The sequence below is a fragment of the Schistocerca piceifrons genome, chromosome 8 (assembly GCF_021461385.2).
Source record: "Schistocerca piceifrons isolate TAMUIC-IGC-003096 chromosome 8, iqSchPice1.1, whole genome shotgun sequence".
In the NCBI taxonomy this organism is placed as follows: domain Eukaryota; kingdom Metazoa; phylum Arthropoda; class Insecta; order Orthoptera; family Acrididae; genus Schistocerca; species Schistocerca piceifrons.
This window is the reverse complement of record NC_060145.1, coordinates 46,519,697-46,591,785: the sequence shown is the minus strand read 5'-3', so window position 1 is coordinate 46,591,785 and position 72,089 is coordinate 46,519,697.

Below are 72,089 nucleotides of genomic sequence, written 5' to 3'. Positions count from 1 at the left end.
CTTTCCACGGACAATACGAGACTGGAACAGAAGGGAGAACCGATAGAGGTACTCAAGATACCCTGCGCCACACACCGCCAGGTGGCTTGCGGAGTATGGATGTAGATGTAGAATATTTCTGCCGGCCGGGGTGGCCGAGCGGTTCTAGGCGTCCAGTCTGGAGCCGCGCGACCGTTACGGTCGCAGGTTCGAATCCTGCCTCGGGCATGGATGTATGTGATGTCCTTAGGGTACTTAGGTTTAAGTAGTTCTAAGTTCTAGGGGACTGATTGCCTCAGAAGCTGAGTCCCATAGTGCTCAGAGCCATTTGAACCGTTTGTAATATTTCTGGCTTCGTCAGCCATCATATTTAGGCTCCAAGAAGCTGTTCCCAGAGCGGTGGAGATGGAAGAAGTATACAGATGACGAAATGTGGTGTGAGGTACCTGTGACAGTTAGATTCGGTAGCATTCCCGTGAGAAAGACCGCCTGCATAATGTTACTGCTCTGTGATTGGCTGCTGTGTTCGGAGCAAGGGCGCCAAAACGTTAAAGTGTAGTTATTGTTATTAGTTGAACTAGTCATTGGAATGACTTCACTTTTTAATATAAATATCTCTGAACAGCTGACCATCAGTCAGTCATTTTAGAATTGTTAAAAACAATTTAAATCTAAATTCAAAAGACTGACGAAATTTCAGACGAAGCACTTCGGAAGCGTTCGGTTCACGCCTTTTCTGGTAACTCGCTGTTCGTCACTCTGGATTAGGCAGTCGAGAAGAACAGACATCTTGTCTGTCATAGGATATGTTTGCCCGTATTCAGTATTAAAAGATTCACTCCGGTAGTCATGAGGCACAGACACGTGCCACAAATATTGTACAGATACATTTTCGTAAACATTGTGTTTGATCATGTGCTTTGCTGTATCAGAAGGTGTTGTATTAAGATCATGTAGTCTTCTCGTGTGGCTATATTAAAATACGCGAGTGGCATCCCAAAAAAGTGATACGTTATTTCAGAACAGAACCTCGCTAAAAGTCAGTTTCAGCCTCAAGATACAGAACCTACGACCTGCGTGCTGTTTTCTGCGCTGGGGACATCAACTTGAAGACAGCAGGTTAGGGAACTACAACAGAACCTTCGTATTCCACACAGTGCAGTGGAAACAACTACGCGCCTCGCGTGTACTGCATGCACAGAACAAATGTGCTCAGTGACACGTCATCTGCAGTAATGCACAGGAGGTAAAGGAGGATGATCGTTATTAACACTATCTCACTTTTATTCCTTTCTTCTTGCCGGAACACACACACACACACACACACACACACACACACACACACACACACTTCGAAAGAACCGAAAATGTTAGTTCTTTGTAGACGTAGATGTAAAAGAGATATGGTTAAAGCGGAGTCGAATGATGGAGGTAATCTTTAATCGCTGCAAATGGCTTCTTGTGATAATCGTTATTAACACCAACAATCAGTTCATTCTTCCTTTTTTGCCGCAGTACGTCTCTAAACTTCGGGCTACGCAGCGGAATAGTATGTCACGAAATCTGTGGTTTCGAATTCGCATTCACATTCTTTGGAATGCCAACTCACAAGCAAACTGTCACCTTTCAACCTAACGTTGACCTCGGGCTAGGCTGCAGATCGGTATGTTAACCGAAACTGAGATTTCGTATTCATATTACCTCTCGGATACCCGAGGGCGTTAACGTGCCACTTCCGGGATTGGGGGGGCAAGCCTGACAAGCACCGAATCGGCATCGCGGATTAACGACGACGACTGGTGAACTGTCCGTCCTAGATATGGTTCTCAGGCTCTTTCCTTCATCCCACTAGGCAATACTGGTGTACTCTCTCCCGTCCCCTCTCAGATACACTTTAAGCATACATTTAGAAAACGTTGTCATACTTGCACATGGGATTTGCACTACATGCGAACAGATGGGATTCATATATTCCGTCCTGGGGTGTGGGTAATGGGACCATAGACGTTCAGTCTGTTTAAACCCATCGTATGATCGTCATGTTCACTTTCGATGTAATGCCAACTCTCAACCAGTCAGCTGCAACCTAGCTTACACGAAGGTCGACGCTACTAACCAGTGTCTCACCACATCTAAGCTTTCGTTTTCTGAGGTACTTTCTCCCGTCGTTACAACTACAAGAAAAGCGTGTTTTTCTCACTAAACGCTTTTCGCTTTATTGAAATAAAGCATCATCAGTGGTCTATAATTGAAGATGATTACAATCTGATTTGTGTACTAGATCAAAAAACAGTCCATTAACAAATTCTTGGTTTCTACGTTCGCTAATTTCTGTTTGGTTTTCGCTAGGATGATTGCAGATACTAGTGATGGGAACCATGGCAGGAGGGTGTCCACAATGAGGAAATCAAAGAAAAACTGGGAATGAACTCTATAGATGTAGCAGTCAGGGCGAACAGGCTTAGACGGTGGGGTCATGTTACAAGTATGGGAGAAGCAATGTTACCCGAGAGACTCATGGGTTCAGCAGTAGAGGGTAGGAGGAGTCGGGATAGAGCAAGGAGAAGGTACATGGATTCGGTTAAGAATGATTTTGAAGTAATAGGTTTAACATCAGAAGAGGCACCAATGTTAGCACTGAATAGGGGATCATGGAGGAACTGTATAAGGGGGCTATGCTCCAGACTGAACGCTGAAAAGCATAATCAGTCTTAAATGGTGATGATGGTGATGATGATGGTGATGATGATGGTGATGATGGTGATGATGGTGATGATGATGATGATGATGATGATGATTTCGCCTACGTCACAAAATGCCGTCTGCTGGCACGTTTTTGATTCCTTTCTTCGTTAGGCGTTGGTAATTGTGGTTTAATATTACTTTGCTTTGCAGAAATATCCGTTTTTGGCTTATAACACAGCGCAATTACTTACACTACTGTTCACTGTTTATTTGTATACTTCTGAGAGAGTATCGTGTTTTATAGTGTTGCCAAAATTGCCACCTGTGGTAGCGTTCTCGCTTCCCACGCCCTGGTTCCCGGGTTCGATTCCCGGCGGGGTCAGGGAGTTTCTCTGCCTCGTGGTGATTGGGTGTTGTGTGATGTCCTTAGGTTAGTTAGGTTTAAGTAGTTCTAAGTTCTAGGGGACTGATGACCATAGATGTTAAGTCCCATAGTGCTCAGAGCCATTTGAACATTGTCACCAGTTTTTCTTTGATCTATATCATTTTTCCTCCTCTCTCTGTAGTTCATTATAGCTGTGTTACTCTATTCAATTATGTTCCTGTGTGTTTATATACTTTGTAAGAGAAATGGAATAGTGATGGAATTTAAATTTTGTGTGGTGAGTAGAGGATTGGAGAGGGGGGGGGGGGGAGCAAAGATGAGGTGGACAGTAAGTGCATAGGTGCGTAGTAGTATAATGGAGAGTGAGTTGGAAGAAAAAGGTGAGGGAGAAGAAGTGAAATGAACGGGGTGGGGGGGGGGGGTGTTGAAAGAGGCTGACGGATGAAAAGACCTTTTTATGTGGTTCCTTCCACTTTTTTATACAGTGTCTGGTTTTAATGTTTATTTGGTGATTCAACAACTGTTTATTTTGTGTTAATGCTTTTTGTATATGGAAGTTTCCTTGGAAACTCGCGACGTGTCTGTCCTTACTGATTTTTACACTCCTGGAAATTGAAATAAGAACACCGTGAATTCATTGTCCCAGGAAGGGGAAACTTTATTGACACATTCCTGGGGTCAGATACATCACATGATCACACTGACAGAACCACAGGCACATACACACAGGCAACAGAGCATGCACAATGTCGGCACTAGTACAGTGTATATCCACCTTTCGCAGCAATGCAGGCTGCTATTCTCCCATGGAGACGATCGTAGAGATGCTGGATGTAGTCCTGTGGAACGGCTTGCCATGCCATTTCCACCTGGCGCCTCAGTTGGACCAGCGTTCGTGCTGGACGTGCAGACCGCGTGAGACGACGCTTCATCCAGTCCCAAACATGCTCAATGGGGGACAGATCCGGAGATCTTGCTGGCCAGGGTAGTTGACTTACACCTTCTAGAGCACGTGGGTGGCACGGGATACATGCGGACGTGCATTGTCCTGTTGGAACAGCAAGTTCCCTTGCCGGTCTAGGAATGGTAGAACGATGGGTTCGATGACGGTTTGGATGTACCGTGCACTATTCAGTGTCCCCTCGACGATCACCAGTGGTGTACGGCCAGTGTAGGAGATCGCTCCCCACACCATGATGCCGGGTGTTGACCCTGTGTGCCTCGGTCGTATGCAGTCCTGATTGTGGCGCTCACCTGCACGGCGCCAAACACGCATACGACCATCATTGGCACCAAGGCAGAAGCGACTCTCATCGCTGAAGACGACACGTCTCCATTCGTCCCTCCATTCACGCCTGTCGCGACACCACTGGAGGCGGGCTGCACGATGTTGGGGCGTGAGCGGAAGACGGCCTAACGGTGTGCGGGACCGTAGCCCAGCTTCATGGAGACGATTGCGAATGGTCCTCGCCGATACCCCAGGAGCAACAGTGTCCCTAATTTGCTGGGAAGTGGCGGTGCGGTCCCCTACGGCACTGCGTAGGATCCTACGGTCTTGGCGTGCATCCGTGCGTCGCTGCGGTCCGGTCCCAGGTCGACGGGCACGTGCACCTTCCGCCGACCACTGGCGACAACATCGATGTACTGTGGAGACCTCACGCCCCACGTGTTGAGCAATTCGGCGGTACGTCCACCCGGCCTCCCGCATGCCCACTATACGCCCTCGCTCAAAGTCCGTCAACTGCACATACGGTTCACGTCCACGCTGTCGCGGCATGCTACCAGTGTTAAAGACTGCGATGGAGCTCCGTATGCCACGGCAAACTGGCTGACACTGACGGCGGCGGTGCACAAATGCTGCGCAGCTAGCGCCATTCGACGGCCAACACCGCGGTTCCTGGTGTGTCCGCTGTGCCGTGCGTGTGATCATTGCTTGTACAGCCCTCTCGCAGTGTCCGGAGCAAGTATGGTGGGTCTGACACACCGGTGTCAGTGTGTTCTTTTTTCCATTTCCAGGAGTGTATTATGTTCATATGCTTCTCAGTAGTGCTGTAATAGCATAGACCACCTGCCGAATCCGCGTCCATTGCCCTAACCACTGCACTACCTCGGTCACCAACTGACTAGAGAGACGCGTCATCGTGTGGGACATGAAAAACTACAAGAAATGGTTCAAATGGCTCTGAGCAGTATGGCACTCAACTTCTGAGGTCATCAGTCCCCTAGAACTTAGAGCTACTTAAACCTAACTAACCTAAGGACATCACACACATCCATGCCCGAGGCAGGATTCGAACCTGCGACCGTAGCGGTTGCGCGGTTCCAGACTGTAGCGCCTAGAACCCTTCGGCCACTCCGGCCGGCTGAGAAACTACACCTGAACCTTGGAAATGATGTCGCACACCTGAGGCCCATTTACAATACGCGTACCTTTTTGAAGCTGGAGAGGTCTGTGACTAGAAGACTCCCACAAAAAGCCGCCGACATTCTGGTTGGTTGACAAGGTAGCGTCAAGTTGTGCAGGGCCAATTTACGGCTGACTGCCGGCGCGCACAGCCGGGTCGAGGCATCTTTCTTGTTAAGACGAGCTTTCTCGCTAAGTGGGTCTCTTGTTGGAGACAAAGACGTCGCGAATACTCGACTTGCAGCTGCAGTTTTCCCTCCACCGGAAAACGACCGGCTCTCTCTCCGTAGCTGGTGCCAAGACTCACAGGCGGACGCAAATTGCTGACCCACAAAGGCAGCGTTCCCCATCGAGTGCCATGTTAATCCTGAACTACAGACATCCTTGAAAAGGCGTACAGGAAGTTAGTGTAATCAGGCACGGCCTGAAAATTTTTTCTCGTCCTTCGTAGAAAAAGATATGTTGTATACGGCGTGTCCCAGGAGGGATACGACAGCAACGATCACCCAAAGCAAAAAAAGTCTAGTAAATATGGGCTCTGAGGGGCATACCTTAAGAGCGATTAGCACTTTATCTTCGATAAACCTGTGCTTACCTCCATCGGTAACACAAGAACACTTTATACTCGCTTCAGTAGAAACGTGAGATTACTCACACACACTGCGCGTCTACATCAAACTATGTGTCTGTCGAGTGTAAAATCCTTGACGATGATTAAAAATGATTTGCTAGAAAATATAGAAACTATGAGATAATTAAAATCTAGTTATAGCTCTGTACATTGACATTCCTCTACGATAACAGTAGGGTCCGTTGTCTCATGGTAAAAACAAAGTGTCTTACCTCTGCAGTATACAGATTCTCCCGTGCACCTTTTATAAGACTGTAAAGTGCTAAATGGAATGAGAATGGCCGTATCTTTAAAATACTTTTAATGATAATCAGCGAACAATTACTTATTTCAGTTATGTGTGAAGTGCAATGTCACCATTCGCAGCCACACTTACCTTTCGTTTCGGACACTAATGTCATAGTAAGAAAATGCGCAACTGCTTGTCAGAACAAAGTGTCTCGTAGTACAGTTTCCTGTTATCTTTGAGACCATACTTCTAGAGATCTGTGGCATATACTCACTACGTACATTGAATTCCGTATGTAGACATATATTGGATAAGGGGAGAATATACAAAGAGACAAAAATTGATGACAAGTATTACGAACAACACAGTGAGCAGAATAACGTGAATGTTATAAAACCCTTGTCGACTTCATAAAGACATAGCCAACCAGGACCTGGCTGTAAGAGCGCCGCTACGGTCGCAGGTTCGAATCCTGCCTCGGGCATGGATGTTTGTGATGTCCTTAGGTTAGTTAGGTTTAAGTAGTTCTAAGTTCTAGGGGACTGATGACCTTAGAAGTTAAGTCCCATAATGCTCAGAGCTATTTTTTTGTAAGAGCGCAATAACATATCTTGTCAATGTTGTGTCAATATATATTCATGAAAACCGAGAAAACTCAATCCCAAACTTATCTGATTAAAACACTGCTAACATTCTGGATATAGAATGAAATTTTCACTCTACAACGGACTGTGCGCTGATATGAAACTTCCTGGCAGATTAAAAGAGGTACTGGCGGAATTAAAGCTGGGAGAACGGGGCGTGAGTCGTGCTTGGATAGCTCAGTCGGTAGAGCGCTTGCCCGCGAAAGGCAAAGGTCCGAGTTCGAGTCTCGGTCCGGCACACAGTTTTAATCTGCCAGGAAGTTTCATTCCGTATATAAATTACAGCTTACTGTGTAACTCTAGATGTTCATTAAGGACGTACGATATAGATACACGTCGTTACTTTACCGTCAGAGTATTTTTTGGACTTCCACACATTTTTAAACTGCATAATACTTATTTGAATCTTAAATTAGCAAATCGTTGAGAATATCGAACGCAATTTGGATGCTGCAGCTGCCTCATGCAGAATAACAATTTTATTTCTCTTCTGTACTTCGTGAATTGAATACATTACTCGTTAGATGCACTTTCTGTCTATTCTGCTTGTTGTTATTCCTGTTTTCTGCGTTTGTGAACGTCGCACAAACACTTCTTGTTCGTGTGATGCACCCGCCACGTCCTCGCCTGGCATGTTCGTTTACTTCGGAAAATTATGTCTGCAGACAAGGTTACACTTTGCTTAAAGGGTCTGAAAGTAATCCTGAAGTTAATTGGCTGTATACATTAAATATTTTTAATTCAGGCTTCTGAATGGCCAAAAATTGAAATTCCTTTGCTTGTAATGTACTGTGCAGTAGTGACTGGTTACCTGTCTACGCTGAATATTTCAAAAATGATAAGTAATGCAGTGCATTTTATCTAAACGAATTAATTCAGCATTTACACACAGAATGTACATAAAGTCCGGGAACGCTTTCAACTATTTATTGCACAAGAACCAAACATTGTACAGATATCATACGTATGTCATTTTGAAGAGAAACCATGGAAGTTTTTTTTTAATCTACACCGATACAGCGTAGTTCGGTAATTTGCCGATAGTCAACACTAGTCGAAAACATGACGAGTTCAGGTGCCGAGCGACCTTTCTGTGTGTTGGAGTTCGACAAAAACAAGTGTGCTACAGGTGTTTAACGCATGTTTAGAACCACGTACGCTAAGAAGCCACCAACAAGGAAGGCCATATACCACTGGCACAACAAATTCGTTACGACGTGTTGCTTGTGCCCGGCAAAGAGAGGCGGACGTCCCAGGGTGAGTGAAGTGAATGTGGAGGCCGAAAGAGAGATAGCTGTTTGATGAAATGGCCTCCCCGATCACCAGATCTCACTCCGTGTGACTTCTTTCTGTGGGGACACATTAAACAGCTGGTGTATGTACCGCCTCTACCACGTGATGTAGCAGAGCTCCGGGAGAGAATACGGGAAGCGACTGCCACAGTCGACGATGCCATGCTGGGATGGGTATTGCTAGTCGATTACCATATTGACGTCTGCCGGGTCACTCGTGGTTAGCATAGCGAATGTTTGTAAAAAAGAAACTTTCATACTTTTTCTTCGAAATGCAAGACGTATGACATCTGTGCAATGTTTAGTTCTTGTGCAGGAAATAACTGAAATTGTTCCCTGACTTTATGTACACCCTGTATTTTACCCACAGTTAATAATTTGACATTGTAAATGTCACTCGAAAATGTCAAAGTTTATTAACTTTGGGTATAATAGATGAGGTGCGAAAGCCCAAAACGCATATTGGTGTGAATAAAATTACATAAAACGTAGCTGAATTTCGTAAATTAATTTTCGTTTCAAATGTCTACTCGGTTCCTTTCTACCTGCTCAGTGTATTGATTAAATGACATTGGGGATGGGCTGCAATCTTCTTTTCAACGAGTGCATTCTGTTCGTGTCGTTCGACTTCTACAACTACAGTCTCATTTGTTACTGTAGATAATCATGCGCTGTCCGTGTTTTATTTCTGATAACTTCAGAATTCCGAAGGCTATATTCCAGTCGATTCTGTGCCACCAAGCTGCGGACTCGTAACTGGTCTGATGAGACTTCTAGTGGCACTCGCTGCTGGCTGCGGTTCTTCAGAGGGCATTCCAGTAGTCTCCCGCGCAGGCGGCTTCGCATCGCCTGGTGAATAATTCACGCCGGCCGGCGCTAATGCCGAGATGGCTCCCTAGCGCCACCTAGCGGACCGCCACTGACGGAAAACCACCTGTTGCTGCGGTCGCCACAGCACAGGGGGCGATCGCCCCGGATTCGAACCCTGGACTGCACGGGAAGCGTAGCCTGTAAATAGTAGGGATAGTGAGTATCACTGAAACAACCGCTTTTCGGTTATACCTTTTTTTCTTCAGCGCCAGTTTAATCTGAGTGTTAAAACCGTTCAAATTAACCCGTTTCTGAAAGAACCGATTTTCGTTTTTATCCTGTAATAAACGTAGAAATCGAACAAAGATTGAAAACTTTTGACTTACTCAATTTCAAGATACATAGAATAAAAATATGAAATTAAATAGACAATAAAAAAAAACTTAGTCCGTCCACCGTTCGCTGCTTTTCTCGAAAAGTGATGAGTAGCTGAATACCAGAAAAATCATCAGTATTTCCTACTGATTCAAATATTTTGAAACTATGTTCAAAAATCATGTTGTAGTGGAAGATCAGGTACCACTATTCGGGCATTACAAATAGTCAGTTATAAGGGATAAAAACTGATGTTGGAGAAGTCAATTTTTGTGTTAATATGTCCGTTTTCAAGGACTTAAAAGCAGATAAAGGCATTTATCGTAGACACAAGCAACAGATAGGCTGTATTTTTTATTGCAGACTGTCAAAGAATTGCTTGGTTTTAAGTTTTCTCCTTTGCAAGTTTATTGCGGCTCCTCCCGTACTTACAGACCAGATACGGCGGTTAGCACACTGGACTCGCATTCTGGAGGACGACGGTTCAATCCCGTCTCCAACCATCCTGATTTAGGTTTTCCGTGATTTCCCTACATCGTTTCAGGCAAATGCCGGGATGGTTCCTTTGAAAGGGCACGGCCGTTTTCCTTCCCAATCCTTCCCTAACCCGAGCTTGCGCTCCGTCTCTAATGACCTCGTTGTCGACGGGACGTTAAACACTAACCACCACCACCACCACCACCACCACCAGATACGGCAAATCTCGCACACTAGATGTACTTGCGTACCATCCAATAGGTCACGCCACGTGGTAACAGATACATAATTGTCTCAGCAATGCTCACCAACTCTTATAGCACGTGTTTGTTGCTCGTTTCTGTCGGCACTGTTATTAAAATAGCACTTATCGCGTTTCCTATTTTCTGTAGCAACATAGTATTCCAAAGCAATGGAAGTTTTACAAAAAAAAAAATTAATCGTTTCTTAAAATAGGTTTACTTAAAAAACAAAAATTCTAGCCATGCTGTTACGGCTAATTGATGTGCCTGCTTTTTTACCTGATTATTAGTAAAAAATAAAAAAACTTTTCCAACCGAGACCAAACAAATACCGAAAAAATACCGGTTCTTCAGAACTAAAACACCGGTATCGGCTTTAATCCCTCGGTTTTTCCCATCCCCAGTAAATAGCCCACCTCTCCTCTTCCCCCACCACCACCACCACCACTACCACTTCCCATCCCCGAGTCACACACACACACACACACACACACACACACACACACACATATATATATATATATATGTATATATACGCACGCACACACACACACACACACACACACACACACACACACACACACACACACACACACACACACACGTAAAGGTAAAAGTGTCCGGCCGCGTAATAAAACTCGTCGACATGCATGTTCCCGCTGGGGAGAAGAGCTGCCACGTCATTTTCTTCACGAAAGCCATTAAAATTCAGAGGCTTCACAATAGTTTTAAAGAGAAAGAAGGAATTCTCAAGATAAATTGAGCCTCTTTCCTGTGCTGGAGCGAACGTCCGTTTCGAGTTCAAAATTGGTTCAAATGGCTCTGAGCACTATGGGACTTAACTGCTGTGGTCATCAGTCCCCTGTAACTTAGAGCTACTTAAACCTAACTAACCTAAGGACATCACACACATCCATGCCCGAGGCAGGATTCGAACCTGCGACCGTAGCGGTCACGCGGTTCCAGACTGTAGCGCCTAGAACCGCTCGGCCACTACGGCCGGCCCGTTTCGAGTAACAAGGTGAGAAATCACAGCGTTAATGAGCGGGGAAAAGGCCGTCAGACGTTCGCGCGGCAAGTACATCTGAAGAGTGGAAATGTCAAATGTTCTAAAGTGGGGTTTTTTTTTACTAAAAAACGCATTTTCAGTGCTAGTGTATTCTCGGTACTCTGTTACATCTCCCTAAACATGTTCCAAGTGGCAAATCATGGAGAAAACGCATAATTCAAATAATAAAGTATGGCCAAAACAGAAAAATTCTGCGTAGGGCGCTGCTTCTCTCTGGAGTCTGAAGTGTCAAGCGTCAAGGTCTTCTCTAATTAGTGGATGGGCAAATTATGTGGTAAGTACAATGTGTGTAAGCGTTTTTTGTATCAGTAAAACATCTTTGTAATGTCAGAAGATAATTTGGGTTTCAGAACTAGTAAAAAAAAATTGAAGCGGACAGACAAGAGTTTGTGTGCGTGAAAATGTTATGAAAAGCCATTTATTTCTGATCAGTACAGGGAGCTCCACAGTAAACTTCATAAAACCTGATCCCAAGAACGGAGGTGTGTAAGGAACACGAATTAATGTTGATAGACTTTCTGTGAATTTAGCTTTACTTTTCTATTGTAAAAATGTAAAAGGTATTATGTACATGTGAATGGACTGTGAGAAGATCTGGAACAACAGGTATAAACGTACTAGGGAATGTATAAAAACTCCGATGTTCTGCACTGCTAGTCTCTAGCCAAAATCTGGATCTTTTTTAACAAAGCTTGTAACCTCCCCACAAAATAAAATAAATAATATGAGTAAGATTCTAATTTAGCGTAACCTCAAAACAAAATTCTTTCACAGTGTAACCTCCCTACAAAATTCTTTTCACATTAACCTCCACACAAAAGTCTTTCTGATTTAATCTAAGCTCAAAATTCATTCACATTTAGCGTAACCTCAAAACAGAAAAATTCCTAAACCTCTTAATAGTAAAAATTATAATTATGTCGTTCACATTCAGTGTAACGTCCCAATAAAAAAATAAATTCAGTAACCTGGTAATAAAACAATGTAACTAACCTCTCAATTAAATTGTCGATCACTTAGGACTTTTCAATAATTCACTGTGAATTTAACCTGGTAAATTTTGGACGAGAGCAGTGCTGCGTCATGGCCCTGAAAGATCATTCTGAATAAAAAAAGGAAAAATTCTTACCTCAATGAAGTTGCCGGATATATCTGCTCTTACAATAAATTTTTCCGGCACAGCTCTGTGCAATACTGCCCGACCTATCTGTCATTTATGAAACGAAGCAACTGATTTTTCTATTGCAATAATCGGGATGATCATGGATAGGAGAAATTAGTAAATTCTTTAAATTGAAATGAATGGTTGTTAAAAGTTACTTTTTATGAGGAAGATTATTATTACGAGAGTTGTAAAACATTTACATGCGACTTGAGATAACATTACTACATATGCACGAGGCTGCTTTTTACCTTATACGATAATACTCAGGCTCCGGCATCGCTGCACCGCGACCGAGCAGCCAACACGATACACCATACCAGACCAGAGCAGACTCCAGACTAGCAACAACTTACTGCTACAGCTACACAGTTCCTACTTCAGTCAACACTGCTCTCTGGTCAGAGACCTTGCATATCGCAGGCAGCGCATGAGCAATACATCGAAATTACATCTGCTCGGACCTCTTACAACCTGGAAAGAAAAAGACTACTAATTGTTTCTGTCTATCATTTTGAAGGGATGAGATGGAATTTGACTTCAGTTTTACAAGTTAGATCATTACTGCTGTATTTCTGTATTTGTATTACTGCAAATAAAACGCAGTGCCCAAGTTTTCACTCTAGCAATACCAAAACATTTTCCGTAACGCGCGTTACCATTGGGGCCGAGGGAGGGGTTACTTTACGCCAGTCCTCAAAAATTTTTTTAAAAAAGTCGTTGACTGCTGTTGAACTATATTGACAACATACGTTTTAAACAGGTACTGATGTATAAGTAGAGTCTAGAACTTGGAAATACCTCTTAGCACACTCTTCAAGATATTAATGCACTTTCTGGTCCCGCTGGAGGTTCGTGTCCTCCCTCGGGCATGGGTGTGTGTGTTTGTCCTTAGGATAATTTAGTTTAATTAGTGTGTAAGCATAGGGACTGATGACCTTAGCAGTTAAGGCCCATAAGATTTCACGCACATTTGAACATTTAACGCACTTTCAATAACAATAACACGTACTACCGACTTCATGAGCAGTAGAGAAAAATTTTTAAAAAGCCATATTTCGTTGGTTGTTGTTGATTTTTATTTACAGTATACGTTTTAGAGAGATACTGATATATAAAGTGAGTCCTCAACGTGGAAACACTGAATACGACATTCACTGGTGGAAGTGACATCTACTAAAGAGACTTAAATTTTTTCATTAAGTTTAACAGAAAAAATTTAAAACATATGTGGAATCTGGTACAGGAATTCGTTAAAAACTTTTTTCAAAGTTTTGAAATATAAAGTAACTGATGAGATTACAATATTTTTCTGAAAGTGGGCATTAAGTACCCCCCCCCCCCCCTCCTCTCCCTTTATTAGTGCGAGGTTTAATGACGCTTCAAACAAAAACTTTTTTACTGACGCACAGAACCAGTTCCATAATATGGCACCTAGAACGTTTTTAAATTTTTTTTGGCACAGATGATTCGAGCTTTGTAATTCTGTAGTATCAGAACACCTTCTCAGTTTTTCGAGTAGAAATCAGTTACGCACAATGAGAGACACACTGGTTGTTGATTCTCCTGGCAAATGTGAGCTTTGATACATTGAACTGTTTACATTTCCACTTTTCGTATGCTCTCCGGTCACTGGTTCAACTCCAGTCTGCCACCATCAATGGAAGGTGAATCTTTGACAACGCGAGCCAATGGTAACAGCGGAACGGAACATCAGAAAAAACAAACTTCGACCGAAGATCACATGTCGAAAGGCAACAGGCAATACAGCAATACATCATGTCCAGAAACCGGCAGTATTTAGGTATTGAAGAAACTCATATGTCATTAGTCAGCTAAAAAAAAAAGATCCCAATTACTTCAAGAGATTAGTGTTACGTCACTGACTTCAGCTGTATTTCATTCACACCACGAACACCTTATTAACGAAAGTGTGATCGTACAGGGTATCAAGCGAACTATGTGGCTGAATTGAGGTTTGCTTGATGACAATTGCCTTGGGACCAATGCTGCTCTTGTTGTATATTAATGGCCAGTCAGGGAATAGTAACGACTCTTGCATGTGATACAGCTGCACAAATATTCAGGCAGACCGCGGTAAGATTTTAAATTGGCATCTAGCATTGATTTCGTCAAGTGTGCAGAAATATAAAGCTGAACACTTGTAGCATACCATAATGCCCTGAGACAATCTGTATATTTGTGGCGCGCAGTCCGGAACCGTGCGACTGCTACGGTCGCAGGTTCGAATCCTGCCTCGGGCATGGATGTGTGTGATGTCCTTAGGTTAGTTAGGTTTAAGTAGTTCTAAGTTCTAGGGGACTGATGACCACAGCTGTTAAGTCCCATAGTACTCAGAGCCATTTGAACCATTTTGTATATTTGTGGCCTTACAGTCTGTCTGTAAACTCAAGAGCGAGCAGCGCTTTTGGGGGGGGGGGGGGGGGGGGGGGGGGGAAGAACTCTGTCACTGGCCTACAGGGGCACCCAAAATCAGTTGCCCGTTACCTGCCCAGCGGTATAGATCAGCATGCAGTGATATACGTTGTTTCTGTTGGGGGATCGTAGTTTCCAGTGTCAGTCAGTTAACTTTGTGTACTCACTGATATTCGTAGGTACCCGGAAGTGATGGATAATCGCCCTGCATTGCAAGAAAATGTGCAGAATACGAAGAGGAGGTATCCGCGGAGTAACGAGCGTTCAGTCGTCTCTAATGTTGTAACAGCGTGTGTTAAGGAGGCGACACAAAAAGAACTGTTTGCTAATTTTACCAGTCCCAATCAAATGGCTGCAATTTATGCAAACGTCAGCGTCGCCACATAAGGAAGGAACGCGAAAATAAGCCGCATCGTTTACTGGAATGGCCACGAAAGAAAACTAATAATTTCGGGAGGAAACCCATCGTAATAGCCAGGTGCATACGTGTAGCTCTGCTGATATGCCGCTTTTGACGTGCAAGTATGCAGAAGGTCGGGCCCCGCCACTTGGAAGTCGTCGCGCGTTCGGTCTTAACGGTCCGGCGCCACGGACGCAGACCGTTGGGCATGGCGGCGAGCACCGTTCATACAGTTCTGTGCCGCGGCGTGACGTCACGCCATTGGCCGGCCGCGTCCACATACTTCGGCGCACGTCTGTCGTACCAATCGCTGGGCCGGAACCGAGCCGTCACCTATATACCTGGCAAGTGCAGCTCCGGAAGCACTGAGCCTGTACGCCACGTGAGCAGTGAATGCAGGATGATTCAAAAAGAAGAATCAATTTTATCCATAGTGGATGCTGTCGAACTCCGTGACTGTTCCTTAATGGGGTTGTAGAAAAATACCCGCTACATTTGAACATTTAACGCACTTTCAATAACATCTTATAGAATTTTTAACTGTGGAGTCCCTCAGGGAAGCATTATTGGGCCTGTTTTGTTTATTTTGTACATCAATGATATAATAATTCCACAAAATTCAAACCTAGTAAATTATGCTGATGATATCTGTGTCATACGTTGGTGCTCTACAAAACAGTTAGCTGTGCAAAATAATGCAGAGAACATAAGCCTCTTCACATAATATCTCACTAAAAACAAATTGGCACTAAATAAGGACAAGAAAATTCTGATGGAATTTCTACTAAATTATAAATCAAGACAAGTCGATATAGAACCAGAGGTATCAGTTGAAACAATTGATGAACATAAATTCCTGGGTGTTATAGTAGATGAACATCTTACATGGAAGGAGCACATGAGCTACATGTGTAAAAAAAATCTCCTGTAACACCTAACTGCTGAAACACCTTTCTATCATAATAGTGCAACCTGTTTTAAGACAAATCTATTTTGGAATTATACACTCCCACCTGCAATATGGCATTGAGACTTGGAGTGGGGCACCAATGGTATATAAGGATACGGCTTTTAGAGCACAGAAAAGAGCAATTAGGATTAATATGTAATAATAGTAAGTGTCAGTCCTGTAGAGAGTATTTCATTAGGTATAACATACTAACAGTGTATTCTTTGTATGTTCTCAGATCTATACTCTTTGTAAAATAAGATATAGAGCATAGTGTAATCAATAGTGAAATCCATAATTATAATACAAGAAAAAGAGAGGACTACCACATAAAATTTAGTAATAAAAGAGCTGCAGATCATAGTCCATTTTCTGCTGGAAGACATTTTTACAACAGATTGCCAAATAATATAAAATTGTTAAAAGGAAACATATTTAAGACAAAATTAAAGCAACTGTTAATTGATAGATGTTTGTACTTGATTTATTCGCCACACGACCGGTTTCGCGCTTGCGCCCATCTTCAGGTGTTTATACATTCATGTACATGTTTGTACTGTTGGAGATCACTGTATAAATACAAAAAAATTATTTGCTGGTGACTACACAGGTATAAGTGGGACAATTGTAAGTGGAAAGGCAGCATTTGACGAAAGCTGGCCGGAGAGGTCGTGCGGTTCTAGGCGCTACAGTCTGGAACCGCGAGACCGCTACAGTCGCAGGTTCGAATCCTGCTTCGGGCATGGATGTGTGTGTTGTCCTTAGGTTAGTTAGGTTTAAGTAGTTCTAATTTCTAGGGGGCTGATGACCTCAGAAATTGAGCCCCATAAAGCTCAGAGCCATTTGACGAAAGTATATCTGTACTTATAAAAAGATGAAGCACCATTATTACAGTTATACTGTGGTGATAGTTTTGCCACTTAGTTACACACTTATGGTCCTAGATCCAAGTTTTCCGTCAAAAATGTGAATAAAAAAAACCATAATGTGTGTCAAAAAATGTCGCAGTCTGTAATAGCTTTTTAAATTTCTATATATGCAACACCTCTGCGCTTCCTGTGGTTAAGTTCTTTGACCAGAACCTACAAGTTTCAGTGTAACATCTTTACATCTGCTACATCTAAGTTCTTTGACCACAGCCCACATGTTCGTATGTAAACATAGTGTATATCACGAGTGCACATCATAATAGTGTAATATGGAGCTATACTTGCTAAAACTGATATATGGACGTGAAAATGACCATAAGTGTGTAACTAAGTGGCAAACCTATCACCACAGCATCACTGTAATAATGGTGCAGATATATTTTCGTCAAATGCTGCCTTTCCACTTAAAATTGTCCCGCTTATACCTGTGTAGTCACCAGCAAATAATTTTTTTGTATTTATACAGTGATCTCCAACAGTACAAACATGTACATGAATGTATAAACACCTGAAGATGGGCGCAAGCCCGAAACTGGTCGTGTGACGAATAAACAACCTTTTACTGTGACTGGTAGCTGATATTTTTCAACAACCCCTCAAAAAGAGGAACCGGTTTCAGTTGTTTATTACACACAAATTATTAAAGATACAAACTCATTGCGCATGTCACTGGATAGAGGAAGACTCCGAGTTTTATGCACGCCCGGACACCGATCATGCACTCAACATGAGCACCATGCGATGCTCAAGAAACACCAAAACGGTAGTCCATTTCATTCCACACACAAATCAACAAGTTCCCGTTTATTGACTCGACAGATTCAACCGATTTCTCAGCTCTTGAAGAATAACTGTCATATGCGGGACCACAGAAAAAAATCGCGAGGGAGGCCAAAAGCAGTGATCAAGTCTTATCCTCCACCTGTCCCAGTCCAGCGTTGTACGATCGTGGTGTTAATGCCGCACCTCAAGCTGGAAGTGATGCGGGCGCCGTCATCCGTAAAAATGAAATCATTGCAATCGTCGTGAAGTTGAGTAAACAGCCAGTTTTGCAGCATGCCCAGGTATGACATTCCTGCCACAGTTTCCTCAGCAAGAAAGGGAGGTCCATAAACTTTGTGGGCAGAAACGGCACAAACACACATTCAGTTTCGGTGAGTCTGTTTCAAGTGCGACAACGGGGCCAGTATTTTATGACCCCCAAATTCTTACATTATGCCGATTTACCATTGTAAGTAGGCTGTTAAGGTTTTTATGTTAGTAGCGCTCTGTATGAAAATCTCTGACTGTGCTGTGTGCAGTCTATGGCTGGTTGGCATTGTTGGAATATTTGCTATTGTAGTGTTGCGCAGTTGGATGTGAACAGCGCGTAGCGTTGAGCAGTTGGAGGTGAGCCGCCAGCAGTGGTGGAAGTGGGAAGAGAGATGGCAGAGTTTTGAGAGCAGACGATCTGGACGTGTGTCCATCAGAAAACTCTCCCATATTTCGCGATAATACAAAACGTGCTTGCTTTCTTTGAACTTTTTTGATGTACTCCGTCAGTCCTATCTGATAAGGATCCCATACCGCGCAGCAGTATTCTAAAAGAGGACGGACAAGCGTAGTGTAGGCAGTCTCCTTAGTAGCTCTGTTATATTTTCTGAGTGGCCTGCCAATAAGCCGCAGTCTTTGGTTAGCCTTCCCCACAACATTTTTTGTCTGTCCTTTCCAATTTAAGTTGTTCGTAATTGTAATACCTAGGAATTTAGTTGAATTTATGACTTTTAGATTAGACTGATTTATCGTGTAAACGAGGTTTAGCAAGTTCCTTTTAGCACTCATGTGGATGACCTCACACTTTCCGTTATTTAGTGTCAACTGCCACTTTTCGCACCATTAAGAAATTTTTTCTAAATCGTTTTTCAGTTTGTTTTGATCTTCCGATGACTTTATTAATCGATAAACGACAGCGTCATGTGCAAACAACCGAAGACGGCTGCTCAGATTGTCTCCCAAACCGTTTATTCAGGGTGTTACAAAAAGATACGGTCAAACTTTCAGGAAACGGTTCTCACACACAAATAAAGAAAAGATGTTATGTGGACATGTGTCCGGAAACGCTTAATTTCCATATTAGAGCTTATTTTAGTTTCGTCAGTATGTACTGTACTTCCTCGATCGCCGCCAGTTGGCCCAATTGAAGGAAGGTAATGTTGACTTCGGTGCTTGTGTTGACATGCGACTCATTGCTCTACAGTACTAGCATCAAGCACATCAGTACGTAGCATCAACAAGATAGTGTTCATCACGAACGCTGTTTTTGCAGTCAGTGCAATGTTTACAAATGCGGAGTTGGCAGATGCCCATTTGATGTACGGATTAGCACGGGGCAATAGCCGTGGCGCGGTACGTTTGTATCGAGACAGATTTCCAGAACGAAGGTGTCCCGACAGGAAGACGTTCGAAGCAATTGATCGGCGTCTTAGGGAGCACGGAACATTCCAGCCTATGACTCGCGACTGGGGAAGACCTAGAACGACGAGGACACCTGCAATGGACGAGGCAATTCTTCGTGCGGTTTACGATAACCCTAATGTCAGCGTCAGAGAAGTTGCTGCTGCACAAGGTAACGTTGACCACGTCACTGTATGGAGAGTGCTACGGGAGAACCAGTTGTTTCCGTATCATGTACAGCGTGTGCAGGCAGTATCAGCAGCTGATTGGCCTCCACGGGTACACTTCTGCGAATGGTTCATCCAACAATGTGTAACTCCTCATTTCAGTGCAATTGTTCTCTTTACGGATGTGGCTTCATTCCAACGTGATCAAGTTGAAAATTTTCACAATAAACGTGTGGGGGCTGACGAGAATCCGCACGCAATTGTGCAATCACGTCATCAACACAGATTTTCTGTGAACGTTTGGGGAGGCATTGTTGGTGATGTCTTCATTGGGCCCCATGTTCTTCCACCTACGCTCAGTGGAGCACGTTACCACGATTTCATACGGGATACTCTACCTGTGCTGCTAGAACATGTGTCTTTACAAGTACGACACAACATGTGGTTCATGCACGATGGAGCTCCTGCACATTTCAGTCGAAGTGTTTGTACGCTTCTCAACAACAGGTTCGGTGACGGATGGATCGGTAGAGGCGGACCAATTCCATGGCCTCCACGCTCTCCTGACCTCAACCCTCTTGACTTTCATTTATGGGGGCATTTGAAAGCTCTTATCTACGCAACCCCGGTACCAAATGTAGAGACCCTTCGTGCTCGTATTGTGGACGGCTGTGATACAATACGCTATTCTCCAGGAATGCATCAGCGCGTCACGGATACCATGCGACGGAGGTTGGATGCATGTATCCTCGCTAACGGAGGACATTTTGAACACTTCCTGTGTTTGAAGTCACGCTGGTACGTTCTGTTGCTGTGTGTTTCCATTCCACGACTAATGTGATTTGAAGAGAAGTAATAAAATGAGCTCTAACATGGAAAGTAAGCATTTCCGGACACATGTCCACATAACATATTTTCTATCTTTGTGTGTGAGGAATGTTTCCTGCAAGTTTGCCCGTACCTTTTTGTAACACCCTGTATAGACAAAAAAAAAAAAGGCCTAGAACACTACCTTGGGGAATGCCAGAAATCACTTTTGTTTTACTCGATGACTTTCTGTCAATTCCTACGAACTGTGAGCTCTCTGACAGTAAAGCAGTAAAATGATCTGAACCGCCAGTTAAGAGTGTTAAGTTATGGGCGTGAGACAGCTCCGAACAGGTAGCTCCCGACCCGAGTCCTGCTACTTAGCGCCCGTGTCTCGCTCCCGAGGCGCAAAGTGGCGAAGGCGGCTGGTGGCGTGAGAATGTCGGACAGGAGGCGGCCTGTTGTCGGACAGGGTGTGTGTTCGTCGGACACGGCGCCTCGCCTGCGTCGCCCGCTGCCGCCCTGGTGAGCCTTTCCCAGGCGACGCCCTCTTCACACACTGGCTGGCGGGAGGTCCTCCGTCTTCTGCGACAGACAGGCCGGGAGCGCCGGGTAGCGCCGCGCGGAACTGATTACCTCCATGTGGGGGGGAGCGAAGGCAGTGCTGCCCACAGTTCGTTTTCTGGACGAGGTAAATTGTTCCGTAGCCGTCCACAATAGAGCACTTGGCGGCGCACCGATTGCCCACTTCCGGACGTAATTGGACTAAGTTTTTGTGTGTTACGCGTCCTTCTCACGGTTGAATAATATTGAAACTAGCCTTTCCCGGATGAGGACTCAGCTACTCATTCTTATTGTTTCCTTAACCAGTTGGGCACTTGTTTCCTTGTTAATGATTCCATGCTACGGCCGCATGTTCGAATCCTTCCTCGGGCATAGATGTGTGTGATGTCCTTAGGTTAGTTAGGTTTAAGTAGTGCTAAGTTCTAGGGGATGGATGACCTAGGATGTTAAGTAGCATGCTGATGAATAGGAAAAAGAATCCTGTAATGTTTGAATACTCCATCAGTAGTGGAGCGCTTGACACAGTCACGTCGATTAAATATTTGGGCGTAACACTGCAGAGCGATATGAAGAGGGACAAGCATGTAATGGCAGTTGTGGGGAAGGCGGATAGTAGTCTTCGGTTCATTGGTAGAATTTTGGGAAGATGTGGTTCAGCTGTTAAGGAGACCACTTATAAAACACTAATACGACCTATTCTTGAGTACTGCTCGAGCGTTTGGGATCCCTATCAGGTCGGTTTGAGGGAGGACATAGAAGCAATTCAGAGGCGGGTTCCTACATTTGTTACTGGTAGGTTTGATCATCACGCGAGTGTCACGGAAATCCTTCAGGAACTCGGGTGGGAGTCTCTAGAGGAAAGGAGGCGTTCTTTTCGTGAATCGCTACTGAGGAAATTTAGAGAACCAACATTTGAGGCTGACTTCAGTACAATTTTACTGCCGCCAACTTACGCATTTCGCGGAAAGACCACAAAGGTAAGATAAGAGAGATTAGGGCTCGTACAGAGGCATATAGGCAGTCATTTTTCCCTCGTTCTGTTTGGGAGTGGAACAGGGAGAGAAGATGCTAGTTGTTGTACGAGGTACCCTCCGCCACGCACCGTATGGTGGATTGCGGAGTGTGTATGTAGATGTAGATGCTGCTCAGAGCCATTTGAACCATTTGTTAACGATTCCACTACAAGTTTATTGCTGAGGAACTCCAGAACGATAAATTTATTTCGAGCAAACTACTGCTTCCTGCTACAACTACAGTTGCTACTACTATTACTATGTGATCAAAAATCATCACACCAGAAAACTTCAGTCCCGGAGAAATAAAGTATGTTCATTGACCTCCTGTAACCACTGACTAATCAGAGATGATTCGGAGCTGGCTACTTTCGGCGTGCTTGACTTTCCACAAATACACCACTGTCGCTGTGAAATATTTCACCACATCCAAGCAGCACGCTGACCGACTGAATGAAGATAGTGCAGGTGCTTTAAACAGGCTGCTGCGACAGTCAGGAAGGCGCCGGGGGCAGATCAGAAGGTTCCTCAGTGCCCTGCCGGCCCATCTGGCGGTTCACAGAGAGCGAGAGCGACAAAGCTCTGCGGAGCTGGGCGAGCTGGAACAGCCAGGGTTATTCTGTCTTCTGACTCACTGTTGGCTTTCACGCATGCAACAAACCAGTTATCGTTCAATTACTGTTTACTAAGTAGCCGGGAAGACCAGTAGTTTCAGTCATACAAATTTTATTTGACTGGATTTTTAAGAATTAGATACAGTCAGGTTCTTACATGAAATTAGGAATTTTCAGCATTTTTAAAAATAAGAAACAATCGCAGGAGAGCTTCTGTGAAGTTCGGAAGGTAAGAGACGAGGTACTGGCGGAATTAGAGCTGTGAGGACTGGGCGTGAGTCATGCTTGGGTAGCTCAGTTGGTAGAGCACTTGCCCGCGAAAGGCAAAGGTCCCAAGTTCGAGTCTCGGTCAGGCATACAGTTTTAATGTGTCAGGAAGTTTCCTATCAGTGCACACTCCGCTGTAGAGTGAAAATTTCATTCTAAGGAACAATCAGGTTGTAACATGATGGAAGTAGGTATTTTAGCTACTATAAAATAACAATTTTCGATAAAATATTTGCGTAATTCTTAGCGGGGAATACCACGAGAGAGTGTTACTCACAAACAATTTTATCTAATTGGGTTTTCAAAATTTGTATGCAGTCATGTACTAACCTGAAATTAGGTATTTTTAGGTGCTATGAAACTACCGTTTTCTATCATAAATTGGCGTAATACGTGTATGTACAACGTTTATTACCTATAAAATGCTTTTTTTATTTCAGTCTCTGATCACAATATGGATTCTTTAGACGATGACCGGTTTCAGTCTGTATTGACCATCCTCAGATCCTTTTTTACACCATGTCCTAAAGTGATACGGCCATAATGGCATCGTCAAAACATATAAATGTTAACAGCATAGCATCACACAATTATTACCTATATTTAATGAGGAAGAAGACAGGTTTTCGCCAAAAATCCGAGGTCTACTCATAAGATTTATTGCGCGGGTACGGTGATTTACGAAAACACGTCATTCTTGGAATGATTTATTATAATAATTGCTATAATAAAAGGTCACATAATGATTTAACGATGATTAATGCCTTCGTGTAAGTGCGCTCTCTCAGGAGGAAATTGTTATCGTCAATAATTTACAAATTAAGCGTAAAACACGATTGTTTTACAATTTTCAGTATGCCGTTTCAAGTTAATGGGACATTAAAAATTTATCAGAATCACGACAACACTAAGTGTCACTTAATAACGCATCAACGATATGATGACCAAAACAAGAGACAAACATTACACAAGTAATGGCTGTCGTAATGGATAACGTCGTCCTTTCTGGAGTCTAAAGATGGGGTTTCACGTCCCATGACACGCAGAGTTTTCCCCTTGTTAGCATTGTTAAACTGTTCTGAGACTTTCCTACGAACGTAATACAAATCTGTTCTTTAATATTATATGTTCTCAAATCAGACGGAGTGTAAATAACACATAATATTAAAGAAGGAAGAAATAAATATTTAACGGTATCCCAGTGTGTGCCTCTACATCTGCATATATACTCCGCTAGCCACCAAGCGGTGTGTGTCGGAGGTCATATTCCCCCCCCCCCCCCCCCTACCCTCTCCTCTGTTCCACTCGCGGATCGCGCGAGAGAAAAACGACTGTCTGAACGCCTCAGTACGAGCTCTTATTTCCCTTATCTTTGAATGATGATCATTATGCGATCTGAAAGTTGGTGGTAATAATATATGCTCTACATCCTCGTTGACGATTGGATTTCGGAATTGATAGAGCAGCCCCTTCTGTTTAGCGCGTCGTCTATCTGCAAGTGTGTTCCACTTCAAGCTATCTATGAGATTTGTAACGCTCTCGCGATGGCTATATGTACCAACCATAAATCTTGCCGCTCTTCTTTGGACTGTCTCAATCTCTTGAATCAGACCCAACAGGTAAGAGTCCCACACAGACGAACAGTACTCTTAAGACTGGACGAACTAACGTATTGTAAGCTATTTCCTTTGTTGAAGGACTGCATCGCTTCAGGATTGTACCAGTAAACCGCAATCTAGAGTTCGCCTTACCCTTTACTTGTGTAATCTGATCATTCCATTTGAGATCATTTCGAATAGTCACACCCAGATAGTTGGCGGATGTTAACGCTTCCAAAGACTGATCTTTTATTTTGTACTCCTACATTAATGGGGATTTTCGTCTTGTTATACGCAGTAGATTACACTTACTAATATTGAGAGATAACTGCCAGTCACTACACCAGGCATTTATTTTCTGCAAATTCTCATTGATTTGTTCACAACTTTCGTGTGATACTACTTTCCTGGGGACTACACCATCATCGACAAACAGTCTAAGGCCGTAATCAATACCATCAACCAGATCGTTTACGTAAATCGTAAAAAGCAGAGGACCTATTACGCTGCCCTGGGGCACACCTGAAGTTACTCTTGTTTCTGTTGAAGTTACCCTGTTCAGGACGACATACTGCTCCCTGTCTGTTAGAAAACTTTCTATCCAACCGCATGTGTCATTGGATAGACCGTAAGCGCGCAGTTTTTGTAGCAAGCGACAGTGCGGAACTGATTCGAACGTCGTTCGAAAGTCGAGAAATATGGCATCAATCTGGGAGCCGGTATCTAGAGCCTGTTGTATATCATGCACAAAAGGGCCAGCCGTTTCTCGCATGACCGCTGTTTCCTAAAACCGTGCTGGTTTCTGCAGATAAGCTTCTCAGAGTCTAGAAAGGTCATTATGTCTGAACACAAAATATGTTCCATGATTCTACAACAAATCGATGTCAGTGAAATTGGCCGGTAATTAAGTGCATCCGATCTTCTATCCTTTTTATAGATTGCTGTGACCTAGGCCTTCAACCAGTCCCGTGGAACTTTCCGCCGTTCCAATGATCTCTGATAGATGACGGATAAGAATGGTGCTATATTTGTAGCATAGTCAACATAAAACCTTACGGGGATACCATCTGGGCCAGATGCCTTTCTGGCGTCTAAGGATCTTAAATGTTTTACACCAAACACTATGTCAGCCATCCTTTCGTTTGTTCGATAGTTGAAAGGGGGAATGGTGCTGCAGTCCTCTATCGTAAACGAGTTTTTGAAAGCTAGGTTTAGAATTTCGGCCTCCTGTTCATCATCATCGGTTACATTACCCGTACTGTCAGCAAGAGAAGGTGTTGAATTATTTGTAGCGTTCATAGATTTTACGTACGGCCAAAATTTTTGGGGGGTTATTTTTAGAATCTGCAGGTAAAATATTGCTTTCAAATTCGTTAAAAAGAGTCTCTCATTGTCCTTCTGACAGCTGCTTATGCTGGTTATGCAGAAAGCTAAGAGGACAGCTTATATTGCTGCGAGTGAAACGGGCATCAATAAAATTCATATTCTTCCTTCTCACAAAGGTTTGGCCGGCCGGAGTGGCCGTGCGGTTCTAGGCGCTACAGTCTGGAACCGCGAGACCGCTACGGTCGCAGGTTCGAATCCTGCCTCGGGCATGGATGTGTGTGCTGTCCTTAGGTTAGTTAGGTTTAAGTAGTTCTATGTTCTAGGGGACTGATGACCTCAGAAGTTGAGTCCCATAGTGCTCAGAACCATTTGAACAAAGGTTTGGCTCTTTATTTCCGAATATGTGCCGACTTTAGAGTGTACACTTAAGCCAAGGACCTAAGAGGACAGTTTAAAATGCTGCGAATGAATCGAAGGGTAGTGATATTTATATTCCTCCGTATGATAAAGTCAATAGCCGGTCATGCAGTCGTCGGTATTTCGCGACTTCGAAGTGATGCCACGTTTGCAGCAGGAAGTGGTGTGAAACGAGTGTTGGCTTTGATACGATGGGCCTGTCCGTAATGCGAAGCAGACACAGCTGCCGGGAGAAATGCAGGCGGCCGCTTCCCGCCGCAACCGTTGCTGTGGTGCGAGCTGTCACGTGACCTCGGAGGCGGCGCGACCTTGCAACGGCCAACCGCGGCCCGCGCGCAGGGCAGCCACCTGCCAGCGACTGCAGTTCTGTATTTATATATTCGGCCCAAGCTGGCGATCCGCCAGGCCACCAACTTCGAGCCGGGGGCGGCGCCGCCCGCGATCAGATACGGCCGCGGCGTGCTCTCCGAACACGCTTATGAATTGCGCAATAAAGTACGGCCGACAAATTGCGTCGCGACGTGCCCGGCGCACAATGCGAGTTTCATTCCCGGGCGGCGGCAGTTTGGGGGGGGGGGGGGGCGACAACTGCTGCCGGCGCCGCCTCCGCCGCCCCCACCCACCCACCCACCCACACCACTGCACCCCCTCTCGTTCGCGTCAACCCCCACCCCCCCACCCCCCCGACGAGCCTGGTCCGTACAAGTTCCTTTATTGTCGGCGACGGTGATAAATACAGCACTAAACAGAAATTGTGTCGCCCGGCTCGAAAGCTTTCCCTTGTTCTCCAGTGACGTAAGCGGCCGAGTCTCAGAACAAATGGAGCTTCTCTACTTGTAGAGGGTGATGTACGAGATGCGACTTGACCGGTTCTGTACGCAGCTCAGATCTTCGCTATATCATTCCACACGTTTCATCGGATGGCATCTGTAGATGGCTTATTTAAGGCCCATTCACTCTTGACGGAACCGAACGTCAAAATATTCCACAATTCATTTCAAATGGCGGCATTCACGTAGACTGCCAACGGAACAGGACCGGGACTAGACGTCGATCAAGGTCAAATATTCTCTGTAAGAACGTCTACTGATATCGAAAGTTAACCCATTAACACGTAGGCATTTCTGATGCGGTCAGCCGCAGTCTTTAAACTCTATAGTGATTGAAAGTAAAATGAACAGCAATACAGCTGTAATTGGTAATTTCTTTATTGTCACAGCCGGTTTCGCTGCATTAAAACAGCATCTTCACATTAGCGCAACTTTCGTAGTCAAAAATCAAATCCCAGAAGAAGGGAAGTCGTCAAAATAAATAAAACAGAACAAGGCCCGAATAGTGCGGTGGCGCACCTGTGGTGGTTGCAGAGTTATCCCTCTTCGGGGGTTTCATTTTTTACTAAGAACGTTGGGAGCGTCTTGGTATGCTAATGTGACACTGTTTTCACTTGAGGATGCCGTTTTAATGCAGCGAAACCGGTTGTGACAATAAGGAAATCACCAATTACCCTCGCTTACGGTTCATTTTACTGCCATAAATATAATCCATTTTCACCCTGCTCATACATGTTATAGTTATGGATTTCATGCTTTTCCGTCTTCTCGGTCTTTCTTTTATTATTTTGCTTTGTTTTCGTGACACACTGCAAATGTCCCATGACAAAATACTTTTTTTTTTTTCTCCATCGAGCGTTCTTCCTCTAGAGAGACCATATATCTGATATCGAAAAATGATTTTGGTTTTTCAACAATTACAGATTGATTCTTGCAAAGTAGAAAACAGCAAATGTCGGCCAGTGTGGCCGAGCGGTTCAAGGCGCTTCAGTCTGGAACCGCGCGACCGCAACGTCGCAGGTTCGAATCCTGCCTCGGGCATGGATGTGTGTGATGTCCGTGGGATAGTTATGTTTAAGTAGTTCTAAGTTCTGGAGGACTGATGACCTCAGATTTTAAGTGCCATAGTTCTCAGAGCCATTTGAACCCTTTTGAAAACAGTAATGAATCACTTAATGGCGCTATTTTTTTTCACAGAAATAGAACCCTTACCGGTTTCGAACTGACAGGGTGCTCATTTTTTGATGCGATGTTCACGCTAGGTTCAGCTCTTTATTCCCTCTTAGGACAAAAGTTGATTGGGTTGGTCGTACCTTAAAGCAAACAACGGCCTATCTAACTATAACTGTACGTAATGACTGAAACCTATTTAACAAATCTTGAAAGTAGAATTGTTTTAGTTTGGCGACGCAGTCCCTGGCCAGCCAATTGAATTTGCTCATGCACCGGCCTGATTGGCTACTTTCAGTGCTAATTTACTCGGAAACTTTTAGCCTGAAACTGCTTCATTTCCGAGTTATGGTCCATAATGTCATTTGTGGTAGACTTTACAGGTACAGGTTTTTGGCGTGTCGCGTTCGCCTGCATATCTACTGATGTAGCTTTGTCGACGGAGCCCCTGCATATTTCACTCAGGAGGCAACAGAGTATCTCGAAGTTGCTTATCCCCATATAAATGGACAGGTCATGCGGTACTAGTTGTTTGGCCCGTCAGATCTCCGGACTTTCACCGCTTAACTTCTCTCTTTTGGACTGTCTCAAAGAGCTCGTGCATGGTTTTGCAATTGCAATTGAGAATGTAGCGCAACTTCAGTAGCGAATTGGAAACAGCTGTGCAAGTGTGCAGAATGAGATTCCGAAAGCGGTAAGCAGTAAAGCCCGTCACTGTTTTCGTCTACATGGACGTCATTTTAAACGTTTGAATTGAATTTCGGGTCTCCTCGTGTCGTTGCTTCCTGAGAAGAATTAATTTTGTGATTTTCGTGTTGCACTTGTGATCCCTGCTATGCTGTATAACTCTGAAATAAAGCAATTTCACATACAACTTTACTTGACGTTTTATGCTGGTGCATACATTACACCCACGAAGTATGTACAGTTATTTTAGAATCACCCTGTATATATACTTTGAACCGCGTAATATTAGCCACAGAGCAAATGCTTTAATCTGACTTGATAATCTTCACGTTACGACGTGAAGCCAGCCAGTAATGTAGAATTACTCATTTCGTAACCCACCTACAGTCACTGCTGTTGGAGGACTGCCTAAAGTACTTATCCTCAAGCAATTCTTTCATTGAACTGCCATCACACAATTGCCGTTAAACCTGCACAGAACCTGAGGAACCAATAAAATGCGACAAACGAACACCGTTGTTAGTAGTTTTAAACAATTAGTTAATCATATATGCCCGACGACATTGTAATTCAATTAGAGACAGCGAAGGACCTGGAAGAGCAGCTGAGTGGAATGGACAGTGTCTTGAAAGGAAGATGTAAGATGAACATCAACAAAAGCAAAACGAGAATACTGGAATGTATTCGAATTAAATCAGGCGAAGCTTAGGGAATTAGATTAGGGAATGAGGCATTAAAAGTAGTAGATGAGTTTTGCGATTTGAGAACAAAACAATGTAGAAATGTAGACTGGCTATGACAAGGAAAGCGTTTCGGAAAAAGAAATTTGTTAACATGGAGTATAGATTTAAGTGTCAGGGAGTATTTTCTGAAAGTATTTGTATGGAGTGTAGCCATGTATGGAAGTGAAACATGGACGATAAATAGTTTAGACAAGGACAGAATAGAAGCTTTCGAAATGTAGTGCTACAGAAGAATTCTGAAGATTAGATGGGTAGACCACGTAACTAATTAAGTACTGAATAGAACTGGGGAGAAGAGGAATTTGTGGCACAACTTGACTAGAAGAAGAGATTGATTGGTAGGACACGTTCTTAGGCATCAAGGGATCACAAATTTAGCATTGGAGTGCAGCGTGGAGGGTAAAAATCGTAGAGGGAGACCAAGAGATGAATACATTAAGCAAATTAAGAGGAATGCAGGTTGCAGTACTTATTCGGAAACGAAGAGGCTTGCAAAGGATAGAGAAGCATGGAGAGCTGCATCAAACCAGTCACTGGACTGAAGACCACACTAGGAACATATATATCTGGACGGTATAGTATCGTCCAGAAGGCCATCTCCATATATGCAATATCTGTACGGACAAGGAACTCTGGACAAGGTATTGTGTGTTTTTAAATATTTTAACAATGACAGACGTTTATAACGTGCTGAGTTTAACCCACTTGACATCTTGTGCATGAGGTTCAGCGTAAAATGAACATGTTTTACTGTAAAAAAACAAAATAATTAAGACATGACGATGGCAGCTAAGGCTGTTGAAGGTGGTGGTCTGGAATAAAAAAAAAACATTTTGTACGCTCTTGGCTTTTGAATGGTTTTTAACTATTAAAACACGTGGCCCTTTAGCGCTCTCATAATGAGAAAATTCAGTAAACTTTTATATCAAGAAATCAAAGTAAAAGCCCATAACCATTTAATGTAATCATGTATTGTTCTTAACTTACCATTGCTTAGTAAATAAGTGTGGGCGACAATTTTTTAGGGACGTGGTAACTTCAAGCAATGTGGAATGTTGTAACCACTCAGTAATACAGGGTGTATCATAATTAGTGGCGTAAACGCATGCAGTTGAAAGTACACGATGCTTGAAGCAAAAAAGTCTCAGTAAACATAGGGTCGAAAATGTATATCTTAAGAGGTACAAGCAACTTTTCATCTTTGATACTGTGAAACAAATCTCATCTACTGCAAGTTCTTCGCTTTCCATATTTTGGGAATTGGTAGTATGGACCAAAATAAGAAAAAAGTCCAGCAAACATGTGCTCTAAAACGCATACCTTAAAAGTTACGCGCACATGATGACTAGAAGAGTCGTGTTTCAAAGTAGCAAAGATGAAAAAGTGCTCATAGCTCTTAAGGAATGCATTTTAGAGCACATGTTTACTGAACTTTTTATTCTTGTTTTGGTCCGTACTACCAGTTCCCAAAATATGGAAAGCGAAGAACTTGCAGTAGATGAGATTTGTTTCACAGTATCAAAGATGGAAAAATTGCTCTTACCTCTTAAGGTATGCATTTTCGACCCTATGTGTACTGAGATTTTTATGCTTCTAGTATCACGTACTTTCAACTGTATGCGTTTACACCATTAATTATGATACACGCAATATAAAGCTCTGACATTGTAAGATCAGTTGAGTGTGATATTGTGAATTTATCTGCTGTTCCTTATACCATATGCGTTAGAAAGCTGATTAAATAACGTTATAATCAGTTAAGTTTCATCCACGCCTGCTACATGAAACTTATATCATTACTTCACAAACGTTTTTAGTACATAGGACAGCAGATAAGTTCACAACACTACGTGCAATTGCGCTTACACAGCATATCACAGCTTTATATTACTTAGTGGGTTACAACATCCCACGTGTCGAAAATGCAGTAGCAGTAAATAATGCTTTAACAGCCTAAAGCGACTTGGAAGAGCAGTTGAACGGAATGGACAGTGTCTTGAGGAATTAAGATGAACATCAACAAAAGCAAATCAAGGATAATGGAATGTAGTGGAATTAAGTCGGGTGATGCTGAGGGAATTAGATTAGGAAATAAGACACTTAAAGTAGTAAAGGAGTTTTGCTATTTGGGGAGCAAAATAACTGATGGTCGAAGTAGAGAGGATATAAAATGTAGACTGGCAATGGCAAGGAAAGCGTTTCTGAAGGAGAGAAATATGTTAACATCGAGTATAGATTTAAGTGTCAGGAACTCGTTTCTGAAAGTATTTGTATAGAGTATAGCCATGTATGGAAGTGAAACGTGAACGATAAATAGTTTGGACAAGAAGAGAATAGAAGCTTTCGAAATGTGGTGCTACAGAAGAATGCTGAATATTAGATGGGCAGATCACATAACTAATGAGGAGGTATTGAAAAGAATTGGGGAGAAGAGGAATTTGTGGCACAACTTGTCTAGAAGAAGGGACCAGTTGGTAGGACATGTTCTGAGGCATCAAGCGATGACCAATTTAGCGTTGGAGGGCAGCGTGGAGGGTAAAAATCGTATAGAGAGACCAAGATATGAATACACTAAGCAGATTCAGAAGGATGTAGGTTGCAGTATGTATCGGGAGATGAAGAAGCTTGCACAGGATAGAGTAGCATGCAGAGCTGCATCAAGCCGGTCTCACGACTGAAGACCACAACAAGAACAGCAGCAGCCTAAAGCGAAACGATTTCATTTAAAAATTTGACGACGGTTGTGGACCCGGTTGTCATCAAACTTCTGGTCACAACGTTCCATCTCGCCATTACAGCTTCCTGTTCTTCCTCCAACACGCCTCCCTGTTGCATTCCCCTGTAGTCGTTCGACTCCGGCCACAACGGAACAGTGTCCGCGATGAATCACTCCACGCACCATGTTTGTCCTGAATAGTTCAATTGTCCCGTTTCCGGCGGCTGCGACCGGCGAAACGCCAAAAAGCGCCGTCGACCGCAGATGCACCGAAACGGATCGCCGAAACGCCTCAATGAGCTGCAGTTCCGCTCGGCTCCCGTTAGCGCCCACTCTGAACGCCGGCCGAAAAACCCAATTACTCGCTCCCGCGGTCGCAAAGGGCCTCCTCTTCCCAGCCCTATATGGTAATTACCGACAACATAATGGACTGCCCTGCCCGCATAGTTTCTTTCTGGAAAGTCTCTCTCTCAATTATCCCGACTTTATTGGAGCAAGTCTGCTTGCTCCTTTCTACGCGCTCCCGCAAAGCAGTCTTTTATTCTCCCACCCTCTGCAAATACTTTCCCCTGCGCGAGACTAATTAAAAAAAATTTTTTTTTCAATGAAAATACTGAGAGGATTCCACTCTGGAGTCTGTAATTGTGTAACATCGGTGGACAGCTGCGCTGATTTAAAACGCAAAGTAGTTTCAAACTTCCTTCCGGTAAAATGAGATGGGGGAATTCTTCGCTGGAAAGCAATAAGTATCGGATTCAGATACAATGGACTGCGAAATTGAATTTTTACTCCCTCTCGAACGTAATGCCAGAAATTTCAGTACGGCGTTTGACTTCTAACGCGGAATCTGCTGCTTGTTGGAAACTGCACGCGGTTTGAGATGAAGAACTTACCTTCTGTTAATACTGAGTGGTAGGTGCAACAAATATGTATTTGTATCCATTAATGTTGATATAATCGGCATTTGAGCACCTTTACGCGCTATTTGCGTAATTTTATTACATTGCATTATGTGAAGATGGAGGTTAATTGAGGTGAAAGTTAAAAAATGAGTAAGAAAAGGTTGCTCGTTACTTGTTTGACTTTCTAATCGAAAAACTTATGGAGATCTCCATAAGAAAAAAACATTTATAGTTAATATAAATGGAATTCCTATTCACTGCGTAGGATTTGTGAATGATATTGCTCTGATACTTTATAGGAAAAAAGCTTGGACCATATTTGGTTTCTAAATTGTGCAGGTAACTGTTTTAAAAAGGAGAGAAAATTAAAATGAATTTAAAGAATACTGTAATGAAAACGTCAGAGATATGTAGGGCACTTGACATCAAAACTGAAAGAAATACCCATAAAGTGGAAAAATTTTGTACATTTTTCAAAACGGAAGAACTTTTTAAAAGTCGTATTTGGGCATCTTAATTACAGAAGACAACTAGAAATGGAAATAAAAAAGCATTGAAGCAGAACAAACATGCTTTCAGTGAAATACGATAACCTTAAGTGAGTAAATCATTAATATTGAAGAGGAAAACAATTTATGAAAGTTTTCATCTGGTCTGCGCTACTGAGTGGCGTTGAAGTTGCGAGCTGTTCAGGACAGACAGCAAAATGATGTTTCGAAAGAAACCAGTAAGAGAAGAAAACTCGTATTTATTCGAAAAGAGGAAAAACATTTCTGGGGTATTATTTTGGAGTAGGGGATTTTTAGTAAGCATACTGGACGAAAAGACTTTTGGAAAGAAAGCTAGTGGGACACCAAGAAACAAAGAGATAATTATGTAGGAATAAAAAAGAGCTATTGTGGTGGTAGGTAAATTAAATAAATGACAAATATTTTCTTGGGATTATCTGCTAAGCTAGTTTTTCCGAATTCTGAAAGTAGGACGTCAGCATGATGATGCTCATTCAAAAAATGGTTCAAATGGCTCTAAGTACTATGGGACTTAACATGTGAGGTCATCAGTCCCCTATAACTTAGAACTACTTAATCCTAACTAACCTAAGGACATCACACTCATCCATGCCCGAGGCAGGATTCGAACCTGCAGCCGTAACAGCCACGTGCTTCCGGACTGAAGCGCCTAAAACCGCTCCCCCCGCCCCCCGCGGCCGGCGATACTCATTCCTTGAAGCAATTTTCCCCTGAAGTCTGATAAACTGTTCTGCCACGATGCTCCTAAATATAAAAGAAGAAAACAAACGGAAAAGGCACAGCTCTTCTTAGAAATTTTTCGTTTAGAATTTTATACAAGGTTCAGCACTTTCTCGTAGATGTGACATACTCCCCGAAACCGTTCGCTGTTAAGGGCTACTGGACATTTACTTTACCTGGTACGCCGCATTGAACGTCATATGAATGCATGTGTGCATCTGCTTTTGGACATGAAGCAGTTTTGTTATACTTCCGTCCCACTGCATTCACTTCCCCTTAGGTTCAGTTATTTAGTGTTGGTTTGTTTCATAGCACTCTCCTCACATCTGTACAAGATATGGAATCCTAGAGAGCTCTGACGTTACGTACCAACTCATTTACATACACTGCTACAGTAGCCCTCCTTATAATGATTGTCTGGGTGTAGCTTCCCTTAAAATATATTAATAATTATGACGATGATGATTTTACGAATGTAATAAATAGTTATCATTTTTCCATTTTCATGTAATAAATAGTAATTACACGGAAGAGCGAAAGAAACTGGTATAGTCATGCGTATTCAAATACAGAGAGATGTAAACAGGCAGAATGCGGCGCGGCGGTCGGCAACGCCTATCTAAGACAACAAGTGTCTGGCGCACTTGTTAATCGGTGGCTGCTGCTATAATGGCAGGTTATCAAGATTTAAGTGAGTTTGAACGTGGTGTCATAGTCGGCGTACGAGCGTTGCGACACAGCATCTCCGAGGTAGCGATGAAGTGGTGATTTTCCCTTACGATCATTTCACGAGTGTACCGTGAATGTCAGGAATCCGGTAAAACATCAAATCTCCGACATCGCTGCGGCCGGCAAAAGATCCTGCAAGAACGGGACCAACAACTACTGAAGAGAATCGTTAAACGAGACAGAAGTGCAACACTTCCGCAGATTACAATGCTGGGCCATCAACAAGTGTCAGCGTGTGAACCATTCAACGAAACGTCATCGATACAGACTTTCGGAGCCGAAGGCCCACCCGTGTACCCTTGATGACTGCGGGACACACAACTTCACGCCATATCTGGGCCCGACAACACCGACATTGGACTCCGGATGACTGGAAACATGTTGCCTGGTCGGTCGAGTTGGTGGATTCTCTGTAAAGGTGTTGGGCGTGTGCAATTGGAGTGATAAGGGACTCCTGATACGTTTAGGTAAGACTCTGATAGATGACGCGTACGCAAGCATCCTGTCTGATCACATGCATCCATTCATGTCCATTCCAACGGACTTGGGCAATTCCAGCAGGACAATGAGACACTGTACACGTCCAGAATTGCTGCAGAATAGCTCCAGGAACACTGTTACCTGTTTAAACACTTTCGCTGGTCGCCAAACTCGCCAGACATGAACATTATTGAGCTTATCTGGGGTGTCTTGCAACGTGCTGTTCAGAAGAGATCTCCACCCCGTCGTACACTTAAGTATTTATGGACAGCCCTGCAGGATTCATGGTGTCAGCTCCCTGCAGCACTACTTCAGAAACTTTACCAGACTGTGGATGAAACTACCAATGACTCGGCGCCTTGCGTCGTTTGAAAAAAATGCAAAAAAGCGACTCCTTGCACCGCAGTACACGCCCACAGTCAGTCTGTGTCCAGACTCTGAAGTGTTTCGCCAGCCTTTAGTGCCGCTGTAAGAAATGGCCTTTCCCGAGGTAAACCTCTCCAACTGTCCGTTGCATGCAGTCCCTTCGCTATGATACATCGGAAACTGGCTGCGATGGACCTGTATTCACAGCCAGCAGCAGTTCCTGTCGGACTGCAAACCGATTGTCGTCCTCAGGGCATGACACTCGTCTCGGTTTCCTGTCAGATAGGTTATTTTTATATCTGCTGTTCTTATGCCGTGTTATGTGTCACCAAGTGGTACACGATTCCACTCGGGACAGGCCACGCTGATACAGCAACAAATCCAGCAATTTCATTCACAGTGTGGTCGTTGGTACGTCGAAACACAGTAGCCTCTTTCAGCCGTTCCGTCACGTCTCCGTGTCGATCTGTCTCACTGCGCTGATACGATACAACCGAATGGCGTATACACGCAGTTTGACGGCAATGACTTTTATGAAAGTGGATCACACGACCGCATGTAACAGCTCTACACTATCTTCACCACTCCAAAGTGACCAGTCAGTTCTTTTAATGGAGTTAACTAACGCTCAGTTCCTTTAGCTTTTTTTTCCTTCTCACAAGGGGAGGCCGCCAATTGTGAAATTCAGATTCGATTCATACTGCGCATAATAAAAGCTCATGGCCAGAGGTGTAATGTGGCAAAGCACCAAGATGCACTTCTCAGCCGTTGTCGAGAAAATCGACAGTTAAAAGAAACTGTTGCAGTGAAATACTCACTACGATTAATAATTTTCCACAGCGTCAAGGCGCAGCGGTAAGCGCTCTGGTTTGTAATCAGAAGGTCGCCGGATCGAATCTCGCACCATGCAACTTTTTTTTGTAGTTGTTTATTTGTTTTTTGTAATTCAAATGTGTGTACACACACACACACACACACACACACACACACACACATATATATATATATATTTCCCGGCAATCAGTTGCAACAATTATGCATATAATAAGTTGTTGAATGTCGTTTGTCGTGAAAAAACTGGCGACTTCGAACATCATTATGTTTTCCGCAAACAAAGTTGTATTTCACAAATGTTATTAATTGTCTTCATAATGTTAACCACGTATAGTTAACGGAAGACGTAGAAACGATATTCCGAAACGAATACGTATAGCGTAAGTCAAACGTTCGAATTAGATTTGAGACCCGACGAACACAAATTCGCTGTGGCAGGTATGAAATATAAACTCCGTTACTCGCTCGTTACACTTGAAGGACAGATGTAGAATGGGCCGAAACGAGCCGTCGCATAACAGCGTAGTTGCCTGCTAACTTCGAAAGAAGGTAGATGCGGTCCCTAGCGCAACTTATAACATCGTCGAAAATCAGTGCGGACGGGAGAGCTTTGGTACACCCTGTTAAAAAAACGGAACAATGGGGGCGGTACAATTGGAGAGCGATCCGCCTTCACCAACATGCATAAGCAATTCATTAATAAATATATATATATATATATATATATATATATATATATATATATATATGAATTACAAAAAACTAATAATAAAAAAAAAGTTGCATGGCGCGAGATTCGATCCGGCGACCTTCGGATTACAAACCCGAGCGCTTACCGCTGCGCCACGACGCTGTAGAAAATTATTAATCGTAGAGAGTATTTCACTGCAACAGTTTCTTTTAACTGTCGATTTTCTCGACAACGGCTGAGAAGTGCATCTTGGTGCTTTGCCACATTACACCTCTGGCCATGAGCTTTTATTATGCGCAGTATGAACCGAATCTGAATTTCACAATTGGCGGCCTCCCCTTGTCAGTACAGAAGGCTGCCACTGTCAGTTGTCACATTTCTCGTGTACTTTCGGTCACAGTAGTTGTTGAGCGACTATTTTTACCTGAGTGCAAAGTGGAGCTTTGGGCCCCATATCAGACGGTTGAAAAGCGGCCAGGGGAGCGAGACGGCTGGGGGTGGCCAGTGTGGTGTGCTTCCGCGCCGTGTCGGCGTCTCGTTGTCCCCCTCTGGAGACAGGCTCCCGGGCCGTAGGCACTGTGGCGTAACGACGGCTTCCGCCGCTGAAACGTTGCGTAGGTCATTGTCAGCTGCACCCCGCACTGTTCTCACAGGAACTAGAGCAGATAGTTCCAATCCTCTTATTTTATATTTATTTCCATTCTGTGACATTGACTTCGCGGAGTCGCTGTCGATAAAACGCGTACCACAAAGCAAAACCACTATGCCTTTCCGGCAAATGTACACTGACGTGACAGAGTCATGGTATAGCGATACGCACATGTGAAAATGGCTGTAGTAGTGTGTACAATACGTATAAAAGTGTAGTGCATTGAAGTAAGTGGATCGAAACAGCATATCCAGACACTCTGGGATGATGTAGGCACTGAAACAGAGGATGACACGCGTAAAGCTGAAATATTAAACACGTTTTTCCAAAGCTGTTTCACAGTGGAAGACCGCACTGCAGTTCCTTCTCTAAATCCTCGCGCAAACGAAAAAATGGCTGACATCGAAATAAGTGTCCAAGGAATAGAAAAGCAACTGAAGTCGCTCAACAGAGAAAAGTCCACTGGACCTGTCACCACCGAGCGAGGTGGCGCAGTGGTTAGCACACTGGACTCGCATTCGGAAGGACGACGGTTCAATCCCGTCTCCGGTCATCCTGATTTAGGTTTTCCGTGATTTCCCTAAATCGCTTCAGGCAAATGCCGGGATGGTTCCTTTGAAAGGGCACTGCCGATTTCCTTCCCCATCCTTCCCTCACATGAGCTTGCGCTCCGTCTCTAATGACCTAGTTGTCGATGGGACGTTAAACACTAATCTCCTCCTCCTCCACTGGACCTGACGGGATACCAGTTCGATTCTACACAGAGTACGCGAAAGAACTGGTCCCCTTTCTAACAGCCGTGTACCGCAAGTCTCTAGAGGAACGGAAGGTTCCAAATGATTGGAAAAAGAGCACAGGTAGTTCCAGTTTTCAAGAAGGGTCGTCAAGCAGATGCGCAAAACTATAGGCCTATATCTCTGACATCGATCTGTTGAAGAATTTTAGAACATGTTTTTTGCTCGAGTATCATGTCGTTTTTGGAAACCCAGAATCTACTATGTAGGAATCAACATGGATTCCGGAAACAGCGATCGTGTGAGACCCAACTCGCTTTATTTGTTCATGATACCCAGAAAATATTAGATACAGGTTCCCAAGTAGATGCCATTTTCCTTGACTTCCGGAAGGCGTTCGATACAGTTCCGCAATGTCGCCTGATAAACAAAGTAAGAGCCTACGGAATATCAGACCAGCTGTGTGGCTGGATTGAAGAGTTTTTAGCAAACAGAACACAGCATGTTGTTATCAATGGAGAGACGTCTACAGACGTTAAAGCAACCTCTGGCGTGCCACAGGGGAGTGTTAAGAGACCATTGCTTTTCACAATATATATAAATGACCTAGTATAGTGTCGGAAGTTCCATGCAGCTTTTCGCGGGTGATACTGTAGTATACAGAGAAGTTGCAGCATTAGAAAATTGCAGCGAAATCCAGGAAGAAAAAAATGGCTCTGAGCACTATGGGACTTAGCTGCTGAGGTCGTCAGTCCCCTAGAACTTAGAACTACTTAAACCTAACTAACCTAAGGACATCACACACATCCATGCCCGAGGCAGGATGCGAACCTGCGACCGTAGCGGTCGCGCGGTTCCAGACTGCAGCGCCTAGAACCGCTCGGCTACTCCGGCCGGCCATGCAGGAAGATCTGCAGCGGATAGGCACTTGGTGCAGGGAGTGGCAACTGACCCTTAACGTAGACAAATGTAATGTACTGGGAATACATAGAAAGAAGGATCCTTTATTGTATGATTATACGAGGGCTATCCACAAAGTACATTACGTTTTGGAATTAAAAATAAATAAAGTATTGGAAATTTTTTTACTATATACAGATGATAGCCACACTTAAATACTACTTTTCCACATAGTTGCCATTTAAATTCAGGCACTTATCGTAGCGATGGACGAGCTTGGAAATTCCTTCGTCGTAAAATTCGGCCGCCTGCGCCTTCAACTACGTGGTTACCTCTTCTTGAAGCTGTGCGTCGTCATCAAAACGCTGCATAGCCAACCTCTTCTTCATTGCTGGGAATAAGTGGAAGTCGCTCGGTGCCAGGTCGGGACTGTACGGCGGATGAGGAAACAACTCCCACTTAAAAGATTCGAGAACTTCACGAGTGGAAGATCTTTGAGCCCAATTTCCCCTGCGCTTGTTTTGTATTGCTCTTCTGAGGTTGTGCAGAGTTTGGCAATACCTTTGAGAGTTTATTGTAGAGCCTCTTTCCAGGAAATCCTCAAAAATCAGACCTTTTCTGTCCCAAAAGACAGTCGCCACGTGGTTGAAGGCGCAGGCGGCTGAATTTTACGACGAAGGAATTTCCAAGCTCGTCCATCGCACGATAAGTGCCTTAATTTAAGTGGCAACTATGTAGAAAAGTAGTATTTAAGCGTGGCTTTCATCTGTATATAATAAAAAAAATTTCCAATACTTATTTATTTTTAATTCCAAAAAGTAATGTACTTTGTGGATAGCCCTCGTATGATAGCGGAACAAACACTAGAAGCAGTTAAATTTGTAAAATATCTGGGAGTATGCGTCCAGAACGATTTGAAGTGGAATGATCATATAAAATTGTTGGTAAGGCGGGTGCCAGGTTGAGATTCATTTTGAGAGTCCTTAGAAAATGTAGTCCTTCAACAAAGGAGGTGGCTTACAAAACACTCGTTCTACCTATACTTGAGTATTGCTTATCAGTGTGGGATCCGTACCAGGTCGGGTTGACAGAGGAGATAGAGAAGATCCAAAGAAGAGCGGCGCGTTTCGTCACAGGGTTATTTAGTAAGCGTGATAGCGTTACGGAGATGTTTAGCAAACTCAAGTGGCAGACTCTGCAAGAGAGGCGCTCTGCATCGCGGTGTAGCTTGCTGTCCAGGTTTCGAGAGGGTGCGTTTCTGGATGTATCGAATATATTGATTCCCCCTACTTATACCTCCTGAGGAGATCGCGAATGTAAAATTAGAGAGATTCGAGCGCGCACGGAGGCTTTCCGACAGTCGTTCTTCCGGCGAACAATACGCGACTGGAACAGGAAAGAGAGGTAATGACAGTGGCACATAAAGTGCCATCCGCCACACACCGTTGGGTGGCTTGCGGAGTATAAATGTAGATGTAGATGTAGATCTGTCATTTGCACTCGGGTGAATGTGAAAAAGGTGTACGAAGTGATTATGGTCGCACGACACGGAATGGTAGTTAAAGCGGGACGCATGGGACATTATATTTCAGAAATGGTTAGGGAATTCAATATTCCGAGATCCACAGTGTCAAAGAGTGCAGAGAATACCGTATCTCAAGCATTACGTCTCACCACGGACAGTGTAGTGAGCGACAGCCTTCACTTCACGACCGAGAGCAGCGGCGTTTGCGTAGAACTGTCAGTGCCAAGTGGCAATGAACACTGCGTGAAATAACATCAGAAATCAATGTGGGATGTACGGCGAACGTGTCTGTTAGGATACGCGGCGAAATTTGGCGTTAATGGGCTATGGCAGCAGACGATTGACGAGAGAGCCTTTGCTAACAGCACGAAATCTCCAACAGCGCCTCTCCTGGGCTGTTGAGCATATCTTTTGGACCCTAGATGGTTGGAAAATGTGGCCTACTCAGATGATTCCACATTTCAGTTGGCAAGAGCCGATGGTAGGGTTTGAGTGTGGCGTAGACCCAAGTTGTCAACAGGACACTGTGCAAGCTGGTGGTAGCTTCGTAGTGGTGTGGGCTGTGTTTTCATGGAATCGGCTGGGTCCTCTGGTCCAACTGAACCGATCATCGACTGGAAATGGCTATGTCCGGCTACTTGGAGACCATTTACAGCCATTCATGGACTTCATGTTCCTAAACAACGATGTCACGGCACGGGACCAGAGTTGTTCGCGACTGGTTTGAAGAACAGTCAGGACAACTCGAACGAATGATTTGGCCACCCAGATCAATCGACATGAATCCTATCAAACATTAATGGGACATAGCCGAGAGGTCAAGTCGAGCATAAAATCCTGCACCGGCAACATTTTCGCAGTTATGCACCACTATAGAGGCAGCATAGCTTAGTATTTCAGTGGGGGCTTCGAACGACTTGTTGAGTCCATGCTACATCGAGATACTGCACTACGCGGAACAAAGGAGGTCCAACATGATATTAGCAGGTATCCCAGGAGTTTTGTCACCTTCTAAGGAGGTTTTGTAGGTTGATATGTTGGTAACGTCACGTAGCCCTCTGTATGAAAACCAGTGGCTGAGCTGTGTGCAGTCTGTGGCTGGTTGGCATTGTTGGAATATTTGTAGTTAGTGCCTTCAGTAGTTAGAATCTTTTATTTAGCTGGCAGTAGTGGCGCTCGCTGTATTGCAGTAGTTCGAGTAACGAAGATTTTTGTGAGGTAAGTGATTCATGAAAGGTATAGGTTATTGTTAGTCAGGGCCGTTCATTTGTATTGATTTTTGAAAGTCAGATTGCGTTGCACTAAAAATATTGTGTGTCAGTTTAGTGTTCATCGGAATAAGTAAAGAAAGAAATGTCTGAGTATGTTCAGTTCTGCTCAGCTGTTTGAAAATCAAATAACGTAAGGGGCTTATCAGCACAGTAATTCATAAATTCCTCTAAGGGGACGTGTCAACCTCAGTATATGAAGTTACTTTCCTTCTCCTGAATTCACTGTTAAAACTAACCGCGCCCAGTTTCCATTTACTCTATTGGTACTATTTCATATTCATCTCCTACTATTCAAAATTTTTAATTATTAGTCGCCCATCCCCTCTCACTCGAATAAGCAACCTGAATCTTTAGTCACTTGTTGATATCTAAGCTCTGTTGGTTGAGAACATACTGCTTGCAATCTGGGAAAAAAGAAAAGTACATTTTTCAAAAAAATTAAGCCGAAGTGGAATTTGTAAAACATAGATCTATTGGATCTTGAACTTTTTCTAATAAAACAAGCCTTTCTACAAACAGGCTTCACCTGGCGAATTCCCGACTTGAAAATCTGGTGCTGTTCCAGTTTTCTCAACTCTCTCAGATTAAGTAATTTTTGGCGATCAGTTCACAAGTAAATATGCTCCCCATAAAAGTGGAAATTTCTTATACTCTACTTGCTACTCGATATTTTATGCAGTCTCCCAGGAAAACTTCACGAAATTATGAAAGACCCCAGTTTCCAAGTTAATTTAAGTATAAAGAAAGATACTCGACACAGTAGAATTTATAACAAACTGCAAGACATAAAGGTTGTTCTCTCCACATTACATTTCACAAAAGCTGCCATTCGAGGCACATGTTAATGACTTCGGTAATGATACTTTCGCATGAGCTAAACTAGCACGCACTGACTACACTCATTGTTAGTCTCCGGCGTCTCGCACAGACAGGTCATAGACCTATCCAATGCTCCAGAATTATTTGAACTCGTTCACGGCCGCAGGCGTCTGAGTAACTGTTCAACGTTTCGCAACAAGCCCTCTGTTTGGAGGCAAGAAAGGCTGCTCGGGTCAAAAAAAAAATTGTAACAGGTTTCCTCATCAGCAACCTGCTTTAAGCCAAAATTTTGGTGTAGGCGAGGGATGGTCCCTTGATATGATGAAATTCATTCGAATCCTATAAACATGAAAGCTATAAATTTTGATAAGGAGCTGTTGCAAGCTTTCACCTTAGACAGTACCCAGTCAAAACGCTCTTTACCTTTGTTGCTTACAACCAGAAACATGAAAATTGGTGTATTGTTATATAGCGTATTGGGATATAAGTGCAGATACTTTTATTGGTCACTGGGTACAGTTTACTGAACAATATTAAAGCAGTGTCTATTTTATTTGAAGACTAATAATTATAGTTATTAGGAGTAATAAGTTTTTGGTTGATTAGTACCTGCAAATACCTGTGGCAAGTGTTCGCAGCTCTTGTTCTCGCAGTCGCGTTCTCGTTTCCCGAGCACGGGGTCCCGGGTTCGATTCCAGGCGGGTTCAGGGATTTTCATCTGCCTCGAGATTGTAATGTTGTGTGTGCCTCACTGCTTTTTTTTTTCTTTAACTAATTTGTGCCTGATTTTATTCTGAGAAGCTCAGTAATGTATGTAAATACCGAAAATGTAAATGTGATTCAAAAAATACTTGAAGTGAAGCGCAGCTGGACAGCAAGAAACTCTGTAGCGCGCAATCCCCGCAACGACAGTATTAGAGAATCTTTGAGTATGGACTCTAAAAAAAAGACAATTGATTTTATTTTAAAAAAATACTGTTAATCTGTATCTTGTGGAAAGAGCTAGGCCGTCGCTCAGAACGTATTGTTACATTTAATGAAAATTGATATTTTAGTGATAAAATTGAGTGAAGTATGTGTAAGAGTTGTAAACATTTATGTATACAAATTTTCTGGAAGTGAAGAATAGAAATTTCTTGTTTTTGGAAAAGGAGGTGAACTTCATTGTCGTCGCCGTCTATTAATTGACAGAATTGTAAGTGTACAAAGTTCACTAAAATACAGGAAAAGAAATGCATTCTCTATAGTAGTTTTCATTCAATAAGTAACAACCTCTCATAATTTCTTAATTACAGTAATTGGCTTATGTTCTTGTACAATAGTATGGTGCTGAACTCCACTGACCAATTTTAATGTAGCAGGACGTGTAGTTTGAAGGAAGTTTGTGTGTCAGGCAATCTCCTTTTCTCACGAAAAGGAGATTGCTGTTTGATCTTTCTTACCTACAACCGTGGTCCCTTAGGTACGAAAAGCTACGAAAACTTTGGCTCAAAGCTATCCTCAATACGGCCAAGTAACTAACAGAGTCGTATTTTAAACCTTAAAGAACAATAACTTCCTCCAAATTGCAATACGTCACCAACTGGTGCAGAAGCTGATCATTCAAGGAGGCAGCAACCAAAATTCAAGTACAAGTTACGACTTAAAGTAAAAATCTCTCTCTCTCTCTCTCTCTCTCTCTCTCTCTCTCTCTCTCTAAACACATATATAAATATTAATAATATTATTTAAAAAAAGGTCATTTCACAAGATGACTGGGTGTTTGTGTTGTCCTCATTTCATCATCATTCGTGAAAGTGGCGAGATTGGACTGAGCAACGGTTGGGAATTTGTACGGCCGCTGATAAGCGCGCAGTTGAGCGCCCAACAAACCAAACATCATTATCATCATCATCATCGTGTGGGAAGAGTAAACCGTTAATGCTTATTTTCCCCCGGCCAGCAGATCAGGTGTTGATGTGTGGACACACAGGCACAAGCTGGTTAGTCTGTACCGACAGGCGTAGTTCACTTCGCAGCGCGTTTACGACTGTGCAGAAAACATTAGGTAGTAAATTATGCGATGTGTTTGCGGGAAGCCTGTTAATCGCAACTACCACAGTGTTGAACGATCCACCACACCATTCCCGTACACTTCTCTTAAAGCGCCGTAAATTTCCCTTTGGTTCTTTCCACATAGGAATTCGATTTTGGTGTAGGAACGCTGGTCACTACATTAATGCGACCTGATTCGGTTTCAGCTTTCATTTTAAAGGTGAATTACTCAAGACACAGCCACACGAACCAGCAAACACATATGTGGCTTTGATGCCTGGAGTCTGGCTCACGACTGACATGAATTTCAACATGGCCATGCCATCATACCGTCACGCATCCGCAGTGTGTAGGACTTTCGAAGCGACCCTTGTACATGGCCTCCCCATCGCACCCCCTTCAGAGTTAATTATAAGTTGGCACAGTGGATAGGCCTTGAAAAACTGAACACAGATCAATCGAGAAAACAGGAAGAAGTTGTGTGGAACTATGAAAAAAATGAGCAAAATACACAAACTGAGTAGTCCATGCGCAACGTAGGCAACATCAAGGATAGCGTGGGCTAAGGAGCGCCGTGGTTCCATGGTTAGCGTGAGCAGCTGCGGGACTAGAGGTCCTTGGTTCAAGTCTTCCCTCGAGTGAAAAGTTTAATTTTTTATATAATCAACTTCGCTCTCCATAATTCCAGGACATGTTCAGATTTGCTTGGACATATGCAGGATTTGACGGTCTACGCACGGAAAAATTCGAAAACGTTAAAAACATATGTCTTGACAGAGCACAGGGAAAACCGTGCAACTGTGAAACTGTTGCATTCATTCGTTGCACGTTATGTGACAAACTCTTATGTTTTCATCACTTTTTTGGGAGTGATTATCACATCCACAAGAAAACCTAAATCGGGCAAGGTAGAAGAATCTTTTTACCCAATCGCCAAGTGTACAAGTTCGGTGGGTCGACAAAATATTCCTGTCATGTGACGCACATGCCGTCACCAGTGTCGTATAGAATACATCAGACGTGTTTTCCTGTGGAGGAATCGGTTGACCTATGACCTTGCGATCAAATGTTTTCGGTTCTCGTTGGAGAGGCACGTCCTTTCGTCTACTAACCGCACGGTTTTGCGGTGCGGTCGCAAAACACAGACACTTAACTTATTACAGTGAACAGGGACGTCAATGAAGGAACGGACAGATCATAACTTTGCGAAAATAAAGTAAACTTTTCGCTCCAAGGAAGACTTGAACCAAGGACCTCTCGTTCCGCAGCTGCTCACGCTAACTACGGGACTACGGCACTCCTGAGCTCTAACTATCCTTGATGATGATGCTTATCTTGGCATGGAGTACTCAGTTTGTATATTTTGCTTATTTTTTCATAGTTCCACACAATTACTTCCTGTTTTCTCGATTGGTCTGTGTTCAGTTTTTCAAGGCCTGTCCGCTGTGCCAACTTATGACTAAATCTGAGTGGGGGTGCGATGGGGAGGTTCCCTTGTAATGTGCCATATATGTTTTGTGTAGAACGAATTGAAAATGGAAGTCAAGTCTGAACCATGTTCAGTACTTGAAAGTAAAACTTAAGAAACTTCAGCAGAGATGTTATAGTGGTGTCACGAATGAAAAGGAGCAGTACAGATCTGTCAGTCATGTTGGAAAAAATATTTTTGCTGTTCCGCACTCTTCCCCCGCATCCTCCTGCACGCCCCTTTAAGTTAGGAAGTGTCTCCCCCCCCCCCCCCCCCCCCCTCGCCGACGCTACTAGCGCCCCGACAATAAGGCGCACGTGTCTCTCGCTGCTGGACATCTCTGCCTCCTCGTCGGCCGAAGAGCGCGCCCTTCCCGACGCGATGACGAAACGATGACCGCCCGCCCGGATTGTGTCCTCCGCTGCTGCTTATGAGAAAATTCCGTCCAGCGGGTGCGACTCCTCGGGGCAGCAAGTACCCCCACCCCACACCACACCACGCCTTCCCAAACTACTGTTCAGCCGAGGCGTCCGCGCGGCGATTGCTCTCGGGATAGCGGCTCTCGGCTCGCGAGGGGCGCTGGCGTCGCAGGGCCGGGCTCTTCGCTGCAGGCAATCCGCTGCTCGCTATGGCCGCGGCAATTCCGCCAGCACAGCTGAGGATGGGGAGTGACCCCGAAACGTTTCTGCTTTCTTCCACCCCGCACCTCGTGACCGGCGATCAACAACCGACTACAAAGCCCTTCTGCAAAAAATACCCTAACGTTTGTGTATACAGCAACCTCTTGTAGAGACTGAAGCGTACCAGATATGCTTCGTTCCAATTGATAATATTTTAAGATTTTTTTCATCGACTTTGTACAGCTATGTGTACACCACAACTCCATTAAATGTTAAAAAATGACGAAATTTCTCCAGCTGTATTAAGGTGTTGGTTTTATCGGCAGCTAGTTTCGATGTTGTTACGTCATCATCTTCAGGCCCATACTTGTTGACAACAACCGTATGTGTCTAACACTAGTAGTCAGTGGCGAGATAGGCGTGTCGATGGAACACGCCTGTCTCACCACTGACTGCAGGCCGCTTTGGCCGAGCGGTTCTAGGTACTTCAGTCTAGAACCGCGCGACCGCTACGGTCGCAGGTTCGAACCCTACCTCGGGCATGGCTGTGTGTGATGTCCTTAGGTTAGTTAGGTTTAAGTAGTTCTAACTTACAGGTTCTAGGGGACTGATGACCTCAGATGTTAAGTCCCATAGTGCTCAGAGCCATCACCACTGACTGCTAGTGTTACACATACGGTTGTTGTCAACAAGTATGGGCCTGAAGATGATGACGTAACAACATCGAAACTAGTTGCCAATAAAACCAACGCCTTAATACAGCTGGAGGAATTTCGTCATTTTTTAACATAAATTATACTAGCTGACTTCCCAAGTCGTCCGTTTCAATTATAGACATACGAAGACTCTTTTAAATGTATTTGCTACTTTTTTGCAGGTTCGTCGTTTTCAGAAAGAATAGTGGCGCTATCGTATTACCGCTCGTTATACCAAGAGGGGAGGATTTACTTTACGTCGAACTATTGTAAATAATGTAATCTAGTCAGTTACTTTATATTTTAAAATTTTGGAAAAAAGAATTGTTGTTTTTGATGAATTTTCCTACCAGAATCCACATTTTTTTAAATTTTTCAGTCAAACTTAACCTCAAAATTTAAGCCTCATGTCGTAATCAGTAATTTAAAAGTATGTTGAGAGTAAAAGTCAGCAACATTGAATGAAATTTGCAATTATTAAAATTTTTTTGTAGTGTTCATAAAGTCGGTAGTACACGTTATTGAAAGTGCGTTGGCCGGCCGCTGTGTCCGAGTGATACTAGGCGCTTCAGTCTGGAACGCGCGACCGCTACGGTCGCAGGTTCGAATCCTGCCTCGGGCATGGCTGTGTGTGATGTCCTTAGGTTAGTTAGGTTTAAGTAGTTCTAAGTTCTAGGGGACTGATGACCATAGATGTTAAGTCCCATAGTGCTCAGAGCCATTTGAACCATTTTGAAAGTGCGTTGATATTGCTAAGAATCTACTGTAACGTATTTTCAAGTTCTCAACCCTACTTCTCCATCAGTATCTCTTTCAAATGTATGTTGTTAATACGAGTATAATTCAACAGTAGTTGACGAATTATATTTTATTTATTTGCTTTTATTTTTTTATTTTGAGGGTGAGCATAAAGTACCTCCCCCTTCGTTGGTAATGCACGTTATGGAAAATGTCTTTGTATTGCTACGATTAAGAATTCTTGATAGAAATTTGCCTGCAGGTTCGTGTAATACAGTTGTTGACTGCCGCGTTACTTATGCCTTGAGCGGTTATCTTTAATAGAGTGCTCACTTTAATGCATCGAATATCTGGATTTTGTCAGATTGAAATTAAATTATTTCAGCATTAATGTAATTCGTAATTACTTTCAGTTAAGTGCAGGTTAAATAGTTTTCATTCGCTCCTCAATAATGCTAAAGCTCTTCTTTTTTTTTAAAAAAAAATCGCTTATTACTGAGCTAAAAACGTATTTCATCCTTCTACTCGGGTGTGCAGAATTTAAGTACAAAAATAACGTTCGCATGACGTTGCACTTTCAAGTAACATAGCGCGGTAAAACTTGGACCATACACAGGAAATCTGCTGCAGTGTAGCAGAGAAGGTAACTGAAAGAAATGCGCAATGAGATGAAAAAAAATTGCACACTTTGTTTTCTAACTTGTGTTAGGGCGTTCCACTGCTCCACCAAGTGCAGTTTACAGCCGCTGGCTGGTCGTTGGTGTGAATAATCTGCAACACGTCTCCCGCATTCATCGCACAGATACCCCCTGGGATTTAAGTCGGGGGAACTATCCGCGGAACATTCTTCCGTTCTAACAGGTGCTCCACCTGCTGTGTTCGATGCGGTCGCGGACTATCATCCGTAAAAAGGAAGGCAGGGCCAAAAGCATGCATGCATGTGTGGATGGAGTACCGTGTACAAAGGTCTGGAGGTCAGTAGGCCCACGTGTCCTTAAGATGTCCCATCGTTTGCCCACTTTATTAGCGGCGGACAAATGCAGTCTGAGTTTTGACCTGTTGTTTGCTGCCAGATTGATCTACCATCGGACTATTTCTACATAGCATCAGCGGATGACTTACTCTTCAGGTTTAGCGTGGCCTACTACGATTAAAAGCATTTATGACTATATCAAGTCCGTGGTGGAGGTAGATACAGAGGGGGCAATGGGCAGTCTTGTCCCGGATGGATATTCCTTCGCAAGAGAGAATTGGCTGATAAGGTATGAGGGTATCTTAATTTAAATTTGTCTGTAAATGGGTGTTGACATGTTAACACGTGACTGTGAGTGAGCAAACAGCCAGATCAAAACAAATAGAGCTACCCCCTGTAAGTAAAAGACAGAGCCAGGAGTTGAATATGATGTCTTCACATGTAGTCCTAAATGTGATTCCCTTTACCAGATAAGACTTTCCCAGGTCTCCACGGACCGCTGTGGAACCTTTTCAAATAATTATGGAGTCGCCAAGAATCTCCCTTCTGCATTGCTGCACCAAATATCCAAGATGTGATGCAGTAGACCTCGATAATACGCTTCGAAACATTGATCTACAAAAATGTCTGCATCGTTTCCCTATTCTGATAAATAATCTTCGATGGTAATTCGGATTTGAATTCCTGTAAGTCGGATTTTCGGTCACTGCTGGTAAACACCCCGTGGGTGAGATGCAATACATTAGTGAACACCATTACTTGTAAGACAGAATAATGTTTTCAAAGAAAAAGAACTCGAAAGCTTTTTCCACTTTTTAGTTCCATGTTACTAGTATTTCAAAATATCAGAGCTCCGCGTCCTGGTCCTGATGGTCAACGGGAACCGACCGACCGCCGTGTCATCCTCTGCGAATAACGTAATTGGATGCTGTATGGAGCGAAGGAGGATCAGGACTCCACTCTGTCGGCCATAGTCGGCTTTCTTGACCTTGAAGCCGCTACTTCTCATTCAGCTAATTCGCTAATTGGTATACGAGACTGAGTGCATCCCGTTACAGTGCTTCCACCAAGGAAACAGCCCTGGCAGTACCGGGAATCGAACACCGTTCCGCCACATAAGGCACACTGAGCACTGAGCGGTGGAGGTGGACTTACTAGCATTTAACCCTATGTTAAACAGATACAGAAAATTGGTACAGACAGTGCACTGTCTCGGATGTGATAAACTCAGAACTACCCATAAAGTAACATCCACTTTGAGTTCGTTCCACGCCTTATGCAACGCCTGAAGATAGCTTGGCCATGTCAGGCGACAATTATTTTTCCGAATAATTTAAGGGACTGCTTAATGTTACCCTATGGGAATAAAAAATATACTCATACGAGTATGATAAAGATGCAGGGAAATACAAATACCCCGCGTAAACTACTCGTGCAATTTTGGGTGACATCTATCACTGAGCGGAAGTTGCAACCGCCCCGCTCAGGTGGAACGGTATTTCATTCCGGCTAAGCCATGCAGCGCAGCTCAACTGACTGCTCCAACTACGCTCCGGTATACTACTGTGTGCAGTGCTGCCACCGCAACCCGCGTATTAATGTCCGCGTGCTAAGCGGAGGCGCACACTTAATTAAGTTGGCGCACCTGCGCTTCGAGTATTATTTGCCCTTCCCCTCCGCTGCCCGGCGAACTTCAGCGTTTCCGGGTCCCAGGACCAATATCATTACCACTGTGCAGCAGGGCTGCCAACAGTTCCGAGTGTTGGGGACGGGGGTAGGGGGGGAGGGGGAGGCTTCCCGAATTTGCTGTCTCATGGTTTGTCCTGAGTTTGCGTCTTACGTAGCACACGTCAGACTATGTGTGCTCCGTGTTAAGCAATTCAGTTAATTTCATATGGACTGGGTTTCCGTATCTGTGTTATAATCTCTCATGTCTACGTCGACTCATTACATTATGGCATAGTTCTTAGCATTTCCATTCCTTTTTAAGAGTCAGTGCTCAAGAGTAAAGTGTAGACATCGGTTACACCACTTAACTATTAGTTTATCTACGCACTGGAGATGCGTGAACGATTCAACATCTTGAAGTCGAGATGCCCAGATCTGAACTTAAAAGTACAACAGAAGCTGTGAGACTTTTTGGGAACGTTATTGTGAAATATAGTAAAAGAAAGTATCCTACACGAATAGAAAGTAAGAACAGCGTCATTCTTTAGCACTTCAAGAACATATGTCTACTATAATCATTGCTACCTGAAACAAATACTGCGTAAACTTGTACGCAAAGATATGTAACTAAAAGGAGAATCACGTTAACGTAAAAATCAGTAATGCTGAAAGGGAGACACTGCTAGGAAAGCGGCTGAGAACAGAAGCTGGCCCTCAACATAAATGAATATAACATATGTACCATACCTGAGTAGGAGGATAAACCCATAATTGCTACATTAAACTGTTGGTGTTACAACTAGTTGTAGAAAAAGATATGTCTGTCAGGCTGCGACCATTGCGGTAAGCCCGAGAAAATGTAGGTTCACTACGAGAAAAGTGGCTTAAGGAATACTAGTTCGACTGATTTTTCAATATTGTTCGTTCATCGGGGACCGTTGCTATCTAGAATTAATAGAGGAGATAGTGAAGGTGCAAAGAAGAGCATCAAGTTGTGTTACGGGCTCGCTTAGCAATCGCGAGGGCGTTACATAGATTCTCGGGCAAAACCAAGTAGTACAAACTATGAATGTACTGGTACCCTCCTCCACGCACGTTACGGTGGCCCGTGGAGTATTTATGTAGATGTACATACGAACATGTCTTTCAAACCGAATTACAGACATTCATCCTTATCACTTCCAGTAGTGGCTAACGCTCTGAACTGATTCACAAAATTCTGCGAAGGGGGAAAAATGTTGAAATCACTCGACTCTTGTACTCTGGCCAATAGGAACCAGTCAGTAGTTACAAAAACTGGTGGACTATCCCAAAAGCGGGCCAGAATTTTCAAAAAAGAAAATGGTCTCTTCACTACAGAACTGAGTTTTACAACAACAACACAGCTAAATTATTATTCATTAGCAGAGACACAATGACACCTTTAGAACAACGTGTAGTGTACAAAAATCACCTGCAAACTCTATGGAAATTAGGTTATCGGAAAACGAGAGAAACTAGAGGTAGCAACGAAGATGGTGGTTTTCTGTTAAATGATGGCTCGCAGAGGTTGGATCTGTCTTCCCTAAACATACTTGAACGGAAAACCGCCAATAATGTTGACTATGCCGTTTTACGTCGACGTTCTATTTAAAAAAAATAATTGGAATCAGGAAACACAACGCATAAATTAATTTCAAATGACCAAATAGTTTCCTTGTCCTTCTCTGTTGAAGTTGCATTTGCTATTGTATTGTAAAATGAGCATACCTTAAACATGACTATTTCTTATTTTTAGTGTTATTTAACTATTCCCATATAATATAAAAAAGTGTCGTTTTGTCTCTGTAAACTTCTGTACCTCATCTTTTGATGAATAGTCTGTATATGCATTAATAATATCTTTGCAAGCCGCACGTCATTTCATCTGTAATCAAGACATTCATTTGTCACCTGGCTATTGCCTAATAAGCCGAAAGCTAGCTCATGATCAAACAGGACATGAGATAAATGCTTCCATTTTTCTATAAAAAAATTAGAATGAAAAGGTATCACCAATAGAGTGATCAAGTAGGACACAATGGATTGAAATTAACTGCCAGGTATCTGTGGACAGATTTTGCTAATCTGCCTCAAAATGTAGTAAATGCAGAAAGACGACTCGGTCTCTTGGAGCAAATAGCTAATAGAGCAAAGAAAATAATTTTCGATGATATAGAAAACACATTATGTTTTCACGTATCTACATGTGGTCTTCTGGACAATGCTGTGTAGGAAATAGGACGTCTACACCTATACTCCTTTTTGTGAGTGCGGAGAGATTTTTGTGTACCAATATCACTCCCCATCCCCCCCCCCCCCCACCTTTTTTTCCCTGTTCCAGTTCCGAACTGTTCCCAGGAAAAACGAATCCCAATAAGCCTCCGTGTAGGCTCGAATCTCTCTAATGTTATCTTCATAGCCTTTTCGCGATATGTACGTGGGAGGAAACAATATATTTGTTGGTTCATCTAGGAACGTACGCTCACGGAACTTGGTACGATGATCCACGCCGTAATGCAGAATGTCTCTCTTACAACGTCTGCCACAACTGCAGTGACCATCTCTGCCACACTTCCACGTTCACTAAATGAACCTGTAACGAAACGCACTATTCTTCTTTAGGTCTTTTCTATTTTCTCTATCAGTCTGCTGCTAACCCTCCATTTCTTTCATTTTTTTTATTTTTATTTATTTATTTTTTTTATGGTCATCAGTCTACTGACTGGTTTGATGCGGCCCGCCACGAATTCCTTTCCTGTGCTAATCTCTTCATCTCAGAGTAGCACTTGCAACCTACGTCCTCAATTATTTGCTTGACCTATTCCAATCTCTGTCTTCCTCTACAGCTTTTGCCCTCTACAGCTCTCTCTAGTACCATGGAAGTCATTCCGTCATGTCTTAGCAGATGTCCTATCATCCTGTCCCTTCTCCTTATCAGTCTTTTCCACATATTCCTTTCCTCTCCGATTCTGCGTAGAACCTCCCCATTCCTTACCTTATCAGTCCACCTAATTTCCAACATTCGTCTATAGCACCACATCTCAAATGCTTCGATTCTCTTCTGTTCCGGTTTTCCCACAGTCCATGTTTCACTACCATACAATGCTGTACTCCAGATGTACATCCTCAGAAATTTCTTCCTCAAATTAAGGCCGGTATTTGATATTAGTGGACTTCTCTTGGCCAGAAATGCCTTTTTTGCCATAGCGAGTCTGCTTTTGATATCCTCCTTGCTCCGTCCGTCATTGGTTATTTTACGGCCTAGGTAGAAGAATTCCTTAACTTCATTGACTTCGTGACCATCAATCCTGATGTTGAGTTTCTCGCTGTTCTCATTTGTACTACTTCTCATTACCTTCGTCTTTCTCCGATTTACTCTCAAACCATACTATGTACTCATTAGACTGTTCATTCCGTTCAGCAGATCATTTAATTCTTCACTTTCACTCAGGATAGCAGTGTCATCATTGATATCCTTCCACCTTGTATTTTAATTCCACTCCTGAACCTTTCTTTTATTTCCATCATTGCTTCCTCGATGTACAGATTGAAGAGTAGGGGCGAAAGGCTACAGCCTTGTCTTACACCCTTCTTAATACGAGCACTTCGTTCTTGATCGTCCACTCTTATTATTCCCTCTTGGTTGTTGTACATATTGTATATGACCCGTCTCTCCCTATAGCTTACCCCTACTTTTTTCAGAATCTTGAACAGCTTGCACCATTTTATATTGTCGAACGCTTTTTCCAGGTCGACAAATCCTCCATACGAGCTCAAATTTCTTTTATTTCGTCGTCGCAGTCATTCCGCAAGAAGTGTACGACGGGAACTAATGTGTTTCCCGACTCTTCTGGAAAAGTACGTTCTCGGAATTCAACAGCGTACCTCTCCACGATGCCCGGCGCTACATAGCACCACTACTTGGAATTTCCCCTCCTGTGTCACTCGCAGATAGAGCGAGGGAAAAACGACTATCTGCACTCCTCCGTATGAGCCCTAATTTCTCGTGTCTTGTCTTCGTGGTCATTACGCGCGGCGTATGTTGGCGGGAGCAGAATCGCTCGGCGGTCAGTTTCAAATGCCGGTTCTCTAAATTTTCTCAATAGTGTTTCCCGAAAAGAAGGCCGCCTTCCCTCCAGGAATTTTCATTTGAGTTCCCGAATTATCTCCGTAACACACAAGTTTTGTTCGAACCTACCGGTAACAAATCTAGCGCCCCCCCCCCCCCCTCTGAATTGCTTCGATGCGATGTCTTCCTTCAATCAGAGTCCACAACGCGCTCTGCCATCTAAGTAAAACAAAATATAAATTTTTAACTTAAAGCGACTGCGAATTGATGTGCAACACTGTTTGTCTTAAATAATTTTTTGTGCTGATTCCAAAACTGACCTTAGATTTTGGGACTCTGCAATATTTTCGAAGGTAAAGAGAGTTTAATATTAGGATTACTGTTTTAGTAATATTGATAAATTCAGGTGATTCGTTTGAGTTACAGTTGTATGTCTAAAACATGATCAATTGAGCTACACCATTAGTTGCACGAACTTTACTCCTGAAAACACAGCCTCCTTTGGAATACGCGATATAATTTTGGAAGTAGCCAAATGAGTAGGGTCCCCATGAAATCTATTGTGCAGTTATGATATTTAGTTGTTACAGGTCCTCAAGTTATGATAACAATATACGGGATGATTAATTTAACCGGTTTCACCATTGGAAATATGAATTCTTCACAGGAATTCAGAATTTGAAAGAAAATTCTGAAGATGGCAGGGGTAAAACACAGAGAGCAAAAGGCTATTTTCAATTTGTACAGAAACCAGATGGAGTTACAAGAGTCGAGGGACATGAAAGGGGAGCAGTGGTTGGGGAAGGGAGTGAGACAGGGTTGTAGCCTCAACCCGATATTATTCAATCTGTATATTGAGCAAGAAGTAAAGGAAACAAAAGAAAAAAAATTTGGAGTAGGTATTAAAATCCACGGAGAAAATAAAAACTTTCACGTTCGTCGATGACATTGTAATTCTGTCAGAGACAGCAAAGGACTTGGAAGAGCAGTTGAACGGAATGGACTGTGTCTTGAAAGGAGGGTATAAGATGAACATCAACAAAAACAAAACGAGGATAATGGAATGTAGTCGAATTAAGTCGGGTGATGCTGAGGGAATTAGATTAGGAATTGAGACACTTAAAGTAGTAGATGAGTTTTGCTATTTGGGGAGCAAAATAACTGATGATGGTCGAAGTAGAGAGGATATAAAAATGTAGACTGGCAATGGCAAGGAAAGCATTTTTGAAGAAGAGAAATTTGTTAACATCGAGTATAGATTTAAGTGTCAGGAAGTCTTTTCTGAAAGTATTTGTATGGAGTGTAGCCATGTATGGAAGTGAAACATGGACGGTAAATAGTTTGGACAAGAAGAGAATAGAAGCTTTCGCAATGTGGTGCTACAGAGGAATACTGAAGCTTAGATGGGTAGATCACGTAACTAATGAGGTACTGAATAGAATTGGGAGAAGAGGAGTTTGTGGCGTGACTAGAAGAAGGGATCGGTTGGTAGGACATGTTCTGAGGCATCAAGGGATCACGAATTTAGTATTGGAGGGCAGCGTGGAGGGTAAAAATCGTAGAGGGAGACCATGAGATGAATACACTAAACAGATTCAGAAGGATGTAGGCTGCAGTACGTACTGGGAGATGAAGCAGCTTGCACAAGATAGAGTATCATGGAGAGCCGCATCAAAACAGTCTCAGGACTGAAGACCACAACAACACAGGTATTCTGAAGTACATTTATTGTGTGGTGTATATGAAACCAGCAAGCAATCACCAATGTTGTGTTGTTGTTACAAAAATGTCTTGTGTTAAAAAAAATGGAATTTACATGATAGCAGTTTCGGTTAGGGTCGTAGTGTTTTGGCAAGTGTCACGACCAACGTGGCTTCCGTAATCGATAATCTGTTGTGAAATTTTCTCTCAGGTTTCGTAGTTTTTTTACCTTCATTTAATAAAATGCTTTTCTTGTTTAGCTTCATCACATACCTTTTTCGTAATTGGCAGTGGCAGTGCCGTGCTTGTTGACAAACTGGTTCCGCGGGCGGCTGTTCCCAAGTTTTTGTTCCGCCGCGCACTTGGCACCAGTACGCAGGTGCCGTGCGTGCTTCCGCAGTTTAGATAATCGCGCTTGGAATGCACGACCGCTATAACACCCACGCTCTGCCCTGTGTGCCACCCCTCCCCACCGCCGCCCTCGAGTATTTCTGCGGCCAGCTGCCATTTGCGAGCCTCGGTGGTAGGTTTGGTCGCCCGGGCCATTATCTGCAATTGGCAGGCGCGATACGCCCGGGGCGGTTTTCAGTATTGAAAGCTAATCACAGGTGCGTGCGGTCCACGGGCAGGTGCGTGAACGCATGCAGTATGCATTGCGTGCTCCACGCAGCCAGCTTCCACCGCCGGCCCGTACCGTTAGCGACAATAACAGTTCTGCCAGTGTCGGGCAGCATTGTCTATTCCGGTCCCGTCCGACGCAACTAATGTCTCGGCCGTACCGTTTCTGACCCGACTAGAAGCTACAGTCTGACGACGGTCGCTGGAAGTGGAGTATAGTAACAGAGATCGTTCTCCTTTACGCTAGCTCACTCCTGCGCGCTCGATTCTAATTGACAATACTGACCTCTTGATCTGCATAATAGGAAGGATTAAAAATTTGGAACATCATTATCCGTCGTTGCGTGACAGAACGTGACAATGACACCGGTCAACAACATTTTTGTTGCATTGCTATCAGCAGCTGTTCTCAACTAATTTAAGGGTGCTGATTTCAGATCTCAGGTCTTTTTTTTTTTCTGAAAGATCCAGTTTTCTTGCAATCGCTGAATGACGATGAATCATGTTGTTATCATTTAATCATAATGTTGGTGGATAAATATTTAAGTTTCTTCAACTGGTAATAGAAATTCAGCTTAATGCAAATTAAATAGAAATACAGTCCAAAGCTATTCAGTGGTACGAGATGAAACTGACATGGTGACAATTATTGAAATGTATGAAATAAAATCGTCATAACTCCTGAACGGTTTGCGTTCGGGCGCACGGCATAAATCGAATTAGCATAGCTGTATGGTTCGGTTTAGCAACGATGCCCACATTCATTTGGGTGGGTTCGTCAATAAGCGCAATTGGCGCATCTGCGGGACTGAGAATCCGCATTTCGTGATCGAGAAGTCTCTTCACCTCAACGGGTGTATATGTGGTGTGCAATTTCCAGTCACGGAATAATCGGAGCGATTTTCCTTGATGGCACGGTGACTATTGAAAGGAACGTGAAGATTTTGAAAGATGATTTCATTCCCATTACCCGAAGTCGAGAGGAATGAAAGGGAAGCAGTGGTTGGGGAGGGAGTGAGGCAGGGTTGTAGCCTCTCCCCGATGTTATTCAATCTGTATATTGAGCAAGCAGTAAACGAAACAAAAGACAAATTCGGAGTAGGTATTAAAATCCATGGAGAACTTTGAGGTTCGCCGATGACATTGTAATTCTGTTAGAGACAGCTAAGGACTTGCAAGAGCAGTTGAACGGAATGGACAGTGTCTCGAAAGGAGGATGTAAGATGAACATCAACAAAATCAAAACAAGGATCATGGAATGTAGTTGAATTAAGTCGGGTGATGCTGAGGAATTAGATTAGGAAATGAGACACTTAAAGTAGTAAAGGAGTTTTGGTATTTGGGAACCAAAATAACTGATGGTCTTAGTAGAGAGCATATAAAATGTAGACTGGCAATGGCTAGGAAAGCGTTTCCGAAGAAGAGAAATTTGTTAACATCGAGTATAGATTTAAGTGTCAGGAAGTCGTTTCTGAAAGTGTCTGTATGGAGTGTAGCCATGTATGGAAGTGAAACGTGAATGATAAATAGTTTGGACAAGAAGAGAATAGAAGCTTTCGAAATGTGGTGCTGCAGAAGAAATCTGAAGATTAGATGGGTAGATCACGTAACTAATGAGGAGGTATTGAATAGAATAGGGGAGAAAAGGAGTTTGTGGCACAACTTGACAAGAATAAGGGACCGGTTTGTAGGGCATGTTCTGAGGCATCAAGGGATCACAAATATAGCATTGGAGGGAGGCGTGGAGGCTAAAAATCGTATAGGGAGACCAAGAGATGAATACATTAAGCAGATTCAGAAGGATGTAGGTTGCAGGAAGTACTGGGAGATAAAGAAGCTTGCACAGGATAGAGCAGCATGGAGAGCTGCATCAAACCAGTCTCAGGACCGCAACAATAACCCAAAGTCACCCTGATTTCGACAATACGTGGTTCATGCAAGTCGGAGCTCGACGCCATCGAAGCTGGAGAGTGTTTAATGTCCTGAAGGAGCACTTTGGGGACCGCATTCTGGTTGTGAGGTACCCAGAGGACACTGCCTCAATTGACCGCAATATCCTTCTGATCTGAACACATGCGATTCCTTAAAGTTTTGAACATCGATGCGTGGACTGCGTCCGTTTAACAAGTGAAATTAAAACGATAGCAGCCCTCGGTCGCAAAAAAGAAGTCTTGTGACCAAGGTTTCGGCACTGCTATGAGTCCCTTCATCAGAAGTAAAACACTTAAACAGGGCTGCCATGTATAAAAATAAATCTCAAGCGATAAACCTTTAGTCACAAAATATTTTGAAATAAAATACGTAGTGGCTTACCTGCTATGCATTCTATTTCAAAAAATTATGTGACTAAAGGACTTTTTTTTTTGCGACCGAGGACTGCTATTACTTCAATTTTACATGCGGTTCCTTTTTGTGGGGCTACATTAAAGACAAGGTGTACAGCAATAACCCGAAAACCAATGCTGAGCTGAAAACAGCCATTCAGAAGGTCATCGACCGCAACGATGTTCCGACACTTCAGCGGGTCATGCAGAACTTCGCTGTTCGTCTTGACCACATCATCACCAAAGATGGCAGGCATATCGAACATATCATAACCTAAATCCGAATACCTGCAGTGACGTTTACATGTTGAATAAAGCGTGTACACGCCGTAGTTTGTAACTAATTTACGTTTTTTTCATATATTTCAAGAATTGTCAACCTCTATCATGGCAAAGAACGTTACAGGTCGATAAACGTGATTTGTAACTAACTTTTACTTTCTGTTGAGGAAGAAATTTTCAAGTTCTCCCGTTTGTGAACTACTGCAGGGAAAAGTCCTTTAATATTGCAGAAATAGTCTGCCATCATGTATTTGTCCCATCTCCCTTGATAACGCTCTTGTACAGTCTTGAGGTCCTGATGGAAACGTTGGCCTTGCTAGTCACTGACGTCTCCTAAGTTGTCAGGGACTTCATCAAAATGACTGTGTAGGAAATGGAATTTGACATATTACAGCCCACAACATTAAATGCTGGATTCATGTCAACTATGAGACTTCCATAGTTAGCAGCATTTTTACTATCGAGAAAGTCTTCCATTGCCGTCACGAACAATACTCACGGAGCCCTTTCCTTGATGTTCATCTTTCATACAAATTATGGATATGATATTTTATGTCTGTTTTTCGCACCAATTCCCTTTGTGTTACCGATCCAAAGTAGCAGTCATTTATGTGATATATTGCTTCTCGCGGGGACATGGACATTCCGAAAGGTAAATCTTTACGTTTTCTTTTCATTCAATCACGCAGCATTTCTTCACAGTTGTGACATACAGTATGTGGGGCCCATGCTCCGTCTTGATCACCAAGAGTAAGTCGGAAGTATAGTTTATAACCTTGCCGCAAACAATGTTACATTGTGTCTTTGTCGAGTAAGGGTACAGTACGCACAAATGTAACAAACTGTCTGGATGATTATTACACTGACGTCACTCCGTAGCGATTATGAAATGACATCAGATCTGAAAGAAAAAACATACATTATCATAACCCTGCCGATAACATCAACAAGTATGTAGCTAAGCTAACTGCAAACGGCTGGAATTGAAAATTTCTAATTGTTTCAAAACCCGAGCGTGGAGAGGAAAACCGATTTCAGATGTGAAATTATCAGATGAATTAGATTAAGAATCTCACGCTACTGAGGATTCTAAAGGACTTGTTGATCAGTGTAAGGCTGTGAAGCAAATACTTTCCTCATATCAGTTACATTATCTGAATCTGCCTTTCAAACCGAAGTACAGGCATTCGAACATGGCTTTCAGTAATAGGTCTATCTCAGACCTGATAGACAACATTCTTCGTGGGTCACTGCAGGAGAACGCACAATTTTTTTTTTCAAAAACCGAACTTATTTATGTGTTTGGTATTCACTGGGTCGTACAAAAATTCCCCCTTGTGAATTTAATTCAACCTGTTTCCGCAAGTCGCGCTGTCGTAGCTCTCCGACAAGATGGCTGTTGTTCGTTTCAAGCAACGTGCTGTTACAGTTCCCGTGCAGCGAGAACAAGACAGTGAAAGACATTCAGAAGAGGTTGAAGGTGAGGAGGGATGACCCTATCGATCTTGGTACATTCAGTCTTTGAGCAAGCAGGTGCAAGTGGGCACACACATACTTTGAACATTTTACGCAGCGACAGATGAAGCACTACACAGACTCCTGACAACGTGCAGCGCCCGCAGTCTAATTTTGGCTGACTGCCGCATAACAGTGAACGAATTGTCAACCCGAGTGCTAGTAGGAGAAGAAACTGTGCACAGAATACTGAGACAATAGAAATTTAAACAGGTGTGCGCCACGTGAGTTTCAGCAGTGTAGTAGGATGCCTAAAAGCATTGGAACACCCAGCCTTCGGTCCGGGCACCATGTGGTTACCACTTCTTCGGTTAACTGGAGGAATACTTTCGTAGAACGAAATACCGAGATTATCACTCCCTTGTCAGTGGCTCAGAAGTGCTGGTCCTGGCGTCTACCGTACGGGTATACAGGCCTTAGTTGCAAGGTGGCCTGAGGCAGTGGAAAGAGACATATTACGTGGAAAAATGTCACTTTGGCTCTCAATAGTGTATTAACATATTGTAATAATATCAGAGACATGCCGGCCGGGGTGGCCGAGCGGTTCTAGGCGCTACAGTCTGGAACCGCGCGACCGCTACGGTCGCAGGTTCGAATCCTGCCTGGGGCATGGATGTGTGTGATGTCCTTAGGTTAGTTAGGCTTAAGTAGTAAGTTCTAGGGGACTGATGACCTCAGATGTTAAGTCCCATAGTGCTCAGAGCCATTTGAACCATTTTTGTCAGAGATATGGAAAATAAATTGGATGTTTAAAAGCATTACGCAGTTCATCTGAAGTGACTCTCGTCTTCTGAAATCGATAAGTGTATAAAACATACCACTTCCGTAAGCTGGCTGTAATCTGTGGGGCAGTATTCGTTAAAGCCTGTGCTATGGTAAGTGAGCGGGGTTCACCTTATGAGAAAGGATTTTCGTATGGTTATCGACCGCGTGTACCTGAATGGTGGCAAATCAGACTTACACCCACTCTGTAATAACAATGATCCGTCAAGTACGAAATGCAATTACACGTCAGGATGGACCAAAAGGAAACCGGATGATGCTACCAATGTGACAATAATACGGTCGCCAGCCTAATTAGGGACTAACTGAGATTCTTCCCTGTACAAGTTGGTATATATTCATGCAAAACAACAAGTAGTAACACTGCATAATATAGTAGAATTTTAGAACCAGAAAATCTATTGAACTGATAGTTTTACGTTCTGTACTGATATGGAAAAACCATGAATACGTAACACTACACTATAATGTATACTACAACACTTTATACTGTCGATTAATCTGATTAAAATCGGGCATAGGTTACCCTAGAAATTGTACTTTCATGCCCCACACACAAAACGTCAATTTTGGAAGATAAAACTCTGATAAATTTCGACTTTTATATTGCTTTTAACTATTGTTGGTCAAACCAATTTAGAACACTTCAGAAATCAAATGAATTAAGGGGGGGGGGGGGGGGAACCCTGAAACTGTTATGATCGCTGTATTAAAAAAATTGATTACTGAATTTATCATTATGCGTTCAATATTTCCAGTATATAAGTTACTACTCTTTTCATATTATTTACTGCTCATTTATTTCATCTGTCTCGAAATAATAAACTTTATTACTATACCAATATTAAAGTTATCTTTCAACTTCGTCAGACCTTCGTTATTCATTTACTGGTTCATTGACAAAACATTTCTTTAAACACCATTCTAACATGGCTAGTTCTGCAAATAATTATTATTAATACAAATTTTAATTTTCATTTTGGGACACTCGAATTGCACAACATTTGGAAAGGATCCTGTCTAGGTTAGTTGTGAGGATAATTAAATTATGGGAAAGTTCTGGTAAAATTTAGGTTATTATTGCACAGTTCACTCTCTGATCCATACGAATACAGTACTAAAAGTTTCAACCTGCTAGTATCGATGCGGCGGTTGGCGGGCGGCGAGATGGCGAGGCACAGGGCACACATACAACCACAGCTATGGCTCTTGACGTATCGGCACTTTAATTCTTCTTGGCGTCGCAATACTTTTATATTTAGTGCCTATGGAATTTTGCCATACCGTGTGGGCGTTGGAACGGCATACCTGAGGCTCAGTGAAACTACGTCTTCCAGGAGAGCCTCCTCGCTCCAGAAGGTGTTGCTCAAACCAGTGCCAAACTCCAACTACTACTGAGCCCGTTGTGCCGTGCAGTGCCCGCGTGCATTTTCCCGCGCTCGCCTGCCATCCACCCGAGGTTTTGCATTCTACATATCCTAACACATTGCCTACGTATGGACCAGACGCACAGTTACAATTTTAAACGTCTTACAACAGTTTCAACATTTGTTACATTTCAATTCTATTACAATATTGCTTGAGATTTGACATAAACATTAATATTCACATTGAAACTTATTGAAGTTTTCTTAACATAATGACATGAAACAAAAAAAGAAATGAAATGAGAACATCAATTACACAAGTTTGTCGAGAAATCAGAAGAAAGAATATTATTTATATGTACAATAGCACAGTGTCGTTGTTGTTACATGGCCTACAGAAACACAGACTGCACACAGCACAGTCAGTGATTTTCATACAGAGCGCTACGTGGCGTTACCAACATAAAAACCTAAACAGCCTACTTACGACACTACTATAACGTGACTGAGCGAAACGGCAGTTGGTTAATATTCTGAACGCTCCTTGATTTAACAAAAAAAAATTAGACGTGTGGTCGCGGGTTAGATACTGAGTGGAATTTCTTCTTACAGAATATTGCTCATCTCGGCTTAAATGTTAAGGACACCCTCTGTAATAATGCTCAATTTGTGGCTCACTTTATCAACTCACCACTGTGTATCTGTGTCTAGGTGTCTGACTTCACCCACTCGCGATGTGGTTGGCTCCTGATTTACGCGCGGTCACCACGACTGACGACTAGAAAGTTGCTCCTGTAAAGCGGCTCACATATCTCTGAGGAACGCGTCGCCGTTATATGCCCTTACAAGTTACAACAGGTTAAAAAACGTAACAGTCAATGAAGCCAAAACGTGGCGACTGGTGATGCGTTTTTGACACTAGTGAAGTTGAGACAAGCTGTAGAGACAGCGCGCGAGAAAGAGCCTGAGCAGGCTGGAAGGAAAGGCGGGAGGGGGGGGGGGGGGTGGAGAGGTACGTGGCGGTAGACGCCCGCCCCCGCCTTGGAGCCCCTTACCTGAAACTGGTCTGGAGGCGGCTGGTGAGTCACCCAGCCCAGCCCGGCGCAGCCCGGCCGTTCAAAAACCAGCGCCAACGGTTACGACGTCTGCAGCGCCGGCCCGACACGGCACGACACGACACATGGCGAGCGAGGCTGAACCGGGCGGCACTGGTGAGCGGCTCGGGCACACACGGTCGCCGAGGCGACTTCCTTACTTTCTCCTCCCCCCCCTCCTCCCTCCCCCCAAATATAGTTTACTGTGATTCCCACTCTTCACGCGCCACAGCTGCGAAGGATTTTAAACATAAAAGCAGCAAAATTCTGAAAGAAACAGCTCTTGGCTTCAAAACCACTGCAGCTACACTAGCCAACAAATTGTAAGACGTTTATATTTCTATTGTCTATTGTCAAATCACAATTTATGGAAGATGTGTATATTTTATTAATAGTATTAAGTAGGAATAATTAATATTTGTCATGTTGGAAATAACTGTGGTAGCAGGGAATGTCTGCCCCAGAGTATTGTTGATATAATTTTAAAAAGGGTCAAATGGCTCTGAGCACTATGGGACTTAACGTCTGTGGTCATCAGTCCCCTAGAACGTAGAGCTACTTAAACCTAACTAACCTAAGGACGTCACACACATCCATGCCCGAGGCAGGATTCGAACCTGCGACCGTAGCAGTCGCGCGGTTCCGGACTGAGCGCCTAGAACCGCTAGACCACCGCGGCCGGCTTTTAAAAAGGGCGGGAGAAACCGCGTACGGATACATTTTAAGAAAAGAGCGGGAAAGACCGCGCATTGATACGTTTTGTAATGGTAGCAGGGATTGTCTGCACCAGAAAGCATTGTTGGCAGGAGAGACCGCACTTCAACGTTCGTAGGAATCAGTAGTAAGCGACATGTGAAGCGAGTCGGTAGCAGCTCTGAAGCGAGAGGTTGAGAGGAGCGGTGTGCCTGCCAGCCACCAGCTATGATTTACAAGAGATTATAAACGGATGTACAGAGACATCAGCTAACTATTGTCATAACAGGAACTAATATATATATATATATATATATATATATATTTGAGAAACTCAAGATTACTGAAGGTATGTTTGCGCAATGCTAATTGTAAGATTACCAACAGTAAACATTTGAAGCGTTTTCAGAATATAATTAATTTTTGCCAGCAATGTTGCATTTCTGATTATAATCCATCCCAAAAACCATCAACGTAAAACTATGCAAAAATTTTATTCGTGTCAAGAAAAAGTGTAACTATGAATTACCTAACTTCAGTCAAATTAATTAAAGAATAACGTCAGCTTTGCTAATAAAGAATGTCAGCTTTGGTAATAAATACAGCCACTTATTATGAAAGTCCACCAGTAGCTAATAGAGTATAGTAAAACAGAGTAAGTATATTCATGTCGCAGTTCGATGTAGCAGTCAGATGGCGATCCAGTAACAGTAGGAAAGGTAAGGAACAGTTTTGGGTTCTTGCAGATAATGACTGAGGGCCACGACGACGGCACATTCCACGTTTCGTCGAAATAATCAGAAAATCACTTTTAATAAGCAGCAGTTAAATTTGTATGCGAAGATTGACAAAAAGACTAAATTTCAAAGGGAAGATTTCATTTGTTGTTATTAAGCAAGAGTTAGAAATCCTAAGGAAAGGTTTCGTAGTTTATTGAAAAAGGGAACGTTATCTTTAACAAAAGAGGTATAGAGGAGACGGGAAGGTTTCAAAATTTAAACATTTTTCTGCATCTGGTTTGTAAACGGGTTGATTTATCTAATTTTGGGATGCTGGTTTCACTAGTTAAATCAGTTTTCCTTTGTCACGTCACATTTCCTAAATACATAAGAGGATCAAAAATAGTAGTGGCGAACGTTAACAGAATTAAAACAAGAAATACATATCCAGCACACTACAACTCAACACCACTTAATATGTATACATGGGAATGACGCCTGTAGAAGATCTAAATTACACTGAAGAGCGAATGCAACTGGTACACCTACCTATCCTGTAGGGCCCCCGCGACCACGCAGAAGTGCCGCAACGAAACGTGGTATGGACTCCACTTACGTCTGAAGTAGTGCTGGAGGGAACTTGTAAGCTCCCAACAGATTAAATTCCGTAACCTCCCAATAAAAATAAATCTTGTAATGTAACCTTTCAATAATTAACTGACTGTGAATCTAAACTGGTAAATCTGGGCCGGCCGCGGTGGCCGTGCGGTTCTAGGCGCTCCAGTCCGGAGCCGCGCTGTTGCTACGGTCGCAGGTTCGAATCCTGCCTCGGGCATGGGTGTGTGTGATGTCCTTAGGTTAGTTAGGTTTAAGTAGTTCTAAGTTCTAGGGGACTAGTGATCACAGCAGTTGAGTCCCATAGTGCTCAGAGCCATTTGAACCATTTGATTTGGTAAATCTGGACGTCAGCAGTGCTGTGTCATGGCCCTGAAAAATCATTCAGAATAAACTGAAAATTCTTACCTCAATAAGGTCGCCGGATATCGCGTATATATCTGCCCCTATAAGAAATTTTTCTGGCACAGCCCAGTGCAATGCTGGCCGATAGATTTGTCATGTATGAAAAACAACTGATTTTCTTTACGATAATCGGCATGACTATGGATAGGAGAAATTAGGAAAAAAAACTTTAAATTCAGATGAATGACTGTCAAAAGTTACCTTTATAAGAAAGATCGTTATTGAAAGATTTTTTAAACAGTTTACATGGGACTTTGATATAACAATAGTACAAAAATCAGTTGTAGCAATTAACATATGCGCGCGACAATAAAGAACAATAATATTTTGCTTTTACCTTATACTACATCGCTCAGGCACCGCCATCGTTCTCCACGACCGGCCTTGGAAATTCCATAACTCTACTGCTCTTCTCGAGCTGCAAAACACCACTACCTGAACTCCAGGACAAATGGTTCAAATGGCTCTGAGCACTATGGGACTTAACATCTGTGGTTATCAGTCCCCTAGAACTTAGAACTACTTAAACCTGACTAACCTAAGGACATCACACACATCCATGCCCGAGGCAGGATTCGAACCTGCGGCCGTAGCGGTCGCGCGGTTCCAGACTGTAGCGCCTAGAACAGCTTCGCCACACCGACCGGCCGAACTCCAGGACACAAGAGCTCTCTGTGAAGTACACAACTCGACAACTGCTCTCTACGAACGAACTGACTCAACCGCCCGGGCTGCTAGCTACAAAACCTGCTGCTGCTGCTGCTGCTGCTGCCGCCGACACTGCTCTCTGGTCTGCGATTCTGTTGTAGCTTACATATCGCAGGCAGCGCGTGAGCAGTTACATCTGCTCGACTGCGCTAGCAACAAATTTCTTAGTCATGGACATCTTTCAAACTGACACCATGAATCTTGCAGGGTTGTCCATAAATCCGTAAGGGTACAATGGGGTGGATATCTCTTTTGAAAAGCACGTTGCAAGGCATCCCAGATATGCTCAAGAATGTTCATGTCTGGGGAGTCTGGTGGCCAACGGAAGGGTTTAAACTCAGAACCGTGTTCCTGGAGCCACTCTGCAGCAATTATCGACGTGTGGGGTGTCGCATTGTCCTGCGGGAATTGCCAAAGTCCGTCTGAATGTACAATGGACATGAATGTATGCAGGTGATCAGACAAGATGCTTAAGTACGTGTCACCTGTCAGAGTCGTACATGGATGTATCAGGGGTGCCATATCACTGCTACTACACACGCCCCATACCATCACAGAGCCGCTACCAGCTTGAATGCAGGGTCTTCAGATTCGTGAGATTGTCTCCATACCAGTGCGCGTCCATTCACTCAATACAATTTGAAACCAGACTCGTCCAACCAGGCAACATGTTTCCAGTCATCAACAGTCTAATGTCGGTGTTGAAGGGCCCAAGCGAGCCCTTAAGGCTTTCTGTCGTGAAGTCATCAAGGGTACAAGAGTTGGCCGTCCACTACGAAAGCCCATATCAATGATGTTTCTTTCAATGTTCCGCACGCTGACACTTACTGATGGCCCATCATTGAAACCTGCAGTAATTTGCGGAAGGGTTGCATTTCTGTCACGTTGAACGTCGTTCGTCCCATTTTTACGAGGTCTTTGATGTTTTACCGGATTCTTGATATTCGCGGTACACTCGTGAAATGGTCCTACGGGAAAATCAACAGTTCATCGCTACCTCGGAGATGTGTGTCCGATCGTTCGTGCGCCGACTATAACGTCACGTTGATAACGTGCTTTTCTAGCAGCAGTAACCGGTGTAACAAGTGCGCCAGACACTTGTTCTCTTATATAGGCGTTGCTGACCGCAGCGCCGTATTCTACCTGTTTACATACTTCTGTATTTCAATATGCATCCCTATACCTATTTCGTTGGCAACCGGCGTTGTTCATAACATATTTTAAATCTAAATGTTCAAATGTGTGTGAATTCCTAAGGGACCAAACTGCTGACGTCATCGGTCCCAAAATTTACACATTATTTAAACTGACTTATGCTAAGAATTAAAACCATATGGTCAGTCGTAAAGGAAGGGCTGGTCTGCAGAGACAGGTCGAGAATATAGAATCAGTGCGTAGTGGGGATGTCCGTGTTACTGATAAGTCGCATATATGTACAGTACTTAATAATGACTTTCTGAATATAGCAGGTGAACTAAATAGAAACCTAGTCCCAACAGGGAATCATATAGCGCTCTTAGAAAAAAGTATTCCGAGACTGTTACCTGAAATGCTCCTCCATGATACTGACAAGAGGGAGATTGAGTTAATAATTAAATCACTAAAGACCAAGAACTCTCATGGATATGACGGGGTATCTAGCAGAATACTGAAGTATTGTTCCACGTATGTTAGCTCAGTACTTAGCCATATCTGTAACTTTTCCTTTAGGAGTGGTCGGTTTCCTGACCGATTAAAGTACTCGTTAGTGAAGCCAATTTATAAAAAGGGAGACAGGGATAATGTTGACAATTATAGACCTATTTCTATGCCATCGGTGTTTGCTAAAGTTATCGAGAGGGTTGTATATACAAGGTTACTGCAGCATTTAAATTCACATAATTTGCTGTCAAATGTACAGTTTGGTTTTAGAAATGGCTTAACAACTGAAAATGCTATAGTCTCTTTTCTCTGTGAGGTTTTGGACGGATTAAATAAAAGGTTGCGAACGTTAGGTGTTTTCTTTGATTTAACGAAGGCTTTTGACTGTGTTGACCACAAAATAGTACTGCAGAAGTTGGAACATTATGGAGTAAGGGGAGTAGCTTACAATTGGTTCGCCTCCTACCTTAAGAATAGAAAGCAGAAGGTAATCCTCCGCAATATTGAGAGTGGTAATGATGTTCAGTCCCAGTGGGGCACTGTTAAATGGGGCGTTCCCCAAGGGTCGGTGCTGGGGCCACTGCTGTTCCTTATTTATGTAAATGATATGCCTTCTAGTATTACTGGTGATTCAAAAATATTTCTGTTTGCTGATGACACCACCTTGGTAGTGAAGGATCTTCTGTGTAATATTGAAACATTATCAAATAATGTAGTTCATGATACAAGTTCGTGGCTTGTGGAAAATAATTTGATGCTAAATCACAGTAAGACTCAGTTTTTACAGTTTCTAACCCACAATTCAACAAGAACTGACATTTTAATCAGACAGAATGGGCATGTTATAAGCGAGACGGAACAGTTCAAGTTCCTAGGCGTACGGATAGATAGTAAGCTGTTGTGGAAAGCCCATGTTCAGGATCTTGTTCAGAAACTAAATGCCGCTTTATTTACCATTAGAACAGTATCTGAAATAAGTGACATTTCAACACGAAAAGTAGCATACTTCGCATATTTTCATACGCTTATGTCATATGGTATTATTTTTTGGGGTAATTCTTCTGATTCAAAAGGGTATTTTTGGCTCAAAAACGGGCTGTTCGAGCTATGTATGGTGTAAGTTCGAAAACCTCTTGTCGACCCCTATTCAATAGTCTGGGAATTTTGACATCGCCCTCACATATGTATTTTCTTTAATGTCGTTTGTTGTTAGCAATATTAGCTTATTCCCAAGAGTTAGCAGCTTTCACTCAGTTAATACTAGGCAGAAATCAAATCTGCATGTGGAATTCACTTCCTTGACTCTTGTGCAGAAAGGAGTGCAGTATTCTGCTGCATCCATTTTCAATAAGCTACCACAAGAACTCAAAAATCTTAGCAGTAGCCCAAACACTTTTAAGTCTAAACTGAAGAGTTTCCTCATGGCTCACTCCTTCTATTCTGTCGAGGAGCTCCTGGAAGAGATAAAAAATTAAGCAAATTCCAGTGTTACATTCTTGATTTTCTTTATTTAAACTAACGACTTGTCGCCTGAATATGTTTCTTATATTTCATTTTATCTGTTTCTACAATCGTGTTATAATTTCATGTATTGACTCGTTCCATGACCATGGAGACTTCTCCTAAATGTGGTCCCACGGAACAATAAATAAATAAATAAATAAATAAATAAATAAATAAAAATAAACATACGCACGCACGCCCGCCCGCACGAGGGAGGACTCGAACCCCCGCTAGG